The sequence below is a fragment of the Solanum lycopersicum genome, chromosome 3 (assembly GCF_036512215.1).
Source record: "Solanum lycopersicum chromosome 3, SLM_r2.1".
Taxonomy (NCBI): Eukaryota; Viridiplantae; Streptophyta; class Magnoliopsida; order Solanales; family Solanaceae; genus Solanum; species Solanum lycopersicum.
Window position 1 is genome coordinate 56,518,563 of NC_090802.1, and position 60,948 is coordinate 56,579,510.

Below are 60,948 nucleotides of genomic sequence, written 5' to 3' on the forward strand. Positions count from 1 at the left end.
TAATTTTTTTCCTATTATATCCTTATTTAAACTTTTTAAAAAAAATTTAAATTTAAATTTGTTATTTTTGAAATCATAATTAATAAGGGTAAAATTATAACTTTTCTATACTAATTATTGCTATCTTAACTAAATAGAGATAGAAGGAGTATTAGGTTATTATTTATGAAATTATTTATAAATAAAGATAGAACTATGCTTGCATCACTTCGTTATCCTCTTTCTCTTTTTGATCGAACCATTGCATCACCTATTTAGACCCTTTTTTGCTTTTTGGCTAACAAGTATTATTAAGTTCCCATTTTTTTTAAAAAAATAAAGTTCCCATTAATTCGTGCATGTATAACTTTATTTAACAAAATTAATGAACGAATCTAATTTCTTTAATAAAATATATATATATAAAAAAAAGAAAATCTTTCAAATTCAAAATTATTAAGATATTTAGGAAAAAAATAATGAAAAGTTTCAAGATTCCACGTTAAAGTTTATTGTACTTGAAGGGTACAAAAGCTATACAACTAATTAATTTAAGCCACAAAAATCAATGTGAGATTAAATAAAGTTTTAAACAATGGGTAGACAATTTGACTATCCCATTGGAATATAATTAATGACCTCCCTCACCCTCTAGGCATTCTATAATCTTGTTTAATCTACTAGCTAGGTCTTGTTTTTTTTGTAATGTCACTATTAAATTGTGAATTAATAGTAAATTTGTGTTATAAAATAAGATTTTTTCATCTAACTTTTATATTGAGAAAATGAATGATGAAAAATATATTCGTACTATTTTTTCTCTCACTAATTTAATCAAAATATATATAGAAATAACTGTTGTATTGAATATTTATAAATGAGAAATATCAACGGAAAACTAATACTAATATATTTTTAGTGATGTGTGATGAAGCCACTTTGAAGAGTATTTTTTCTCAAAGTGGATTAATTGTTTTCAGTCATAAAAATGAATTTTTTAGAAGTAAGATTCAAGTTAAAATAACATCAAATTTACAAATGCTATTTTTCAACTCAAATTTATAGCTATGCCAAACATGCATGTAATTTTCTTTTTGAAAGACTTCATAATATTTAGGGATGAAAAAATTAAACCTAACTTTTTCGATTGGTTCAATTCATTTATATTTGGGTTGATTTTCAACCTGTCCATTTACTAGCTCAATTCATATTTCAATTCGTTAAAAGTTAAGTTGATATACAATTCGAATTGACTCATAAGAAATTTTGACAATTTTTTTTAAAACGACTTTTGCTCAATTCGATATGTTATATATAGAAATTGGGCTAAGTTGAGCCGTAACCTGTTCAATAACCTAAGGCGTAATCCATTTTGACCCAAATAATTTGAGTTGGATTGAGTTTGAGCCGATTATTATCTGAACTATCATGATCCGTGCAAATTTAACTCAACCGGCCTAGTTGCTATCCTAGTAATATCCGACATTTTATATATAAATTACTTTTCACTTTTCTAGCTTATTATAGCGTTTGTTCGTATACGCAACAAAAGAAAAATATATACTTTGTTCGTCCACTTTTGATTATCATGTTACGTTTTTCTAAAGTCAATTTAACTAATCTTCAAAGTTAAATTATATTAAAGTAATTCGATTTTCAAAGAAAAAAATCTAGATATTTTAAGATTATACAAAGAGTACTTTTAATTATAATTTTTTGCATATTAATATAATTAAAAAATACATTATAAATTATTAGGTAAAATTTTTGTAATTTAACTGTAAAAATAAAATAGCGAAAACTAAAAGCGTAGGAAGAAAGTAAATTTTAAAGAAAGAAAAAGAAGTGAATAGAATCCATAAATATAGTTGTTGGGGCTGAAATGGACAATTTATTTTGAACATCAAAACTCAAAAAATAGGTATTAATTGGAAGGATTCCGATGATGAATATTGTGTTCCCTATGTCATCTTCATTTTTTATTTTTTCATACTTTGTCTTAACGAAAAATACAATTTGTCTTTGTTTAACAATTAGAGTATTCTGGAAAGAATTTAGTTTACACTAATTTATCTTTTTCTTAATTAATCAATATAAAAATATCACAGTAAATAATACTGATATCTATTGATCCAGATAATTTAAAAATGTTTTTATAGTAATTGAGTAAAAAATTTTGGAAAAATGCTTATTTAAGCCAAAAGTTACAAATCTTAGCTTATATTTTTTTGGCTTATATTTATCATTTTAATTCAATATCAAGTGCTCATGAGACATTTTAGGTTTACCCAACACTAAAGAGTACTTTAAAACTATTAAAAAAAAACAAAATAAGTTGATTTAAACAAACTCATACAAGTTAATTAAATGAATGCTAATGAAAAAAGACTTATTTACGCTTTTTATTGTAGATGACATCTATTAAGGCTGAGATTTTTGGACCAGTATCTATCACTCCATTGCAATTTAAATAGGTATAAAATATCTCTCATCCATGTACATACATTTTGAATTTACTATTCATATGCTATATATTTTAATGGTATAAAATATGTAATTTTAGTAGTCTTATTAATGTATACCGTCCAAGTATACCATTTTATACATTATATACCACAAGGATATACAACGTATACGCAATTTTTCATTTTCACCTTTGAGTCAAAGTAAAAGTACCTGTACATTTTTGTAGCATAAGGTGAGGATCAAAGTGCTCTCACAGTTTCAATACAAGTGTTTTAATTTAAATGCATATAAAAAAATTTAAGACAAAGAGAAATTTTGAATATTAAAAATTTGTATAATTTTTGAAATATAATGATCTTCAACTTAGGAATGTTGAAATGAAAAACCTTACTGCTCGTCTTGGGATAAATAAAAAAAATGAAAGAGAACAACTTAATTGTTTAATTTAATTATAGATATTTTTTATTTCATTTCGAAAACTTTTCTTTAAAAGATATACCACGCTAAAAAAAACTAGTACAATTAAAATATACTCACAAAACATAACTCAAATAATTATTAAAAATATAAATGACATACTTATAAAATTAAAATATTTTACGTTTCAACTTCAAAATTTATAGCAAAACAAAACCAGCAGAGAGGGAGTATAATATGAGTATAATTAGAGTAGGCCGTGGAGCCCCAAGTTATGGGCCCTCCCATTATTGCATTTCTAATCATTTGGCACTATTACAATTTTTATCCATTTCCCCTCTTTTTTCTGCGAAAGCCTAAATATTCCTAGTAATTAGAATGGGTCCTAAAAAAAAAAAACAGATAATAATATATAGTACACATAAAAATTATATATTTATATATTATAGTTATAATTTTTATAAAATTATGCTTCATAATAAATTTTATGTCTGTTATAGAGTTTTTGATTTATATAATTCGTTAGATGTGTCCAATTTTATACAAATCTTTTTAGTTTTGTATAAGTTCATTTATACATTTTAATTTGGATGATAAAATATGTATATACATAATTACAAGTGTGTAAGCCGAAATGATATATATTTATATTTGTATATACACTTTTCTTTCGCTTTATACAAACACAAATGCATTTTATACATTTGTATACCGAATGAGTTATTGTATAGCGAAAAGGACTAATTGTATATCGGTTGCTCACTAAAAGTACAGGCCGGATCCAAACCAAATTGTGAAAGACCCCTTTTCCCTTATGTCACTCGAGAATGGAACCAGATGACAAAAAAAATTGAATGTTTGCTGCGAAGTTCTAATAAAATAAATTATGACATTTAATAATTGCTATTTCATACAATTTTTTCCTATTTTTAATTGCTTAATTTTTATTACTTCCATCATCCCTAATTACTTGTTCACATCTCATTTTTTTTTATTTCTAATTACTTGTCCATTTTGACAAATTGAAAAAAATAATATTTGATGTTATAATAAAAATGACACCATCAATTGTTGATATTACGTACCTGCTATTCGAGAATCATAACAATTACTTGCACAATAAGAAATAATAGAATCAAATGTAGTATCGCGTCTTTTATCAAATTACAAAAATCAATACAAAAATAGTGCCTAAATTACAAAAATCAATACAAAGATAGTGTTCGATTCAAAGTGGATCCGCCCTTGATACTAAAGAAGGGAACAACTTGTACAGTACTCTCTCTAATTACTTATAACTACTCACTACTTATACAATATGTTTGACAAAAGAAATTACACACTGCAAAAAATATGAATGTAAGGAAGAATTAGCAGATAACACTAACTAGTTCATTGTTTAGGCTGCCATATGGACCTGGCTCGAACCACCTCTCCTTGATCGGCCTCCATACGAATCAGATGTGTGCATTCCATTCCACTGTTTTCATCACCATCCGATGTTGCTATTTCTCTCATTGTTGTCATGGACTGCAGCACATTTGACAATTGACATTCACGTCGATACTCTAATGTCAAGCTCATTAAGTGGCTGTCTTCTAAAACATTAATGGGAACACTCTGCAAACACAGAAAAGAACAGTTTCACTACCTTCAAACATGAATCAGTGGCGAACCTTAACGTTATAAGATATGAGTTCTCCTTCTATATTCTTACAGTCAGGTGGTTCACCTAGTTCATAATAATGAATTAGTACACTCATCATGAGGCAAGTCTTCGCGCTGTCAATGTATAATATTGCATGTGCTAAAAAGGCAGTTACAAATGACTCAAAAGGCTTTCCATTACCTCCAAAATCCATCCAATATATTTGACATTGTTGACATGTTGATTGGCATCCATGTCACTCCACCGCGGCTATATCAAAGATTAGACATGACTAGTTAACTAAGTTATGCAAGGTAGCTGTATATGTATATATCAAACATCTTTTTTCTTTTGTGGAACATATAGGGATGATTAATATCTTACAGCTAAGCCGGAAGAGATAATTTGAGCGGTTTCATCGTTGAGTTTCTCAATCTTTTCAGAATCAATTTGTGCAGTAGGTATTGCAAATTTGTTGATGTAGAAAGGTCGAACTTCTGCTTTGACCTGCTCCGGGATTTTGGATAGCCTTCTTGTTTCTCTGTTCATTATCACCCACGTGCTGCAAATATTGCCATTTTTTCAGTAATCAATCTCAAAAAGAAAGAAGATACTATAGATATAGGTATGTTTATGTATACCTTGTTGCTTTTGTGATGATGTTGCCAGTGTTGGAGTCACGAATGATCCAATCCCTCCTCATTCCATTTTTACCTGCTGCATCTACCCATGTATCTATCTCTACCACATCTCCCCTGTAATTCTGAATCGCGTTAGTTTGTCCTTCTTTTTGATGATAATATCAAATGGAAAGAGGAAGGAATACCAGGAGCTATATTGTTCGACTTTAATCTGTATGCGAGTGACTACCCATATGAGTTTCCTAAGGCTCATCTCTCGTGTAGCCCCAAATCCATTACTACCAACCCCTGAGCTTGCTACATGATTTAGAGCTGTCTCCTGCAATATACTATCACATTTTTAACATGATTTCTTCCATGAGTATTTAGGCCAAGTAAAACTCAACCATACATTCAAATTAGGTATGGTCTACTAAAGGAATAAAAACTGACAATAACATATCCAGTGTAATCGGGTCTGGTGAGTGTAGTTTGTACCCTTACCTCGGGTTCACAAGTATATCATAATCAAAATCAAGCATGATAAAGAAAAATAAAAACAGCAAATAATACAGTAACCATATATCAACAATGTGATTCAAAATCATGGAAGATCGAAGTTGGAATTTCAAAAATAAACGAACCTGAAGGAGATTCATGATAGTTTCCATTGTAGCAGTTTTATCAGGCCCAATTTCATAAGACCTAATCACAAAAGACTGTCTATACACAAACCGCTCATCCACAAAATTCCCCAACATATATGAATGATTCACCGATGACGACGACGAAGACGATCCCGGTTCAATTACTACATTTCCCCTTTTCCCTACATGAACACCATTAATCTTCTTCCCGTTAATCGTTTCAATACTCTTCGAATTTCCGCTTCCGCTTGCGCTAGCGTTCACCGCCATCAATTTCTTCTTCATATTACAACCAAATTTCAGAATCCGGCATTCCTTCACCTGAAGCTCTGTGTTCGACAAATTAATCGGGTAATGTAAACTGCATAAATCTCTAATCATCATGAGTGCCATTTTTACGTTATTCTTCGTTCTAATTAATTATCTGCTAATGTATTGATTAATTTTGTAATTAAGGAGATGAGATATAAAATTGTTGGAGTAGGTATAACAACTTGGTGGAAATGGAAATGGAAATGGAAATTGATTAATGGGAATAATTAAGGGATTTTGCAGCTCAACCACCTGTTAATCAGTAGACAGGAAAAATGGATTATAGATAATTTAGTTTTATTTTTTCTCCATCACAAACTTACACGCAAAATTAGAGAAACTACTTGCTTTTCTGTTTTGTTTTTTTGCAAATCAAGGATTTCAAACTCTACGGCTGTGCATCAACAATTTGTTTCAATGTTCCATCAGCTCACATGTCTAGTATATTAAAACAAAAATATAATTTTTCATATTTTATTTATAATATTGATTACTTATTTTTTTCAAAATTACAATTATATGCATCACAATTAACATGAGTAGATAATAAAAGTGAACATTGATCTAATCAATTTCATGTTAAATTATTAATTCTAACTTGCTCAATCTGAGACCTTAAAATGTAATCAACTTGGTCAGTCTACATCTAATTTTGGGTTAACAACTATATTTCAATTAGCCTTCTCTTTTCATAATTGGACCTTAGAACCTCTTTTATATAATTGGAGTTGTTGGTGTATTGGACATTCACTGTTTTTTCCTTTAAAAAAAAAAGAAGAAGAATTAGTTTCTTGAGTTATAGAAGGAACCTAACAAATAGTTGGATTAATGCAATATTTTAGTAAAAGAAGTGTAATATTTTAGGATAAATGACATAAATCTTACCTTTTAACTTTTCGTATTACCATATGCCTTATTAGTTTTGCAATTTCCAAAATCTCTCACTTTTACGCATCAAATTAATGTATCAACGCATTAAATTAATGTATCTCGCGCATCAGATTAATGTATCTCACGCATCAGATTAGTGTATCATGTATAAAATGTAATATATCTTACTTAACGATTAATATATCTCGCGCATCATATTAATGTATTAATGCTTATATTATTGTATCAGTTTGAGATATTTTTGAGATTATAAACTTATAATAGAAAAATGGTAATTTTTACCTTAACAGTATGTGATTTTTGTCCATTGCCAATATTTTATTTAGAGGTGAGTTGAATTTTTACTTTTAGTGATTTTTGACTTTTATATAGTAATTATTTTTAAACATATTTGAGCAAGATATAAAGAGATGCTTTTAAGTACTTACTTTTAAGTCAAGAAAATAATTTTTTTTAAAAAAAATTAAAAGCTAAAAATTGATTATGATCACCTTATAAATTTTAGCTTATAAGCTACTCAAGCAAAACCAATCCAAACACCCTTATATTTGGGCTGTATTTTTTTTGCTCTTTAAATTTGTGATTTTTTATTGTATTGTCCTAATAAATAAGTGATTATAACCTTGATATCCAAATAACACACAATTATGCGTTGGACACATTTATATTTTTTTATCATACATCTCAAAAGTTATACAATAAAGGCCTGACAATATGCTCGTGTACAACAAAATAACAAATAACTTATTTGTCGCATTACTTTAGATGTGTATATAATAATACAACACAAATTATATCGTAAAAAAAACAAAAAAAGTTATATTATATGTTGACAGCATAGTTTACAAATACGTTAGAGTGCAAATATATTATATTTTTCTAAAAGAAAAATACAAAATCACTCAAATATTTTTTTTTATTCTTTATTCGATGTTTAGAGACCATATTAAAAATTCAATTAAATTTGAATTGCCACCGCAAAATCAGTTAAAAATGATGCTCCCAATAAAAAAATTTTTATTACTAAAAATCAAACTCAAAACCTAGGCCTGAAATTACACAATTTCATTTTCAAACCGAAATTTGCCCAAATTTTTGCCCGTTCTACAGTGCAGCTATCTTGCAACAGCAACCAAATTATCATCGATTCGCAGAAAAAGGAAGCAAAATCTCAAGTAAATTCTCAGTTTCGCATTCAATTTTAGTTACTTATTGATTTGATGTTTTTAATTTCTGGGTAGTTTTCAACTTCTTATGTATCAAGATTCTGTCTTTACAGTATCTCGAATGGATCCGGAGGCTGCACGTACAGCTCGTGATTCACTGGAGCTTGTATTTCATATGTCGAATATTCTGGACACTGGCCTCGATCGTCACTCTCTTTCTGTTTTGATTTCCCTCTGCGATTTGGGTCTTAACCCTGAAGCATTGGCTGCTGTAATTAAAGAGCTTCGCCAAGAAAACCCCTCTTCTGCTTCTGCTTCTCATCAAAGGACAATGCCCCCCTCAGTGCCTTAGCCAGGTTAATCTTTAGTGGATTTGTCAAATTTCAGGAAAAGCTCTTGGTTTTCGGCTTCTTTTTTTCTCACTGTTAATTTTGTGTGTAGTTTCTCTCTTCGTCTTGATTGGGTATTAAGCACAAGGTGTAATGTAGTATGCTGCTTTGTCTCTTTACCAAGAAAAAGTAAAAAAAGTAGTTGTGTATGCTTGTTATTGACTGTATGTTCTTGTAATGTGCATTAGCTGATATTTATTGACTTCATTTGTGGTGTAAATAATTATGGTTGTCCAATCCAAAGATTTGATTTTTATTTAATCTGCCAACTGTCTATTGGAGACAACCTCTCTATCTCTGAGGTAGGGACTGGGCTTGTTACACTCAAGCCTCCCGGTTTACCGGCAAAGCAGTACATTTGAATTTCTAATAAGATCAAGGACACGTGTGTTGATTTAACTTGTTAGATTTGGTAATTAGATTTTGAATTTATTCGTGAATAAATAAAGGAAACAAAAAGGTAAATAAAGTAAGTGAAGAAAGTTGTATGAAGAGATATGGCTTCGATGAGGAGTGTTTAAACTGGATCCGGTTTTGTTCGAGTGATCTTAGTTTCAAATCCAGGAGCATTTGAGTGAAGTATGGAAACCTTGGAGGACAAGATTTTGAGAGTAATGCTGTTGTCTTTCTTGGTACTAGACCCCATCACAATTGTATTAAAACTACTATTTATAGATTACAAAGGTTATACACCAACCAATAGAAAAGCTCCACTCGAGCCCTTCTAATGGATGCTTTCCACGTGGGAAATGTCGTTAGTGGTGCCAACTAATATTCCTATGATGTGGTTAGGATATTTGTAAGATCATATCTGGCGAATCCGTCCTTTTGTCCCTTTTGCCACGTTAGCAAGACATGAGTCCCTCGTCATCTCTGAGCCACAAGTTCCCACCTTTTTCCGTTGACAACCATTCTGCGGCCTCTGGGGATCGCCGAGGTTGATCTTCTCTGAACGCATCTCCGAGAATAGTTCATTCCACCTAATTAATTTCCTTGAGCAAATTTTGTTGGTTTCACGTGTTCTTTTATTCAGCCATGTATACGAGATACTCTTTACCCAATACACTCCCCAGACCCCACTTTGTGGGACTACGTACATTATTGTTGTTCTTATTGCTGCCAACTGGTTCAAGTAAAGAATTGATGCCATGCTTATGTTGCAAGAAAGTGGGTTAGTTCCCTTGTTACCAAGATTTGACCATTAAGCGATTGTTACAGTTTAAACATTCTATATATTATTTACAGGCTTATTGATGTATGCTATTCAGTTCTTACAAAAAAAAAATGTTTTATTTGCTTGTCATCGACTGTATGTTCTTGTAATGTGCATTGGTGACTTTGTTTCCAGTGCAAAAGACCATGGTGGTTCAATACAAAGATTGGGTATTTTATAATCATCCAAGTGGTTAAAGGAAAAATCTGATACCAAAGGCAAACTGAAACACTAAACCTTCTGGCCATTCAGCTAGTCTTACCGTTTAAACATTCTATATAAGCTGTTATATATCTAGATATTTGAATTGCTTTGGTAGATTCTAAGAATGAGAGAATTGGTGAATGTGCTTGGTTAGCAAATCACATGTTTTGTCATTACTCTATCACGTTTCGTGCTATGTGCGGAGTTACCAGCTAAACCATATGCCACAAGGTTTATCTCTATTGAAGAGTCACATCTCTTATTATTTGATGGAATCAAAATCTATTTGACGAGCTATAAAATTGTAGAAGGATTATAGGAACTTTGTCTGTATCATATTCAGTTTCATATTCAACTTTTGGTGTTGGAATGCCCTCTTGAAAAAGTTGTCCTTCTCATCTTCGGTTTTGGTTTATTTGTGCTTTTATCCCTGGCATCGCTAAGCTTCTTATTTCTGTTCATGGATGTTTACCTCGACATGGTTGAAAACTTGAAATATTGGATAATGTAATCAGAATTTCTTTGGTGTAATCTACATTAGAAATAAATGGTTAGGTTTTATTAGGTAAGAGTATTGAAGCAATGAAGTGGAGTATTGTCATTTTGAGGATGACTGACAAACATTTTAAACTTCTCATGTCTACATTAAATTTACTTCCAGTCTTGCACTCTCTTGATTACCCAGTAGATTTTGAACTAAGTGAATAGTGCATGATCTTATATATGCAAAGGCGTCCTTGCAGTTTCTTGCTTTTACACTTAAAAATCCAGCATTGTCACTTACAATGTCACTGTAAACATATGATAGGTTTTTGAGTTAGGAGTCTTGTTTCTCTTCTCAATTATTATGTTCCAAGCCTGATCTGGTTTTTTCAACCAAATATACTTGAAGGTATCACCCTTCTTCCTTGGCTTCCTATAAACAGTCAGCTCATCATCACTCTCAAAAAGCAAATTGATGTAACATAAAATCCTATCGACATGAGATATCTGCTTAAGTTATCTTGTCACATATCTTCCCCTAAGATAGTACTATCATTTCCTTCTATTGTAAATTCAGTTGCTCATCAGATGTATACGTAAAATGAACTCATAGTATGAACTATAATAATTGAGCCGCTTTAACGGTGATTCATCTATGGGCATGCAAGAGAAATGCACAGAAGTACCTTTGGTCCTTTCTTTTTCTCTCTCCAACAAGTTTTAGGGGGTCTTGAAACACAATCTGTTGCTCTAGAGCTAGTCTGTTGAAGGTGAATGTAGATGGTGCTTGGTCCTCAAGGATTTGGTCTCGTAGTATGGGTGCAACTTGTGATATATAGGTTAGGTGTTCGAATTTTGCCAGCCTAGTATTAAGTGGAGAAGGGTAGAGGAGTCGGTTTACCATCGAGTTTCGGACCATGTGCTAATGATCCTTGAGGATTTCTCGGTTATCAAAAACAAAAGTGAAGGTGGATGGTGCTTGTAGAAACTGAGGCGGAGCTGCTATCATTTTTCATGGTTGTTACTGATTGATAGTTACCCACCATCTACACCAATTTTCCACGCCAAACTCCTGCTATTGTTTTGTGGTTGTGCGTTTTGCCAATTGTCAGTTTAGGTCTATAGGATGACCGATGACTACTCTTTTTTTTTTTTTTTTCCATCTTGTTTAATTTTGTCAGGCCTATGAAAATATGCTCAACCTTGATAAGTAATATCCTCCTAACTTATGTGTTTTGGCAGCGGAAAGTTATAGAGCTTTGGGGTCTTGGGGTGGGTGGGTGGGTGGGGCGGTTTGCTTGAAATAAAGCAACAACATATCCAGAATTGAAGCTAGCCTTTGTGACAAATGGACCCGCTTTGTGTTTGCTTCCTGTTTGACTGTAGTTTTCCATCTTTTGTTGATTGCTCTTACAACTCGAGCTTGAAGCTCCTATTAGTGCTGAGTTGATGGGGGGTTGAGTCCCATCCAACAGTAATCGTAGGTTGTTTCAAATTTATTAGCCCATAGGCCAACCATGATGAGTCTTGGTGTTAGCCCTTTTTGCGTCTTAAAGTACTCCATAGAAACTGCAGAGCTAGCTGTGGGAAGTTCTTTTAACTTCCAATAATAAATTTCTTGTGTTTTTCACCCCTTGACTATTTTTGCTGGTTCGAATCCTGGGTTCACAATCACAATTCACAATAGGGAGAAGAAGAAAAAAAAGGAAAATCATGAGGGACTTCAATGGAACAACATTTTTTTATTCTCCGTTTATCATATCAATCAATTCAGATGCCTCTCCCCTGATTGAAGATGAATCGTATCTAGTTATCAATAACATAACGTCTATGCAAATTTGCTTAGTCAAGATTTTGAGAAACACAAAATTTGGTCAAAGTTTCTTTTTTTGATGTATGAAACTAAAAGTATATTTCTACTTGTATAATGATCATCATCATTTTTGCTTTGTATTATTTAAATGGAATCAACGGTTGCATTTATTGAATTATGTTGATGTCTTTCAAAGAAAATCAACATAAATCAAAAGGTTCTATCCAAAAATTTATCTTTCAAGTGAAATAGTCATGCACATAAGGCATCAACGGTTTATGGTTAGACAAATATCCTTAAGAAATTGCGTAAAATGATTGCCTATTACACAACTCACTGATTATGCTCAAAATCACGTATTATTCTGTGTAGAAGAATAAGAATTAAGAAATTAATTTAGGCAAAAAAACATCTCTTTTCTCAATCCTATAAAGGCAAGTCAATATTTTCCTATACGTGCCTATCTCATGGTAAACATGTTTTTTTAAATAATTTTATTACGTTAGATTCGTTTTTAAAAAAAACTAAATTCAAGTTACGTCTATCTAGGACCATTTCTGATTTGACCATAGACCTTTAAATAAATCTTAATTTAAATATTTGAAATACTAATATTTAGGTATTATTTCAAATAAACATTTATTTATTGAATTCACTAATATGCACTAACCATATAATATAATTTATTATACATAACAAGTTAAATTATATATGATAAATTATTTTATATTAACTTGATTTTGAAAATGTATTTTACTCCTTTAACTGAAAATTATTTTTGATTCTTCAAAATATGTTTGATTATTAATCCTTCTTTTTGAGATAGGAAGTGAATGAACATAAACCAAATCAGTAAAATATCTCATTTTTTGTTATTTCTAAAATTTGTTTGGGTCAATTTAGACAATATGAATTGCTCAAATTTGGAGGGATCAAATTCCAATTGTACTGAAATTGACATATCACATGCATCTTAGAACAAATTACACAAATGTTGACAAAAAAAAACACAACTTGATCGAATTATAATCGTATATGGACTAAATTTGACGCAAGAAAACCTATAGTCGAATATATATCTAGCACACCTCTCCATCGTGTGAACGCTATTTTTACGATTACTGTTTCAATTTGTTTGTCTTATTTATATTGTGTTGATTTTTTTTGTCTCTTTTCCATTTTAATAATTTCTTAATTATTGTAATTTTTGAAATGACATATTTATTATCACAAGATTAGGGCATTTTGATACAATCCACGTATCTTTAGTTTGACACTATAAGGTTTAAAAGTCTTATTTATTTTTTAACTCAGTGTCAAGTTAAAATAAGACAAATAATTTAAACATAGTAAATATAGTATTATATAAGTACGTACTGAATTTGTATGAAGTTTTATTTGGTTGAGAGAGTTTTACCCCTCGAAGTGAGATTCTGATGTAAATCTAAATTAGTCGAGCGTCAAAATAAATATTAATCAACCTCATGTTAAAAAAAATAAAAATAAAATAGAAACATGACTATTTCTTTTTATTCTATTACATGAATCGTAACAAAATTTCAAAATAGAAACCGACCAAAATATGATTTTTTTAAATTAAAAAGTTTGAGATTCCCAAATCTTTTTTCTTATTATAAATTTATTCAATGAGTTATTTTCAAGGCTGCTCCACGTTCCCCTCTTTTTTACCCCTTTGCTAATCTCAAGGTACCCTTTGAATAAAATTATTTACTAATTCATATTAAATATTGCATGTTGTTCATTTTTTTTATTCCCATTTATAATTTACTATATATATTTTCTACTATTTCTCTGTTGTATTATGCTTATTCGCATTTGTGCTTTAAGCAAAAGCTAATATTATTTTATGATCTATTCATGTTTTCTTTTATTTTGCTTTTTCAAATAATCATTCTTTACAGCGTAGCTACAAGTACCTAATTATTAAAAATTAATAATTTAAATAAAGGTAGTTATTTTCTATTGATATATGCATGTTATCTTCTGCTAAATTAATAATTTTGCAATTACACACTTTATAACGAAGCCACTGTCTATTTTCTATTGCCATGCATGTCGTCTTCTGCTTTAATTTCCCACTTAGGTACACTTTTAACAAAGCTATCTAATACTAAAAATACAAAAAACAAATCTTTTTTTTTTTACGATATTGATGAAGTTTCCTAGATTTTTCATATATATATATATATATATATATATATATATATATATATATATATATATATATTAAAATAAATTAAAACAATATGGAATTGGTTCAAATATTTCATATATTGAATTATTTCTAGCATTTACTGTGCGTGGTTTTTGATGAATTATTATATAGTTTTGCATTTTTAGAATCGAGACACGGTTCATTGGCTTTCTAAATCAATAAAACAAAGACGATGGATAAATTTTTTTTAATATGCTCTTATTTATATCTGTATTTATTTGTTTATTTATTTTAACAAATTAAGAAAAGATAATAATTTTTTTCTAATATGTTCTTATTAAATTCTAGAAATTTTTTAGTATTATTAAGTTGCAATGCATGCTTTTTGAAACTAGAAAATACATTTATTATATTTGGAGAGTTGCATAATCTTTTAAGTTAAAGGGTAAAATTGTAACCAACCTATAATAAAAATTGATGTCTTAATATGTATGTTACTTTTAAAATGGACAACTAAATAAGGATAGAGGGAGTACTATGAAATGAAAGAAATTATTGAGAAAACTAAAGAGAGAGTAATAATAAAAAATGTGTTATTTATTGCATTGAATCAAAATATATAGGATTATATCACTATTTATAAAAAAATAATGTTGAAAAGGGTTGAAAATTACGTGAAATAAATAAAAATATTTTTCGTTAATACTTTAATACCAAAGTATCCTTGTTGTCAATACTTTTATTTAAAAAAAGAAATCTTCTTGTTCTTAATAATTTGATCTACAAATTCTCCTATTATTACTAAATAGGTCAAAAAATATTTTTTTTTTTCTAGAATTTAACTTGTACTCTTGTTTTAGTTCACTAAGTAAACTTCCAAACTCATTCCTAAAGTTCCTAATTATCACGCCACTTGCTAAGATAAACAAACCTCATTGGATAATTTTTTGACCTGGTAAATGGAGTACAATATAAAATTGTATGTTACACTAATTTGTTACAAAATATACACTATATTTTTTTTCTTTTTAATCGTTTTCTATTTCTATTAAAAGATATTACTTTCAAAAAAATAAAGTATTTTTATTTTATTCGACTAATAAGTAAAAAGATAATTTTAACTAATGGGTAACAGTAAGAATATTTTAGACCAAAATATTGGTAACACATACACTTTAAAACCAAAATATAAAGACACATTTTATTCATTTCACATACTTTTCCAAAAATAATGTAATATACTATTTTCCTTATAAATCCTACTTTAAACTTAAAAGGAAAATAAATTAATGTATATTACACTCTTATCTACTACACTAAAATGATTGAAAAGTATTTGTAATATTATTAGTATAGTTAAAAAATCAATCAAATAAATTAAAATAGAGTAATGGAATAATAATATTTTTTTCTTATTACCATGTTGTCCTCCTTCCATTTCTATATAAATAGACTTCCAATATCAATAATACCTCCACACTTACTTCCTAAAATCCTCTCTATTTTCAGTCATCTCTTCCTCTTTTGTTCCATCACTTGTAAAAATTCTTTCGATAAATATTTATTCATACGCTTTAGTAGCCATGCCTGAATCACTATTAGCTGGAGAGAGGTTCCGCATTGGCTACGCTCTTGCACCCAGAAGTGTAAGCAGCTTCATCCAAGATTCTCTCGTTGTTTACGCTGAAAAACGAGGCGTTGATCTCATCCCAATCGATCTCGAAAAGCCATTGGTCGAACAAGGTCCGTTCGACTCTGTTTTCCATAAGCTCTACGATGCAGAATGGAAGAAGCAATTAGAAGAATTCTCACTTCAAAACCCGACTGCAATCATAGTCGACCCGATTGAATCAATCGAGAAGCTCCACAATCGAGTCTCCATGCTCGACGCAGTTAAGCAATTGAAAATTGAAAACCTAGAAATTCCCCTGCAGGCTTTCGTTGACTCAAACGAAAGCCTGCAGGATGAAATTGATAATCGGGGGATGAAATTTCCCCTGATTGCAAAAGCGATGATCGCTAATGCTACAGCTGACGCTCATCAGATGTGTCTAGTGTTAAATCGGGACGGATTAAACGGAGTAAAAACCCCAATTGTATTACAGGAATTCGTAAACCACGGGGGAGTGATTTTCAAGGTGTACGTAGCAGGGGATCACGTAAAATGCGTGAAAAGGAAGTCATTGAGTGATATAACCGAAGAGAAATCGGGGAATTCAGAGAATTTGATTCCGTTTTCCCTGATTTCTTACTTCGCTGATAATGAACAGAGCGATGAGAGTTTAGCGAAGCTGATGGAGGCAGCGATTATGCCTCCATCAAGCTTCGTTAACCAAGTTTCAAAGCAGTTACGACATGCTTTGAAACTTCATCTTTTTAATTTCGACATGATAAGAGATAGTGAAAACGGAAATCGATATCTAATTATTGATATCAATTATTTCCCTGGTTATGCTAAAGTGCCTGAATATGAACAAGTGTTGACTCCATGTTTTCTTGATTTAGCACACCAGAAGCGCAGCAAAGAGACTACTAAAGTGGACAATTAATATTTTTCTCATGTTACGTTATGTTTAAGTTGATTTGTACTGATTAAGAGTATTGGGCTTATTTGCATTTAATTTCAACATTTGGATATTCTTTTGTCTCCATTTACTTGTCAAATATTCATTCTGTCCTATTTTATTTATCTATATTGAATTTTGACTTATCAATAAAAGATGATTATTTTCTTTTCATATTTTACCTTCATTATTTATCAAGATTTAATGGGGACAGTTTTGTAGCATCGAGTCAAATAAAGATAAATAAAAATAAACATAGAGAGTACTAATGTTTGTTTTCTTATTATATATTCTCTGTCCCTAATTACTAGTCCATTTTAACAAATTAAGAAATGATAATTTTTTTTTATCTACTATTCTCTCAGTTAATTCATCAACTTCATAATTAATAGAGATAAAATGATATACTCACTATTTCAATAATTAGTTTTATAATAAATATGTGAACTTAAAAATGAATAACTAATTAGGAACGGATAGAGTTTATTGATTAAAATAAATATAATAAGTAAAACGGAACGAAGAGAGCATTCAAATATTTGACTGAAGCGCCTGGTTCCTTCATTAAGAAGCAAAAGATGTAAATTAGGTTGAATAATAGAGACATGATTAGCGGTTAAATTAATAAGTCCAAAATTAATCTCAATCCAATAGCGTTCTTTCACTCTTTTCTGTGTAGTTTTCGCTCTCTTTCACTATTTTGATTGAAAATAAATATATTTCAAAATTAATTATACGATGGTTATTCAATTTTTAATATAGAAAATTATGACATTTTAATTTTGAAATAATTAATCTTGTAATTTTATCTTAATCAAATATGAGATGAATTCATATTAAAATTAATTGCAAAATAAGTTATTCATTTTCTCTTGCTTTGAGCAAATTCTTAGAGTATTCTTTCTTCGGAAAAAGGCATAAAATATTTTTAAAGTGTTGAAAATGGTATAAAATTACTGTCCATCCACTTATTGGCTCTAAAATATCCTTCCCACTCACCTATTGAGTCCAAAATACTCTTGTCATTCAACTTTTGGTTCAAAATTGACCACTTATTTAACAGTTTATATTTAAACTAATTAAATATTTTTTTAAATACGTGGCGCTCAACTATTTGTTATAATTTAATTTTTTAGTATAATTTATAAATCAATCCACTATCCACCCATTACTAATTAAACCCCTCAAAATTAATAAACCCGTCAATCATTAATGCAACAACTGAAAAGCTACTGCCAATTGAGTATTTCTAAATATTTGAGGCGAAAATATCTATAGAAGTAAATTATCATACATTCAAGTGTCTAAATAAAAATTAACGATAAATTTTTAAAAGTCTGACTATGTTCATCTTAATTATTCTCACGTTTCAATTATGTAATGTTACTTCATAGGTAACTTTTTTTCAAAATAATATATTAAAGATTTTAAAACAAATCATAAATATTTGTAAAATTATATTTTAAAAAAGTACATGAATTAATTCGAGATGTATGACTTCTTTACCTTTAATCATAAATTTCTAATTCAATCTTGAAAGAAAATTATATTGAAAGTATCCTCCTAAATAAGCGGCTCAACCTAAATTTAATTGGGGTTTCGATTCAGACTCGAATAATTTTGAATGTCATTTTCAGGTATCTACAATTTCATCGTGTTTTAGTAGTGTTTATGACGATTTTGATATTATAATTGGATTAGCAATTGGGTGGGATTTAATTAGTAATGAGTGGGTAGTGGGTTGGTTTATAAATTATATTAATAAATTAAATTATAATCAATGGTTGAATGCCAAGTATTTTAAAAAAATATTTTAAGAGTTTAATTTTAAAACAATTAAATAAGTGGTCAATTTTGCACCCAAGATGGATATTTTAGAGTCAATAGGTGGATGAAAAAAGCATTTTAGAGCCAATAGGTGAATAAAGGATAATTTTATACCATTTTCAATACTTCAAATGTATTTTAGGCCCTTTTCAGTTCTTTGTTTTATTTTCCATCTTAAAAACCCAAGTGTGTAAGAATATTTGTAAAAAGAAATTGATAGCTGAAGATGATATTCGATCTTGAACAATTACATAATTATATTCAATACAAGTAGGGGAATTTATTCATTACGCAAAGCTGAAAGCATGAACCTTTAATTTCTTTTTATCAAATATAATAAGTGAAATGGATATTTTATTACAATAATCATTATAATTATTAGCATTTAAAAAAATAATAATAAGGAAATGATTTAGAGGAAATAGTAGCTAATGTTAAGAGTAAAATAAGAAAAAAAATTATTTTACTATTAATGTGCAAAAATAGACAAGTGAAATTGAAAATTGAAAAAACTTTAATTGGAATATTGCGATTTTAAATTAAAAAAAATATGTTTAATGTATCAAAATGCATTTTCCTCGTAAAGATATAAAATTCCATAAATTTATGAAATATTTATAAAGAGTTCAAGATATCAAAACTTTTTTTGTCAACATCATCGTCTAACATTTTAAGCGATCAAAAATATAATCTGAGGTTCAGTCATCATATATTCAAAAGACGAAACAAGGAGAAACATAATTGTGTTCTCACAAAAATTTAATCAAAATCCTTGTTTCCTCATATTTTAGTAATTTGTTGTTGTTATTTATTTTTATTGCTATAAAATTTTATGACAATACATATAAGAATATAAATTATATTAAAGCCTTACTTTATGGAGTATAAAAATGAATTTATTTTTTAAATGAATAAAATAAAAATAAGTCAAATAAATCCAAAAAAAAAAAGTTAACTATTCTCTCTCTTTATTTTTTGTTGAAAAACCAAAATTTTAAGAATATTTAGAAAATTGATAGCTCATGATGATATTCGATTTGTACATTACATTCTTAGATACCTTGTAGGAGTAACGTTCAATAAAATTAAGGAATTTACTCATTGCACAAAAGGCAAAAAATGAAATCTACGTAAAAATGAATCACTACTAATAAAATACCTATTTGACGGCTTACATGAAGTTATAATTCCTTTTCTCTCTTTTAAAAGTCAATGAAAAAATTGATACCTTAACAGGGTGTGTTCAGATTTAACCGTTTAAAATTTTTGAGAAAAAAAAGTTTTTTGATTTTTAAAAAATAGTTTTCAAATTAAAAATAAAAAGTTAAACTGAAATGATTTTTAAGTAAAAAATAAAAAGTAGGGGGAGACTTACTTTTGATTTTTGACTTATTTAGAGTCATTTTTGACTTATTTTACGTCATTTTTTATCTTGTCAACCATTTCGTAACTTATTTTAAATTGTTTTTAACTTTTAAGTCAATCCATACATGCTCATAGAACTAGAGAAAAAACTCCATGGACGTCTTAAATAAACCTCTTTTATCTAGGTTAATTACATTATTTAAGAAGTAATATTACATCTAATAAATAGGTTGTTTAATATATAATCTTTAGTGCTCTAAAAAAAAAGTAATATTACATTACTAAAAAATCACTTAAGGGAACAAGTTATCTCAACTCCTTTAATTTGTTTTTCTTTGTTGTTAGATTATCTAATGTTGGTTAAGAAATTTGGACTAGGCATATAAAGGATTACTAGTTTTTTGTGATCGATCTAGATATATATATATTTTACAAAAATTAAAATATTAGATCTAGACTCATTTTGTATAACTTATTTTACTCAATATTGAACTAATACATGAATTTTAACTTTGGAAAAATATCTTTTAATTGAATGTTATTAAGAATGTTGTTTAGATAGTTAATCATTTTAAAATCAAGAATTGAATCAGATTTAGTTGTTTGGATTCTAAATAAATCTAACTGTGATTAATTAATTTTTTATAAACAACTTTTTTTTAAAAAAAAATTGCATTTCCTACTAAAATGATCATGGTAATGAAACTAGTAAAGATAAAAAATTAACGACTTTTTTGAAAAAAACAAATAAAATTGAATAAATAATAGATAAAAGGGAAAAGACTCAAATATTTCATTAAACTTTTATAAAAGGCTCATTATGTCATCAGTTAAAAATTTGGCTCATTTATGTCATTAATGTAAAAGAAAAGGCCCATTCATGTCATTATTTTTAACAATGGTTTTGCAAACCATTTTTGACAAGTGACTAATTATAATTCGTCCACGTCATCAGTTCTTTAATTAAAAAAATCAAAAAAAATTAATTCAATTTTATTCAGAATTTTAATTTTTTTATTAAAAAATTTGATGATGTGTCCAATTGTAATTCAGCCACGTCATCAATTTTTTAAATAAAAAAAAGGCAAAAAAATTAAATTCAGTATTTTTAGAATTATTATTTTTTTAGTAAAAAATTAATGACGTGACCGAATTACAATTTGACACGTGTCAAAAATGGTTTTGCAAAATCATTTTTTCAAAAAATAGCATGAATGTACCTTTTCTTTAACAGTAATGGCATAAATGAGTCAAATTTTTAACTGATGGCATAAATGAGCTTTTTCTGAAAGTTCGATGGCATATTTGAGTCTTTTCCCTAGATAAAATAAGAAAAACTTTCACATATAGCCACTTAAAAATAATAATTACTCTCCGTAATTATAATTTGATAATTACAATTTGTAACGACATGTTACATGGAGGAGAGAGGCGAGCGATACTGGGAGAGAGAGGAGGAAAAAAAGCGAGAGAAAGGTGAATTGTATATGTATATTGGTTAGATAACTGAATATTATACATATATATTTGTACATATGGTAAGAGAGATCGAGAGAGGTAGAAGAGAGGCGTCGAGATCAAGAAATGGAGGAGAGAGGCGAGCGAGAGAGGGCAGAGAGTGGGAGAGAGGTGAATTATATATGTATATGATTGTATATTATACAATGACATTTGTATATATGGCAAGAGAGATTGGCAGGGAGGAGAGAGACGAGCGAGAGAGGGGAGAGAGTGGGATAGAAGTAAATTGTATATGTATATAGGTTAAATAATTGTATATTATACATATATATTTGTATATTCTAGCGAATTATACATATACAAACGTGACTAATTATACAAACTCGAAGTCAGCCCATATAATTAATGTATAATGTTAATAGCGAATGATAATTATAGCAAACTATAATTATGATATGTAATTAAATAGTATAAATTTACTCTGTTATGTAATTTCCCCATAAAATAATTTGAAAAAACAAGTAATCATTCCGGCCCATTACATAAATGATTGGATAACTAAATAATTTTGGGGAGATTATGTTCATGTAATTTGTATCTTATGGTTAGTGTGAACTTGTACACATTATAGGATGTGTTTGGTACGGAGGAAAATGTTTTCCAAAAAAATAAATAGATTTAGGACTTATTTTTTCATGTTTGTTAGTGAGTAGAAAATATTTTCCGGAGATGATTTCTGGTGTTTGATTTATGAATGAAAAATGTTTTTGAGGGACATCTTTTATTTTTACTAGAGTAAAAAATAATTTATGAAATTGAAAATACTTTTTAAAAACAAAATTATTATTTTTTTGAGGTGGTGATGGTGGGGGCAGTGGGTGGAGGCAGGGGGGAGGAGTAGGAGTGAAAAAATTAAAATTTGAAATTGATAGTATTTTTAAAAAATAAAATTAATTTTTTGGGAGGTTAGAGGTGGGTGGGGGCTGCCCGGGGGTGGGGGAAGGAGGGGGGAAGGTAGGAGTTTAAAAATAATAATTTGAAGTTAGAAAATATTTTTTGAAAAGCAAAATTTATTTTTTGGGGAAGGGGTTGGGGTTTGGGGGGGGGGGAGGGGGTCAGTGGTGGGTGAAAAAATAAAATTTTGAAATTGAAAATATTTTTTTAAAATTGATGTTTTCAAAGAAAAATAATAATAATGTAATTTAAAAGTGGAAGAGAGTTTTGGAAAATGTTTTCCTTAATTATTGAAGAGAAGTATTTTCCCTAATTTTGAGGAAAATAAATTGATTTGAAAAATATTTTTCAAAACTTTTATCCCAACCAAACATAAAAAAATTAAAAAATATTTTTCAAAATTTTTTTTTGCTTCGTACCAAACACACTCATATTCAAATTATTTGTCATTGATTATTTTTTTAATCGATTAAGTCAAACTACAATTGTTTTGATGTCACAAATTTTGAGAATCTTTAAAACTATGTTTTAAATGAAAGCATCTTGAATGGTATATAAGTGACTCACATAACATGATATAATTAATGTAAAGAAAGCAATGCATTGTATATATGGAATGGAACCTCTCACCGACCAAAACATGATCACGTGACTTCTCTTCTTGGGAAATGTCATCATCATATTATTCATATAAATAATTAATTAAAAACCAGCATTTTGTTTAAATTTTTGTTTAAACTGCGCGTTAAAACAAACTCAGATCATCGCTAAATTAAAATGGAATGACTATATATTTTTAATGACACATCTCATTAATAAGTATTTCTTTAATAAATCTCATAAATACGTTTAAGGAACTTTTACCTAATCTGAATTGATTATCATTAACAATCTATTTTTAATTATAATTATGTTTGTCTCTCTCTCTTTTCTTTCTTTTTTTAATCTTGCCTTGCTCCATTCTTATACACATACAATACAAATTATCATATATACATACAATTGTATGACTTATATAAAATTCATCTCTTTCAACTCTTCGCTGTCTATCACTTGCCTCTCTTCATCGCTCAATCTCACTCGTCAGATATACTAATACATATGTTTATCATTTACATATATACAATTATATATATCCAATTCGATATATATAAATATAATTTACCTTTCTCCGCTTTTGTTCGCCTCTCTCCTTTCTGTAACATATAACTATGAATCATAATCAATAAACTATAACTATGAAGCCTAAATACATTATTTTTAGTGGCTATTACTAAATGAATAATGCTAAATGAACAAAAGATTTGTCGAGATTTAAAAAGTTTATAATATTTTTTATTTTAAAATAAATTGATATTACTTCACTAAATATATCAAATAAATTATGAATAAAACCAAACTGAAAAATTACTTTTTTTTAAGGAAGACGAAAAGTGTATCAATATTACAAATATGATCGAATATTAATGCTTCACGTGAAAATTTAAGAATGACTTTCAGTCTTAACCTAAAGACGAGGACTATTTCAAAGTCTTTTTGACCAAAAGACAATGTACTTACAAAATTTACCTTTTTCATTCCTAGCTAAGCTAAATATAAATTACTTACTGGACTAGTAGTATGATGAGTGTGAGTTTGTTTTGTTAGATTTTGTTTAAAGTAAAGTTAGATCGTGTCGGTACGTAAAGTTGAAAATGGAGTTGGTCGGTGGAAAACCTAGAACGTCACGTCAAAGAGCAGAATCAAATATTGACACTATAAATAGGTTGTCTCCATCAATAATTGAAATCCAAATTACAATTAGCTAAAGATTAAATAAAATCATGAGCAAATTGTGGGCTTTGCTTACTCATCTACATGCTCTAGCCGGGTGGGTACTAATTAACTTCTTATCATTTCTTAATTAGTGTTATTAGTTTCTGATTTTCTTTTTTTTTAATAAATATGCAGGCCAGTGGTGATGTTACTCTATCCTTTGTAAGTAATTCATCTCTTTATATAAAAATATTTGTTTTTTTTAATATATAATCCAGTGTGAAAAGTTCAATATTTTTTTTTTGTAGATATGCATCAGTAATAGCAATAGAGAGCACATCAAAGTTGGATGATGAACAATGGCTTGCTTATTGGATTCTATACTCTTTTCTTACTCTTATGGAGATGCTTCTTCAACCTATTCTACAATGGTATTTTCACTAATTCATCCTCCTACAATTAGAAGAGTAAAAAATTGATTATAATTAATTCAACTTTTATATGTAGCAATCAATGGAGGCTAGCTTGTAGTAGGCTGTCTACGTACATTCATTATTAATATATTACTGCATTGAAAATTTTGGATGTTTTGTGTACGAGACTGTCGAATGTTGAATAATTTTGGGTGCATATATATTGATTAGGATACCAATTTGGTATGAGGTGAAACTGGGAATGGTGGCATGGTTGGTTCTGCCCCAATTCAGAGGAGCTGCTTTTATCTATAACAAATTTGTTAGGGAAAAACTCATCAAGAAATATGGATCTTCATATATCCAACACAAATCTCAATCTCCAGATGGAAAAACAAAAAACAAAATTGTGGATTTCATCACCCTCAAGAAGGTGAAACTCTACTTTTTCATCTTTTATTTTCTTGTTTCTTTTTCAAGATTAACATTTATGAGCAAAAGAAAAAGTAAAGGGAGGAAAATAGAAGGAATTATTACTAGCTTGTTAACTTTAGTTAAAGTGCATGATTAATCATTTTTTTTTTTTTTTTGGACAGGGAGATCATTAATTCAAAGTCACTGAGGATATGCATGCAGCATCAAATTAGGTTATGAATGGTCTTAATTATATGGAGTTATTGTAGATCAAATTAAAGAGACATTGCTGCTAATATATGAATGTTATGTATCAATTAGTATCTAACACGAGTTTTGATATGTGTTTACACTCTTCACAAATCAAAAAACTAATCTTAAGGTTTCTCTAATGTGTATGGTTTGGTTATTTTCATTGTAATTTTGAAATTTAAATGCTTCATGCTTAAAGGAGAATGAGGTAAAAATATGATATTTGAGATTAATTTAACCTCAAAAGTTAATTTGTGAGGGAGATTGTTCAAATCTGTATAAGCAAATCATCCGTTCATTTTTCAATTAATGTGAGATTGTATCCCATTTTAAGTGGACTAGGATATCAAACAGAGAATAATCTGATTCTAATATCATATAAAATCTCACGCTAAAATTCCATCACAAAAGCTGAATTGTTAGAATCTATATAAACACAACATCCATTCATTCACCATGTGAAACTATATACTTCCAACAATATTTTTCACAATCAGTGAAGAATAGTATTTTTCACAATCAGTGAGTAATATTATGCAAGTCATGCTTATTAAATTTTCAATTACTAAGTAATGTTTATAAAAATAAAAATAATTTATGTATAATTACGTAACTAGTGATGTCATTGTATAATTATAGAATATTGTTTGCCTTAACTTGACCTCTTTTTTTTTTCTGTGTTATTTTCTTTTTTGTGTTCTTGGATTCTGTTTTTATTTGGTAAAAATCTGTCGGTTTGACGAGACAAATCTTACTGAAGCGGAAAACAATTATTGTCTTTCAGCCCAAAGAGAAAATCACTATAAGACACTATTTAAATCCGAGTTGTAAATAAATTTGTTTGAATTAAATTTAAATAGGTTAAAATAAATCAAAATTTTTCTGTACGAAAATAAATTAGATCAAAAGTAGACTAAACAATGCGTTATAGTCTAATTTGTGCAACTTAATCCAACTTTTATTAAAGCATTAACGGGTCACTTTGGGCTAAATATGTGGGTTGATATGTGTTTGTACTCTTCACAAATTAAAAAAAAAAACTAATTAAGATTAGCTTTTCGGTTTCTCTAATGTGTATGATGGTTGGTTATTTTCATAGTAATTTTGAAATTTGAATGCTTCATTACATGGTTAAAGAATTGCTCAAATTTATATAAGCAAGTCATCGGTAAAAGTAAAATTATGATATTTAAGCTTGATTTATGTTCAAAAATTAATTGAGTATTGCTTAAATTTATATAAACAAATTATCAATTCATTCCTCAATTAATATTAAGATTGTAAACCCATTTTAAAGTGGACTGAAATATCAAACGGAGAATAATATGACTCTAATAGTATATAAAAATATGACACTAGGATATAGTTCAATAACAAAAGTTGGCTCAAATCTATATAGACACATTGTCCGTTCATTCACCAACTAATGCGAAACTATAACCTATTCTAACAATAAACCAAGAATAGTATTTTTCACAATCAGTGAGTAATATTATATAAGAGCAAATCAATTATCACGTTTATTAAATTTTCAATTAATAAGTAATGTTTATATAAATAATTTAATCTATAAATATGTAATTAGTGTTGTGATTGTATAATTATAGAATATTGTTTGCATTAACTTGACCTCTTTTTTTTTTGTGTTATTTTCTTTTCTTTGTGTTCTTGGATTCTGTTTTTTTTTTTTGTTTAAAAAATGTCGGTTTGACTAGACGAATCATAGTGAAGCAGAAAGCAATTAATTATTGTATTTCAGCCCAAAGAGAAAATCACTATAAAACACTATTTAGATAGGGATCGTAAATAAATTGTCTGAATTAAATTTAAACAGATTAAGATAAATTAAAAAATTTATCTACGTGAAGATAAATTAGATCAAAATAGACTAAACAATGGGTTATAGTCTAATTCGTGCAACTAAATCCAACTTTTATTAAAGCTTTAACAGGTCACTTTGGGCTAAATATGTGGGTTGATTTGAGCTACTAGAAATAAATGGATTAAGTTGGGTTATGCCCAAATTATACAAGTTGGGTCACTTGCCTAACTATACAAGTGATAAAAATAAATTAGCAATTAGGTCATCATTACTAACATAATTAATTAAAATGATAAATAATTTAAAATATCATTTAAAATGACAAAATGACAATATTTTTATAAAATAATATGTATTTTAATTTTAGTATATTTTAGTATTTTAAATTAATTTTATTTATGGAAAGAGTTATTTATTGGATCAAAATGCACACTAATAACCGTTTTAAACTAAAAAAATAGACTAATACAATTTACTTTTATCATTACCTCTGACCTTTCTTTCCCACATTTCACTTTTCTTCACCATATCTCATCTTTCAAGTTTAGATTCCTTCAATGTGCTAAATTATTGCTCACCAAGAAACTCTTTATGTTAAACTAAAACTATTTAGTAATTCAAGCAGATTTCTCGATCGGCAAGGTAATTTTCATCATCCGAAATTATTTTTTTTATTTGATGTTTAAAGCACTGATTATACACATTACAGATCTCCAGTCGTATTTTCCAAAATTTTCATATGATTTTGTTTAAATATTCATCATATATTTATAATTTTCAATTTTTTTGTGATTCTCTTTTATTTTTCAAATTTTGTAGATTCTCGAAATTCATTTATATGTTTATTTTGTTAGATGTTCAATACATTTTAATATTTGAATACATTTTTTTTAATATGATGTTGAATACATTTATATCATTATACAAAATATAATATAAAAACTAGATTGAATACAAATAATATATCTATTAGATGAATACAACTTAGGAAAGAAAACATAATTTTGAAGAGAAAAATAAAATACACAATAAAAAAATAAAATGAATACAAATGTATTGTTAAATAACTACAGATTCATTTGACATACCTATTGGAATGAATACGAACTAATAAAGAAATACAAATTTAATTATACAAAATACAACATGAAAACTAGGATGAATACAAAAACAAATGACAGATATATTGGGATGAGTACAATTTAAGAAAGGATACAATATTCTGGTAAATAAAATAAATACATTATGAGAAAAGTATATCAAATAACATATAAAAATACAATATGAAAAGTATCCATGTTCAAATTTGTAAATTTTAAAAAATTAATTTTTTCAATCGATAAAACTCTAAGGTATTATCATAAAGTTTCATAACAATAACTAGTATTGAAAGATAAAAACAAATAATGATCTTTAGGAAGAAGTAAGAGTCGAAGAGACCACGTATTTAGGTATCATAATATTTACAATTTTGTAAAGAAAGTAATAAAGATTTTCACAACTTAATTTAATTTGAAATATCTAGCTTGTTATTTCTTAAATTAAATAAAGGAAAAAATTACATAAATCAACTAAAATATTATCATTTTTAATAAATATTGAAAATATTGCTAAGAGATACTATTAGAAGTCACGATATTGTTGTTTTGAAAAATTTCCCTAAAAAAAATCAATTAAATAGTCGAATTTATATATAATCTATCGAAATTTATATAATAATGCATAACTATGTATATACATGATATATAGTTGTGTATTAGAAATGTATACACATTTATATTCACCATTTATACGAAATTTATATATAATATTATTTCGTCTTTCTGAATGAATTAAGCTTACAAATAAACGAACCATTATCCCGCCCAAATTCAAACAGATTAACAGAGTGAGTTTGATTTGGGGGGGGGGGGGGGGGGTTGATAAGACCCATTTGATTATTGGAAGGGCTATCAACTCAATATCATTTATCAATACTTAAACTAGAAGTCAGCTTCCCTTTTAAGTTCTAACAGCCACGTTCCTCCATATTTTAAAATGAAAAGTAATGAGAAGAAGAAACTTTATTATATCTCACTTAAAACTTATTTACTTCTTTTTTCGTTTTAATTTATGTGAATTGCTTGATCGGACATAAGAAAAGACTTCGTTATAACGTGTGTGCGCTTATTAAAGTTATTTCAATACTTATTTTTAGTTTACTTTTCTTCACAATAAAGTATTAACTCAGACTCAATAAGAGTGAAAAATGAGGATTGTATCATTAAATATGGGATATATAACGGACTAAGAAAGTATATCGCATGAATTAATATATAAAAAAAATGTATTAATTTTCTATCTTAATATTAAAGAATGCTACTTATATAATCCTATATGTGATTTGAGTAGGTACCTACATGGTTATATGCTTTGCACGGCCACTTAATTAGTATATCATAATTTAAACTTATTTTAGTGAGTATGAAACATCTATCTACCTTCCTCTAATCTTATTAATAAGTATTTTTTTCTCTCTTTACTCCATTTTTGATTAGTTTCTCTACCTTTTTCTCACATGTTATGACTAATGAGTGACTAATCCACACTACGTATTTATAAGTAACACTACTTCTTAGATAGGTAATAGGCACCTTTCGAGCAGGATATATATATATATATATATATATATATATATATATATATATATTTATTTATTTTTTTGATCGTGTAAGTGCCTACTTGACCTTATTAATTAAATGAATTAATGATAATCAGATCAACAAATATATTCTCCTTTGTATAAATGCTCACTAGTTTACAGGAGTTTACTAGTTTCGAGAACAATATCTTGCAAGAATGTAAGATAAAATTGTGTATAACATATATATGTAATTTAGTTAAAGTTTTTTTCTCCCACGTAACATAAGCTTAGTGTATCAAATGATTATTTTTAAAAGGAAATTTAATTTAAAATCTTTTGAGATGTATCTCGTCTTTGTCAACATTTTCCCATAATTCAACCAATTCAAGCCTAATTCATTTTAAGAGAATTCTCAATTAAGCCCAATTCAATCTCCAATTTAAATCCGTTTTAAAACTCTTACCATTTTTAGGATTTATTTATCAATTTGTTACTAAGGTCTTGAGCGGAAATTCGAATTGTAATTATAAAAAAGTTAAATATCACTACGTTAAAGTTATTGAGATTAATCAGATCAAATTGGGCGGATTAAGACCCAACTCATTTTTTAGTCTATTTGAACCCAACTCATTTATACCCAAAATAAACTTGGGCGGGTATGACCCAACCTCATTTCTATTTAGAGCACATTTTAATATTTTTAATTTCAATCCAATCCGTCCATTTGACATAGCTCGAACCAAATAACATATAGGTGTAGTATAATGTTTCTTTCTCTAACTCTTCCTTGAACTAAGCATTTGACATTTACAGTTATCCTCCGAAATCATAAAAGCAAAAGGGTGAAACACAAAAGCAGCTCAAAAGCATAGGCAAGAAGATAAGTAAAAGATACAACTTTTCTTTCTCCATTAACTTTAAATAAAGTTAACTGTCTCCTTTCACTATCTTTAATAGTATAACAATGCCCACTCTCATTTTTCCAAAGCCTCTCTCTGTTTTCTGCAACTTTGCTCTGTTTTTTTTTTTGGAACAATAATGGATTCACTTCAAATGAAGAAGATTCAATCCATCAACAAGTACAGGAAACAGAGGCTTCTCAACAAGGTCATGCTCTACTCTTTCACTTCCATGACTTGCATTTTGATTCTCTCAAGTCCTATTTGGTATCCCCTTCTTCGCTCTTTCGTAAAATCCCTTCTCTTCGACTCTGTTCCTAAACTGGGTGCTCTGTGTTTCAGTTCTAAGTGCATTTTCTTAGTTGGAAACATTATAGTCATCGTTCTTGTTGGAGAGTCCAAGATTTTCAAATCAAGTTCTAATGTACTGAAACAGAGCTATGCAGCAGAGCAAGAAGATGAGGATAAGAACTTCATCTTTGTTACAGGAGAGTGTACGATTTCAACATCAAAATATTCTTCTTCTTTACCTGTTAGTGTAAATTTTAAATTTGGGGTAGAGCAAGAAGAGGAATTTTATTCAAAACAAGAAGAAGAGGAAAAGGGAAGTGTTAATCTTGAAAATGTGATGGATGGGATCAAGGGAAACTACTGTACAAGTAATTACAGAGAGAATGAAGAATTAGAGAAATTTGAAACAGAGCATAATGAATTGAGCAAGAGAGCTGATGATTTCATTGCAAGAGTCAATAATCAAATTAGACTTGAAGCTGTATCAATGATTTAGGCTGATCATACATTTTCCCAATTGTAAAACAAACTGCAACTTGCATAATTTGTTCCCAACTAATGATGTGAAGTTGTTTATACTGTCACTTAAATTACTCTATTATGATATTATAAACAAAGTTGACACTTGAATGTGTTAAGGTAGTGTGGAAAACATTTTTAATTTTTTTTTTATATATGATTTGTTAAAATTTTAATTTTCATATGTTGAGTTGATCGAAAGTTTTAAGTTTTTATCCATGAGAAAAATGACTTTTCTTACTAGTAAGTGCAGGAAAAACAAATACGATCATCCATAAAATTGTTATAAAATAAACAAATTACTCGTTCGATTTTCATCCTTCTCCGACATAATTAAGAGAGCTTAATGTTCAAACCTAAGAACTTCATGACAAGGGAGTTATTCGTCCTAGTGTTTTTCCATGGGGTGCTTCAGTTTTGTTTGTTAAGAAGAAAGAATAGTAGCACGAGAATATGTATAGATTATCGACAATGGAATAGAGTCTCTATTCGAAACAAGAATCTTTTGCCTCAAATAGATGATCTTTTTGACAAATTGCAAGGGACAACAGTTTCCTCTAAAATTGATCTAAGATCTTGTTACAATCAATTGAAAATTAGGCATGAGGATGTGCCTAAGACAACGTTTAGAACTCATTATGGGCACTATGAATTTTTGCTTATGTCTTTTGGTTTGACTCATGAAAGCTGATTTATGCGCATGCAACTTTTATGAGTTTAATGAATGGGGTGTTCAAACTATTTTTTGATTCATTTGTGATAGTATTTATTGATGATATTTTGGTCTATCAAAAAGCGAAACAGAGCATACCGACCATCTCCGTATTGTTCTGGGTGTTCTTGGGAGACAAAAATTGTACGCTAAATTTTTTACGTGTAAATTTTGGTTAATATCAATTGCGTTTTTGGGTCATGTAGTTTCAAAAGAAGGTATAACGGTAGATCCTCAAAATATTAAGGCGGTTAAGAATTTGGATTCGGCCTAACTCTATGACAAAAGTTAGGAGTTTCGCGGACTCGCTAGCTATTATCGTCAGTTTGTTTAGAATTTTTCTTTCATTGCTACTCACTTGACCAATTTGATAAAAAAATGAGATAATATTTGAATGGACAGAAAAATGTGAGGAGAGATTTCAAAAGCACAAGACTCTCTTGACCACCCCACCTATTTTAGCTCTACCGATTGAAGATAAAGACTTTACTGTTTGTTGTTATGCTTCACATTCTGGTTTGGATAATGTGTTGATGCATGATAAGAATGATATAACATATGCCTCGCGTCAAATGAAGGTGCATGAGAGGAATAACCCACAACATAATTTGAAGATGGCAGCGATAGTGTTCACTCTTAAGATTTGGCGATATTACCTCTATGACGTTAAGTGTGAACTGTTTACCGATCATCGTAGTTTGCAACATGTGTTCACTCAAAAGGATCTGAATTTGGGACAACACAAGTGGATGGAGCTACTTAAATATAATAATGTGATCATCCAATACCATTTGGGCAAGACCAATGTAGTGACATATGCTTTGAGTCAAAAAAACGGCGAGTATTGATAGTTTAGCTTGCTTGAGTGTATCCAAGCGACCTCTGGCTAAAGAAATTCATACCTTGGAGTCTAAATTCATGCAATTGGACATCTGATACGCTCAAACTTACTTCTCAAATAAGAAGTAAAGCGGTCGCGTCAAGTAAATAACCCAACTAGTGAGGTTGGGATCGTTCCCACGAGGAAAATAGTCTAGACTTAACTCCAACTTGTTATTACTATTGTTCGGTTGATGAATTTCTTAAAAAGTAAAAGCATAAAAGGGGGGTTTTGTACTTCCTAATAAAATAAAAATAACTAACGAACTTGACAGAGACACTTAACAGCTTTTAATGTTGAGTTTTAATCAAGTAATCAAAGTAACTAGGGTTTACGTGTTCCCCACAGGTTCATAACTTGACAATTCTAGCTATATCAATTCTTTCCTAGTATCTTGCATGCAAAGTGATAAGCTATGTATTTCTAAATCCTTGGTCCGGCATCTAGAAAATCTCACTCCGCACCTTGGTCCGGCTACGTGTGTTGCTTTCCTAACCCTTATCCTTACCTCATATTAAGCATCATATTCGATATTTGACTCAGTTATTACCTCGTACCAATCAATACTAGCCTATTAGATAGTATACACTAAATCTATGTTAATAATTCTTTTCCTATTATCTACCTCCTTGGTCCGGCAAGTAGCATTAAGGCGAGTTCTAACGTTGATCATCCGTTAAAAAGACTTCTAAGCGAAAGAATTATTAATACATGCAAGACACTATTCTAGAATTGTTATTTTAGCTAGGGTTTATCTCATTATTTGCCTATGGTTCCCACAACCCTAGTTATAGAGTTTAGTTCCTCATAGCCATAAACACAATATTCAAATATATTAAACAAGAATTCATGTACTTACTTTAATGAGAAAGAATAAAGTCTGAAAATTTGCTTGATTAATCAACAAGAGTTACTTGTAAGAATCTCCAACAACCAAACACTCCGAAAAACAAAGTCTAATAATATGATGTTTAATCTCCCAGAGTCTAACCTCAAAAACGAGGTTTTTCGAACTATTTATAGAAAAATAAAAACCTAATTAAACAAGGATTCTAATTACTGGAAATCTGTCAAAACGCGGCTGGGTCGACGGACCACGCGACGGAACGTCGTGGTCATGACGGACCGTCGTGGGCTCCGTCACCCCATACTTGGTGCAATTCTTCTGCTGCTTTCTTCATTCCCCTCGACGGCAAGTGTGACGGACCATCACAGGCACGACGGTCCGTCGAGGGTCTTCGTTACAAAATACTTCAACTCTTGGAATTTGGGTACTGGGATCACTTCTCTGATCTTCGCGACGAACCTGCAGGACGGACCGTCATATCCATGACGGACCGTCACAAGCTACGTAATCCCACACTTGGTCAGACTTCCCCATCTTCGTTCAACAGCTTCTCTACGCTGCCACCTACAGACCGTCACAAGCACGACGGACCGTCATAAGCTTCGTAGGTGGTCTCTTCTGCATTTTTCGCTCAAAATCTCCGCATTCAGCTTTAGACAGATTTCCTGCAAAACAAAGAAAAACTTATATCAAAATTAGCACAAAAAAGGCTTTCGGAACTAAACTTAAGGAAAAAGTATTAATTATACCGTGAAACCACGGTATATCAACATCTGAGAAAGAGGTGGGGATATTAGCTAGTATTGAAGTGAAGGCCACATTCATTGATGAGATCAAGGCCAAACAATTTGAAGATAAAAATTTGGAGCAGCTTATAATGAAGATGGCGATGGGTAAGTGTAATACTCTGAGGGGTCGTTTGGTACAAAAATGAATAATGTAGGGATTAGTAATGCAGGGATTAGTAATGCAGGGATTAGCAATGCAGGGATTAGTAATGGAGGGATTATTTTTATCAAGTGTTTGGTTCATTTTTTTGTGTGTGGTTTAAATGTTCTTTTTAAAAAAACTTTCCAATTATACCCTAGAGTTATTATGAGATATTTCGTGTAATTGAGTCAAAGTAGATAATTAGCGGAGAATATTATTTTTTTATAACATTTTTAACTAGTTAGGAGAATAAAATTTTTATTGTCATGCTCACTATTTTCTCACTTAAATTATTTGAGAGTAAATAATTGTCATCTTAATAAATTAGAGTTAATAACTCAAAAGGTCACACAACTATAATGATTATAGAGAAAATTTATTGAACTTTGTTTTGTATCAATGAATTTTAAAAAACTCTTTATCATAAAATAAAATAAATATAGAAAATAAATATAGAAAAATAAATTAAACTATTTTTATACTCGAGATGTGTGTGTATATATATGTATACACACTCTTGTTTTAGACTACTTGTGTAATGTTTAATGAACTTTCATTAAGAGACAATATTTTACTTACGAATTGTTCTTAAATTCATACATCAACATTAGCATATTAGTCGGATTATAATATTTTATATTAATAATAAATAGATTACGTAATTCATATTTTAGAAACAAAAAATTATATCTAAATAATAAAAGTTGTAAGCTAATTTATTTAAATAACTTTATTAGTATAAATATAAAATATAAAATATAAAATCAAAAAAATAAATTAAATGTTAAAAGGATTTGAGGGGTATTTTTGTCTTTACCTAGAATAGTCCATGGTATTAGAGCTAATACCTCCAAATGGAAGGTATTAGCAATACACCACATAATACCATGTGGGATGTATTAACTAATCCATGGATTAGTTATACATAGGCTCACTTTCCTACCAAACAAAGTATTAAATTATACCACATCTAATACATGGATTATTATTTTTAATACATCCTACCAAACACCCCCTGAAAGTCTAAGACGTGTTCTAGAGCCTAATATAGGTGTCAAAAGGTTTAGACACTATTTTAAGGTCAATTTTAATATATATAAGTCATTTAATGTCCATGAGGTTCGGGGACTAGTTCAATGAGGTGCTAGCGTGTCTTAGCCTATTTGACTAAGTAACAATTTTATTTTAAATATCTATTTTATCCTTTATGAAATGATTTATAGCCGCACAAGTTTGTATCATTCAGTTTGGGAAAAATCTTTTGGCCAGAAAATTTAGAATTTGGCCAGAATGAGATTTATTCTATGTAATTTTGCTTTTTAAAAATATTTTCTCTTTTAGCTTTAATAACTTTTAATAAAAAATGGGAAAAAGCTCAATTTATTCTAAAACAAAAAAAAATAGTTTTTAAAAATTTTTGGCCGAATTCTAGCGAAATATCATTTCTCTTCATTTTGAACCACAAGTTTTTAAAAGTCTTCCTTTGTTTCTTAAATTTCATACCGAGTCAAACTAAATCATATAAAATGAGATGAAGGGAATAGAATCTATAAAGTTTATTACATCATGTATTACAACATAAGTCAAGTAGGACCATCTCGAGTCGTTAATTAACCCCTAAACGACCTTATTACGCATTTCTTGACTTTTTGAGCTAAGTAACGAACCCAGACGACTCCTACATTCACCATTCTTGAGGCTAAAGGTAAACTTTTTACTCCCTGAATTCATTTATAGATAAGTTTTTCACTCCCCGAGTTCATTTATTGATTTATAGAACGTAATAGAATGGGTTAATAATAATGAGGAATGGTTTTGATATAGATTCTATGGTGGAAACAAGCATAAATTGGATGATTGAGATTATGGGTTTGATATAGGGTCCATAGAATTGTTATAGTTTTGCGTGATTAGCGATTGTTTGTTGATTATTGTGTTTTTATGATTATTATTTGTAGACCAAGACCAAGATCAAGCAGAAAAGGAATAATCAAGTTTCTTAAGGTTTCAAGCTTGTTTCGAGGTATGTGATGATTGTGATTCTATGATTGTGTGATGTATTCTTGTTATTGCTTCATTATGATGCATGTATGTATGCGAATGTTGCATTGTTGATTCAGACTTGTTGTAAATGAGAAAGATGAATAATTATATACCATGAATCACTTGAATGTATGACTTGGAAGTATACTTGTGTTTTTTATTGTGGTATGATGGATCAATTTGTCATGTTCTGACATATCACACTTGGATCGAATTGTCACGTTCCGACATAAATGGGATCGGGTTGTCGCGTTTCGACATAACTATAGAATCGGGTGCCACATTTTGGTGCACTAACAGTTTAAGTTTGGGTTTCATTAGAGTACCAACTACTTGTGATAAATGTGAAATTATTGAAGCATGTGTTATTCAAAATTGTATATGTTCGATGTATTGCATGATTATATTGTTACGTTGTAATTAACTTGTTTATGTTGCACTTAGTGGGATAACCACGTGATCTTACCAGTACACAGAGGTTGTGTGTGAATATTGCACTTGCCCTTAATTTTGTTGAGTACATGACACTTCCGGCGGCTATTGACAGACCTCGCTCAGAAGATCTGTGATCATTGCTTCTGAATCCACGGGTGAGTTAGCATCTTCTGAGTTGCCATCAAATTCTCTTTATTCTATGTCCACTATTTTCGGACTTATACATTTTCTTTAGTTAGTTGTTTAGTTCATTAAATTGGGCTTGCATCTCTACTTGTTTTAGACTTGGTTATCGCTTAGTAGTTTTGATACATTGACTTTCAGGTTCTAAATTGTTTACTTTTGCATTTGTGTAGTTAGTTCTTTAAAATCCTTGTTGAAGTTTATGAAAAATAATTACTTAGTATATTTAACTTTCTTTCGTAACTTAAATGCCTTAGTTCTTACTTTAGTTGCTTGAATTTTAATTGTAGTATTATTTTTCCCACCAAAGAATTAAAGTGTGGGTACTAATCACGACGGTCTGGATCGTAACAGATTAAAACAACAATAATTCCATTGTTGGCATGTGTCAAATGACAGTAGCAAATCATATAACATTTTATGTATTATCCAAATTATAGTAAAATAAATTGAAATGTATCTCTTTTTCAGTTCATTAAATAATATAATTACTTCAAACTTCATATCAAAACATCAAGCCTCAAGTAGTAAGAATTTCATAGATCTAGAAAACAAAAGGAATTTCAAGTAGTTTTGATTTTCTTCTATTGACAAACTATTATTTTAAAGTGATAAACAATCTATCAATATATACTTGCAAACATATTAGGTACCTTCAATTTTCTCAAAAACAAAAATAAGACTCCATTTATCCAAAAGACATGGTACCTTCAAGTTTGTGCATCTACTTTGTTAGAAACTTATTTGTTGATTTAGTGCAAATTATCTTTTATAAAATTATATGTTTAGATCAATTTGCTTAAGCATATTTCTTAACAGAAAGAATAATCGTGATGATAACATCTTATAAAATAAGGACAAAATACTAAAAACCAAATAGAAAAACAAAGAAAGGAGAAAAAAGAGTAGTAACAATTTTGATACGTCTCCATTAACCATTTGTAGTGTGTATTTTAGACACAAAATGGTAATGCATTACTTGAAAAAGGAAACTTTCTACAGTAATTTTTGTTTTGCCAACAAAAATGACATTTCATATAAAATTTTATTTATATCTTTTCAGCTATTCTTCAACATATTCATCTTCACCGTACCACATAGCCTCTATTGCCATCATCACCATATCACCTTTTAAAATATTATTCTAAATTATATAATAATAATTTTTACTTACATATTTAATATAAAAAAATAATATATACATTTATTTATAATTGATTTTTACATACTCTAGTGTCTAAGAACAACATAGCTTGGACTAGCTACCAAACACTCCATAAGTAAGTGCTTTCCTTATTGAGGAATTATTAAATAGTCATTGACTTTTCTTTTATGATCAGTCCATAAAAGAATGATATATTTATATTATTTTAATAATTTTATTTTAAAAATATCTATTTTATTCTTTGTAAAATGATTTATAGCCGCACAAGTTTCTATTATTCAGTTTGAAAAAAAATTGTTTGGCCAGAAAATTTAAAATTTGGCTAGAATGAGATTTTTTCTATGTAATTTTGCTTTGTAAAATATTTTTACTCTTTTAGCTTTAATAAATTTTACTAAAAAATGAAAAAAAGTTCAGTTTATTCTAAAATAAAAAAAATATAATAATTTTTTAAATTTTCTGGCCGAATTCTGGCCAAATATCACTTCTCTTAATTTTGAATCACAAATTTTGAAAGTCTTTCTTTGTTTCTTAAATTTCGTATCGAGTCAAACTAAATCATATAAAATGAGATGAAGGGAATATAATTATAAAGTTTATTACATCATGTATTACAACATAAGTCAAGTAGGACCATCTCAACAAGTTTGGCGGCCTAAAGCCATACATTATAAAGAGACCTTATTTTTTTAGTTGATAAACATAAATTGAATAACTATAATATAGTAGTGTAATTCTACAAATGAGGTCTCGAGAGACACGATGTATGTAGACATGATGAAGCAAGAATGCAAATAATGTAAATTTTCAATGAAAATTATATAATATAAAGTTGGAATGATAAAAGATGACTTTAAAATTTTAAAAATATTATTATATTAAAATAATATAGCGATGAATATGATAAGTTAAATAAATAATATTAAAATAATATTAATTAATTTTAGTGCTTGAAATTTAAATAACCAAAAATAAATTTAACCTTTTTATAAATACACAACAATAAATATCATAGAATAGAATATAGAATGCTTGAATATTTGAGAGATTTAAATATATTCAATAATGAAAAATAAATAACACAATATTATTGGTTCATGATAATCGTCAAAATATAAGATCCCGCGCTATTACTTTACTGACATTATTACTAAGGTTGACGCAACTAAATTTATTGATATCCTACAAAAACAAAAATATATTATTAATAAAAAAAGAAGGATACGTGTCGAATTAATATTTCAACAAATAGCCAAATACTACACTCACTTCCCACGTTTCCATCTTTTTCTTTTTCCCTTCCATTGTTCTTTATATTATAACACTTTATAAACGGTCCATTGCACAATTTTTATGTTATGAGCAAACAATAACAATACTAATAGCCATGGTGTTATTAGACTTAATTCACAAATTTCTCAACTTAGTAGCTCCTCCATTTACCTTATTTACTTTGTTGATTTTCTTGCCACCTTATCAATTTATCAAGTACTTCCTTTCAATATTGGGCAAATTTTTCAGCGAGAATGTAGCTGGTAAAGTTATTGTCATAACCGGCGCTTCTTCGGGTATCGGCGAGGTTATATATTTACTTTACTTATTTTCTTCGTTTAATTAAGCATTTCAAATTTATTGTTTGTATATGAAATTTTATATTTTATATATGTTTAATGTTAATACCTTTTTTTCGTGTGTTTACTTCTTCATTTTAAATTCTTTATTAAAAATTTTAGCTCCGAAGACTTCATTAGTACTTTTAAAATTTATGTTTATTTGTGTAGGATGTAGGGTTGTTTGATTTGGTATTGTTTCTAGTGAATGTTCGGTTTGTGTATTAAAAATAATATAGATGATATAATTTTTAGGAATAAAATTGTTTGTTGAAAAGTAAGGGTAAGATGTACGAGAGTGATACACAAAAATAGTATGAGGGGTATTTTTGTCATTTTAATTGTTTAATTCCTATAAAAATTATCTCGAGATTATATTTTGTTTCGGGTTATCTCATTACTAATTATTAATTCAAAAGACTCGTTACTTTTTTTACAACAAAAACAATTTTTAGCGGCATTTAATATTGACATAAATAAAAAGTACTAAAACCTTTACCGGTATTAGTTAAGTGTCATTAGAATTGTTAAAGAATGATAAAAGTCCCACATCAGTGGTTAATGAGTTGGTAGACTCCTTATAAGGCAGACAATCCTCTCCTTTGAGCTAGTTTTTGGGTGCGAGTTAGGCTAAGACCTACCTCCTCACCTAACGTTGGGCCTCCAAAATCAAATTGCCCACACACCAGATGCTAAGCACTGAGCGTAAAGTGGGGCGTTAAAGAATGAAAAGTGTCACATCGGTGGTTAATGAGATGGGTGGACTCCTTATAAGGCTTGGGCAATCCTCTTTTTTTGTCGCTAAAAATATATGTTTAGCGGCAATTAAGAAATAATTGTCGCTAATGATTATTTTTGTTGTAGTTGTAGTGAGACATTGTTTGATAGTTATAAAAATGTTGATTTCACAGTATTTGGCCTATGAATATGCAAGAAGAGGTGCATGCTTAACTATTGCAGCGCGAAGGGAGAAGAGTCTACGTGAAGTAGCCGAACGAGCACTTGATCTCGGCGCCCTGGATGTGCTAGTTGTCCCGGCTGATGTTTCAAAAGTTGAAGATTGTAGAAGGGTTGTTGATAAAACCATGAGTCACTACGGACGACGTGAGATTCGATTTGATTCTCCTACTTATTAACTTGCTTATGAAATTGTTAATTTTAAAGAATTTTTCGTTCAACGTGTGCATTGCAGTTGATCATCTGGTTAATAATGCTGGAGTGACATCAGTTTCTCTGTTTGAAGAAATAGAAGACATCACTAACATGAGATCCATCATGGTAATAGCTAGTAATCCCTCTATCTTAGATTACTTGTCAAACATAAATTTTGATCAACGTTTTAAAATATATTTTTCAAAACCACATTGATATGGGAAAGAAATTGTATCTTAATAGTACTTTTGCATAGTTTTTGAATATCGAAATTAAATTAATTTAGTTTTGAAGATTAGTCAAAATGACCCTCGAGAAGCAGAACATGACTAGTATTAATCTATAAGGCAGTACTCTTGAAATTTCATATGATACCCGATTATTTACGTTACCTCACAAGTATTAAAATTTTTGGAATCTGCAGGACATCAACTTCTGGGGTTCAGTTTACATGACTAGGTTTGCGATTCCCTACCTGAGATATAGCGAAGGTAGAATCGTTGTGCTTTCTTCTGCCGCATCTTGGATGCCTGCTCCAAGAATGAGCCTTTATGCTGTAGGTCTACCAACTTTGCCGTTTCCTAAAAGTTGCATCGTTTTCGTTTTGATACGTCCATATACTTGATTAATTTTATATTATGCATGGTAGGCAAGCAAAGCAGCGATGGTACTGTTTTTTGAGGCGTTGAGGATTGAATTTGGACGGGATATCAAAATAACATTGGTCACACCTGGCTTTGTTGAATCAGAAATAACGCAAGGGAAATTCATAGACAAGACCGGCAAAGTAGATGTTAATCCTCAAATGAGAGATGTAAGTTTCACTTTTCTCCCTCTCTTTAAACGTTATTTATTGATGTCTCTGGTCAAAATGATTTGTTTCTATGGGATAGTCGATCTCAAAAATGTGATATGAATCATAATGTCACAAGTTTGAATTAAGTGATAAGAGTCTTCCACAAATTACCAAGAAAATGCGATATAAGTATCTAATTTGGGGGTTTAATGAATAAACCAGGTTGAAGTGGGCTTAACCCCAGTGATGAAAGTAGAAGACTGTGCCGAGGCCATTGTGAATGGCGCTTGTCGCGGGGAGAGATACATTACTGTGCCATCTTGGTTCCGAGTCACCTACTTGTGGAAGGTTTTCTGTCCAGATGTTGTTGAGTGGTTTTTGAGGTTGTCCTACTTTTCCGGTTGGGGAGCTTCACCGGAAGATGCTCCGAGCAAGAAAATATTGGATTACACTGGTGTTCGTAAAGTCTTGTACCCTGAAAATATACGAGAGCTCGGACCTAAGACTGAGTGATGTTTGCCCTGGCTGGTTAATGTTAAGACCCGAGGCTGTTCGATCAAGTAAAGGAAACTGAATGGAATTTATAACTGTCTAGCTATATGTACATATAATAAGTTGGTTGTTTCTTTGTATCGAATAATCTGACAAACATAAGTAATTAAGTTGGTTGTTTCTTTGTATTTATATTAAGAATTTTATAAATTATTTGATTGTGAACTTAGTTATTGTTTCATATTATCTTGAAATTGTGTAGGAATGTATCATATACTTCTAAAATCTAGATTCGCCGCTCGAACTCATTTATTATTGTTCATATTATGTTGAAATTGTGAGGAATGCGCCATATACTTCTAAAATCTAGATTCGCTTCTCGTCTCTTACTCGGTCCGTTGCATACCTGTCTGCTGTCCTGTTGCTTCTGTAAAATTATAGTACACTGTGGTGACCATAGTCGTTCATTTTGGCAAAAGAGACGAGAGATCACAATGTTTTGTTTACTTGTTCTCGGAAAATATTATTATTTATATATGATTCAAATTATTTTTTATTGTATATACAGTAAATATTAAATTTGATCGTATGAATTAGTTTATGTGTTTAGTTCTTTGGATTTTGAACCTCTTACTGAAAATTTCAGTAAATGATTGAAGAGTGGTAAAACTGATAAACAATATTTCAGTCTTTACGAAACAAACCTTGGATTAGATTAATTTTTGATAGTAACATAAAAGTGGTGAGAGGTGATAAGACAGAATATATCAGTTATTTTGTTTGATTATGATTTGATCCATTATTTAAATATGTAGGATTTAAAATCCAATAACTTGTAGAAAAAAAAAAGAGTATCAAATGCAGTAGAAGAAAAGGACAAAGAAAGATCGAAATTGGGAAAAATAAATAAATGATAGTAACACATAATAGTTTATGTAATTTTCTTCCACTTTATAGAAAAAAATAAAGATAAAAATTCAAAAAAAAATCAAGAAAAAAATAAATAGAAGTATTGATCTATATGAGATATATCAAAATCAGCTTCCTCATTCTTAGAATTAGTTTAGAATAAAAACAATATAAATATAATATATAAATAATAAGTTAAAAGCTAAAACTCATAAAAGAAAGGACAAGGTGGTTTTACTTATATCCTCAATTAATTATTGATAAACTCACTATTGAATATTTTTTTGCCTAAACATATGGTCTTTAAAAGTTCAAAGCAGTTTTTTCTTATTCCAACAAAAAAACGTATGAAAGTCAAAAATCATTAAAAATAAGTTAATTCAAACAGTCAACTTTGGTTAAATAATGTAATGATTTCTTAATGGGAATTAGCCATTCTGAGACTACAACATTTTATATTTTGCTATAAATAGACATGAAAAATCATCTATTATGCATCACTTCATTATAAGATTGAAAAAAAAAACTAGTTCACTAGTAATTAACAAAATGGAAGGTAAGGGATTAAGGAAGCAAAGTGGAATTATGTTAATGATGGTGATTATGGCCTTAATTATTTGTGATCCAATTAATGTGGTGGAGAGTGCAGTTGGAATTGATATACATCCATGTACACTGCCTGCATGTATAGCAGCATGTAAAGAACTGTTGAAGGACAAATATAAAAGTGCTACATGTGCAACAGGGCCTAAAGGAAAATATTGTATATGTTTGGGATAATGAACTATAGATTATAATTATAATTATATATAAGTACTTTATTATAAAATTCAGTTCAATGAAGTAATGTTGTTCGTAATTCATGGAGTAATACATTAATTAGATAATTCAAATATTTATTGTTTGAATTTGACAACAAGTCTAGTATTATAAATATATTTCTGGGTGATAATCAAATTTAATACTCATATGGCTATTTTAATAGATGAAATATTATATTTGTCTTTGTTCGAAATGTTAGTAAGAATTGGTGTTTTAAAACATTGAAACTATGCTTAGTTTTTATCTCATAAAATTTCTCCTTTGGTTCAAAATTAAACCAGAAAGAAACATTAATTATTTATTTCCATTCAATTACTTATCATTTAAGGAAGACTGTAGTTTAGTCAAATAAATTTCTTATAATTATTGTTATTAAATAACTGATTTTTTAATGGGTACCTGCATTTTTTGAAAACTCTACTTTTTTTTTGCTTTTATGGTGACTCGAACCCATTCTTATACTTTTGTAAATCCGAAAGATAATTTTTTCTTTTGAGCTAGTCGTATCTATTGTGGCCATAATCAAGAAACTAATCACCTAAATCTTAGATTAGGAACACTTAATCTAATATTCCTTTTCCAAATTTGCAAAAGAGGGAGAAATAAAAATAGAAATTGCCATTTATTAACTAGTTGTATATATGGGGGTCTTAGATGGGCAGTTGGATTGAAAGTGAAAATATTAGAAATGGGTTAAAATAGAAATCGGATTGGGTCTTAATCTGTCCAAGTTTACTTTTGGCTCAAATGAGCTAAAAAACAGGTTGGGTCTTGACTCGCTCAATTTGATCTGACTAATCTTAATAAACTAACATATTATTATTTAACTTTTATCATTATAATTTGAATTCCCGCTCAAGAATTTTTGTTTAAAATAGTAAAAAATGGATATATAAATCCTAAAAGATGTTAAATAGATAATAATTCATACCTTCAGTATAGGAACATATCTTGATTAAAAAGTTTTAAAATTGGTTGAAATTAGAGATTGAATCGCACTCAATTGAGAATTTTTTTCAAATAGGTTGAGATTGAACTCAATCCAGATTATCTTGAGCCGAACACTTAAAATTCTGAACGAATTAAGCGGATTACTATGTTTGGGTTCATTTTTGACACCTTATGTGTATGTATACGATTGGAAGTTCACTAAACCTAATTAACAAATTTAAACACAATTTTGATGTTGTCCAAAGTTCACTTTATCTCCAATTAGCTACCCTACCCAAAAATACAAATCTAATAGGACTACATAGGAATCGTCAAAACGTTGATTCCTTATTGGACCCAAATTATATTAACATTATAAATGTTACATGCCTAGTGGCTAGTGGAATGTGATACTTCATATCTCTAATTCATTATTGTTTAATTCTAAGATTCGAACACAATATTATGGGCTGCATTTAAATATTGATGGGAAATCATGGGACTACAAAACTTTACTATAAATACACGTGAAAATTCATTCATATGTAGAACTTATAAGGGAATTTTCTAAAATTAATTAATGGAAGTTAAGCTACTGATGGTGAGTATGGTGTAAATTATTTGTGATCAATTAAAGTATTTATATAAATCTTTGCATTTCCTGCCACGGTGATAACTCAGGTAGAAAAAAAGAAATAAATTGATAATTAAAATATGAAATTTGTGAAATAATGACGATTTAGATGTGTATGTTTAGCAATAATTCTATAGTTAACAATGACATTTAGAAGCGCTTGAGTTTAACTGAACAGTAAAATCATGTAAAATATGAACGAGCCACATAATTGACAATCATCATCAGGAAAATATCAAAAGAAACAAACTAAAATGGCGAGTTTTATCTAATTAAGAAAAGAATCGAAACATCATTTTATAAACCACCTAAAATTAAATAAGGTCAATCTGTACAAAAAGTTTGATATTTCACTTTGGACTAAGCATGTATGATTTTCTCCAAAAAATCTCAAAACCTTAAGAATTTTGATCAACATTTAAATAACATTTTTATATTTTTGTAACTATCAATATGAAACTTTATTCACACGCCTGATACGTATCTGTATCTTTTTTTATGTACCCCTCATACTACCCCACTTCAAACTAACTTTTTAAATGAAACACAATTTCATTTGTTTGTATGTGGGCAAAATGAACAAACTACAAAATAACACCTGCATCCAACCATACTTTTTCTTACTTAAATTTCTCAAAGATACGTTTTTTCCTTTAAAGAATTTCCATATCTCTTGTTGTTCCTCCAAACATAAAAAAAAAAAAAAAAAAAAGAGTGGTGCTCCATTTCATTTCCAAATATAAAAAACGAGGAGATATTTAAATAATGATTCTTTTTGTCCTTTTTAATCACTTTGATATGATTAGATTAGAGTGCTAATTAGGCACAAGGAATAATCGCCCAAATGTTTGTTCCTTATTGGGCATAGCTAATAATAACATACGATAGAAATAAGGCTAGTGCGATGCACACTTCATAAATTTTTTGCGATTTTGATTTTTTTTTTTCTTCTAAGTGATTAGTTCTTAATGGTTTGAGATTGTTTTAGCATTAACCCCAAAGTAAATTAAATAATTATATGTATATGTATCGTTTTGTATATAAAGATCTTGAGTCAGATTAATTTTCTACTTGGCTATCTCAAACTGTTGGTTATTCTATAATGTAAAAGTGTTTGTCTTTGAGCGAGAAGCAATTTGTGGACTCATGTGCATACTTCATTTAGTTTGTCACCTCGTTTCTAAGTAGTTTTCCATGTTTTTAGGTCAAATTTTAACAGTTAAACTGATAATCGAACCGGTAATGAATTAATAGCCAATAAGTCAAATGGTTCTATAAGGATTTAACATGTCTACAAACCGATAATCAATTAGTCAAATCAATAAATTTTAAAATCAAACCAAACCAACCGATACATAATTGAGGAAGAAAAACCTCATTCATGTGAAATTTAAAGAAAAGGATTAGTTTTAAATCAATAAAATATAGTACATATGATACTAGATTACATTATAATGGGTTGGATTTGGTTAAACAGTATGATATGTTAATAAGGAATATATATCATTGGACCACTACATCTTTTTTTTTTCTTTCTATAAATAGAGATGAAAACTCACGTATTATGCAACAATTCATAAAAAAACATTAGTAAGAAATGGAGGGTAAGGCATTAAAGAAGAGAAATGGAGTTATGCTAATGATGATGGTTATGGTGTTAATTAGTTGTGATGATTCAATTAAGGTCGAGTGTGCTTTTGGAATTGACATAAATCCATGTACACTTCCTACATGTATAGCAGCATGCCAGAATATATTGAAGGAGAAATATCAAAGTGCCACATGTGCAACGGGGCCTAACGAAAAATACTGTATATGTTTGGGATGATGCTACCATATATATAATTATTAATTAACTACTACTTTATTGTAATAAAATTAATAAGTGAAAGAGGGCATGTAATGTTGAGTTTCTCTACTTGTATTAGTTAGAATCTTATCAATGAAGTAATGTTTAAAATTTAACTTCTTATTGGATTTCAACAAGTTACGGAAAAATAGGTCCCGTGAACTATTCAAAATGAATCAATGTTATATGATTGGCTCAACCTAATGCTACACAAATTAAAACATAATTTTAATGATGTCCAAAGGTCACTTTAATCACCAATAAGCTAACCCCCAAAACAGATCTATTTAGGAATCACCAAAACGTTGATACCTTATTGGACACAAATTATTATATTAAGTTATTAACATTAGCTAGTGGGATATCGATCATGATACTTCATATCTTAATTATTTTTGTTTAATACTAACACGGGAATACAATATTATGAGCTGCATTTAAATATTGAGTTACCTACTTAATGGGAATCATCATACTACTCAAGTTTTCCATATAAATACACGTGAAAAATCATCCTTATATATCCAACGCTTAGAAGGAAAGAAACTCAGAAATTAGTAGTAGTAGTACTTAAATTAAGGCAATGAAGAAGAGTAGTGGATTTATGATAATGATGGTGATTATGGTGTTAATTATTTGTAATCCAATTAAGGTGGAGAGTGCAATTGGAATAGACATAAATCCATGCACAGTTCCAGCATGTGTGGCTGCTTGCAAGAAAGTTTTGAAGGCAAATTACCAAAGTGCAACATGTGCAACGGGGCCTAAAGGAAAATATTGCATTTGCTTGGGATAATGATACTCTAAGCTGACTAGAGTGTACTTCGTTTTATTTTATATAGTGAGGTAAGAAATAATGTCGTATAAAATGAAACGGAGGAAGTAAGAATAAGGTTTCCTTCCGCTTCACTAAGAAAGTAAGGAATGCATAATGTTGTGTTTTATTTAGTGTGCTTATATTAAGCTAATCACTATAAGGTAAATCTATTACTATAATAATACGATTGGGTTTTAGTCCAAGGGTCTTTCTTCATCAGTGTAATGTAATCTAACCACTACTTTCAATAATAAATAAAAAAAAGTTGCCCAGCTTAGTTCTGAATGTTGGCAACAAGTGCTTCCAACATTTTTTGTTGATCTGTTTGGTCCCTAGAAGAATATTCTTTATGAGTATTAAGTGGCATATAAATCTAATCTTATTTGGTCGTAAGCAACAACATACCCTGCACAATGGGGAATGGGAGAATAGTATGTACACATACCATATCACTATCTTGTGGAAGTAGAAATGTTTCCGAAAGACCCTAGCTCAAGGGAAGAGTAGGAGATAGTGAAGCAAATATAGTAAGTAACAAGGAAACGGTATAAAGTAGTTATTGTGAAATTTATAGTTAATAATTTAGTTATAAAAAGGAGTGCAATTCAACTTTAGTTGCGCGGACTCTTCACTTTTGATGCCACACCCGTGTCAGACTCTCTAAAAAGAACCTGACACGCACCTGTTGCAATTTTTGAAGAGACCGAGCAACATAGCATTCAACTTAACAGCAAAAGTAAGCACCTGAAGTATAAACCAGGTTAGCACATGTTGACAATCATCATCAGGACTCAGGAGAATATCTGAAGAAGCAAACTAATGGTGAGTTTTCTCTAGAACACTGTATATGCAATTCAAGAAACGTCAAGTTATATGCTGCTGGTGCTGCTTTGAGATTTAACCGAAGCATGATCCCTCCATCTAGACACCCCGGAACTAAATATCTTCTGCAAGATGTCCATTCTCTCCGTAACTAAAGACTCTTCTAGATCCTTCATTTGGCCATGCTGCTTCTCCATCATCAGGTTCAGAGCTTCAACATGTTTCATTTTGCGTTTCAACTTCTTCACCTTCATTAAAGTAGAAAGAAAAATAAGCCAAGCCGACCAAGGATATTGAGGGAAGAACTGAAGTACCATGAACTTTAGAAGCTAGAAATGAGAAGATGTACAGAAGCAGAGGATAATAAAGCAGAAGTGTTAGACTTCTCCAAATATGATGGAAGCTCTTGAGTTCTTTTCCTGACCCTTCTATCATTTATTTTTGCTTTTTTCGAAAAAACTTGTTCCATTTCTTTCCTTTGGCCATGAAGTTTGTTCTAAGTTCAGCATTAGTATAAGCGAAACCATAAACTCACCTGTGCTTCAACCAAAGTAGAAACCAGATATTCTATTTCTCTCTCTTCTTGATTGGCCAACAATTTGGCATGAGCAGCAGCAGCACCTATAGCAGTAGCAGTTGCGGCCCTCGTACGTAAAGTTAGTGATATACTGTTCCTCTGAGAGGCTTCCACTTCTGTTTCTGCAAGACAATGGAATCACAAAGTTAATTAGTATATGCAGATAGGGATGGCAATGAGGTTGGGCAGGGCAAACCCGCGAAGATACCAACCTGCCCTGAATTTTTTTTCTCTTTCTTAGCTATGTTTGACATTAAAAAAGTTGTCTTTTCACCATGTTGCAACAACAAAATGAAACATCTATTAATTTCATGCGACTCTATAACAATTCAATTGATTAATTTTGTTTGGAACTTTGCAGTGAAAGGCTGCTAAACCAAAAGTTTACATCATTGTGTAGAAAACTTCGAAGTTCTCAGGCAGATCATTTAAAAAGTTCTTTCTGTTATCAATTAACAAACAGAAATCATTGCTTAACAAAAATCCCACAGTTTAATTGGTCAAACCAAAAGAATTATTTGACTCGTGCACAAATTGTTTCTTCTAAACTAATGGAAGAAAGCGCAAAACATATTTTCTGAGATGGTGCACTACATCCCTTAAAAAAAGTTTCAACCCTCTCCACCCCCACATAAAGCCAAACCCACTCATAGTAACCAGAAGTAGAGATCCGAAAAAATAGAACAAAATAAGTAGATTTACTGAAAATAGTGTCTTAAACACAACTATACAAATAAAGTTGTCCGTATGGAGTGGACAAGACTCCAGAAAATAGCACTTTTGATTCTTACTTATATCCTACCAATAACTAATCCTAATTATATATAGAGAGAGAACATAAAAGGATAAGACTGACACTAAATTGCTAGATAACTGCTAGACAACTGCTGTAGCAGTTGTTGTTCCAGAATCCGACTTTTTATTCTTTTGTCGATATTTTCTTCTAAAGTACGTCTTGAGAGGTACGTTGGTATCACCACCCTGTCCCATTGTCATCCCTACATGCAGACTATGATAGAAGGAAGAGGAGGGAGCTGTGGTGGAGCTATCAGGTATAAGGGGGATGTATGAAGGACCTTGGGAACTCTGCGGTGACTATAATGTCACAAGGTACCTGGCAGAAAGAGCAAAGTGTCACAGGATCTCTAATGCAATGACTGAATATTCAACATGGATTGATGATCTTGTGTTTTTTGGATCCTCCCTTATTTGGAGGATTTTACACTCGGTGAAGGGAGGAAATCACACGAGTTTTTCCAGAACCAACAGGTTTTTGTATTCAACAGACTGGGAGGAAAATTTTCTTTCTCTAATTTTCTTTCGATCAAGCAGAGTTTGATGCAAAAATAGGATCAGATCTTAATCCTATCATATTGAATTAGTGGTGACTGGGAGTTCAAGCATTACTTTAAATTTGAAAACCAGTGGTTGGAAGTTAAGGGTTTCAAGGATAAAAGAAGATATGGTGGAGCTCTTTATCAGTGTTTGGCAGATTTACTTATGTGCTAGCCACAAAGTTGAAACTTCTTAAAGGGAAGTTGAAATGGATGAATTGCTAAATCAACTTATGAATCTGGAGACATTCAAGATCAGAGGTCTCTGATGATGAACTACTTCAAGAAACTCAACTGGATATGGAGTAGGAAGAAGTAGCCAAAAGGGAGAAAATAGCTTGGAGACACAGATCTAAGGTGCAGTGGCTGAAGAATGGTGATAAGAACAATAACTATTTCCACAGAAGAGCAAGAGCCCACAAAGGTTCCATACCACAGACTCACTGGAAGTTGATAGAGTTTTAATTACTGACCCTGCTGAAACAAGGGAATCTATCCAGAATTTTATCAGAAGTTATATAAGGATACTGAAGGGTGGAGATCTTGATCTTCATTTACAAGGGGCAGCGGTTATCTCTAATGAATATCAAGAGTGGCTTCAAAGAGAATTTGCCCATGAGGAATTTTTTTGAGAGCACAAGACTGTGCTTCAGATAGGGCACCTGGCCCAAATCGTTTTCCAATGAGTTTTTTCCAAAGTAGTTGGGATTTGTTGAAGGTGGACATCAAGAACACTCCACAATATTTCCATTCTCATCAGGTGCTTGAGAAAAGCTTTGATAATGCCACTTATGTAGCTCTCATTCCAAAGAAGTAGGGCCAACAAATTTAAGATGTTAGGCCAAGAAGTCTCATCAGTGGGGTCTTCAAGATCATAACAAAAATCTTGGCAGAGAGACTGAAGAAGGTGGTGAGCAATTTAGTCAATGAACATCAGATGGCCTTTATTAAGGAGAGACAAATTGGATGCAGCTCTCATCGCTAGTGAATGTGTGGACTCAAGGTTGAGAGATGATCTCCCTGGTGTCATGTGTAAGTTGGATATAAAGAAAGCTTATGACCATGTAAACTAGAATTTTCTGATGAACGTCCTCTGACAGATGGGTTTTGGAGATAGATAGATGAAATGGATTGCTTTTTGCATTAAATATGTTAAGTTTTCAGTGTTTGTTGATGGAGAACCAGTAGGGTTTTTTTCGTTCTAGTTGCATTAAGAAACAGATGGTTGACAGGATAAGATTGGATCCAGGGGGAGTGAAAACCTGGAGATCTGTCATCTGTTTTATGCCGCTACAACAACATATCCAGTATATTCCCATAAGTTGGATCTAGGGAAGGTAGGTGTACCTAGACGTTACCCCTACCTTTGTGGGTAGAAGAGGTTGTTTTCAATAAACCCTCGTCAAGAAAATCGTTTTCTGGAAAATGATTTAAAAGCAATGCAAGAGTAAAAGTTGTGATGAAAATATTGAAGAAAGAGAAGTACTTACAGTACAAATATTACAGATAACCAAAGTAACAGAAACAACAGCAATAATTAAATTGAACCATAAGAGAATGCTAGAATAATGGTAATAATAGTGATAAACGAACAAATAGATGCTCCAGACTAGTCTAGAACCCTGCTCTACCACTGTAAAGAACAAACACTCTACAACCTACTGTCTACCTTAATGCTCGACCTCAATGCTCTCTTATCTAGATTCTAGGGTCATGTCCTTTGTAAGTTGAAAATGTGTCGTGTCCTATCTAATCATCTCCTCAAACCTATCACCACTAACCTCTCACACCTCCTCATTGAGGCATTAGTGCTACTCCTTTTTATATGTTTGAACCATCTCAACCTTGCCTCCTGCATCTTGTCCACCATAGTGGCTATTCCCACATTGCATCATATATCTTTGTTCCTAACCATGTATATTCCAGTATATTCGCATATCCATCTAACCATCCTCGTTTCAGAAGGCCTTAGCTATCCTCATCTTCTGAATGTGCAAGTTCTTGACTAGCCAATGCTCCACCCCATACAACATCATCGGTTTAACAACCCCTCTATAAAACTTACCTCTAAATCTCGGTGATGTGTTCTTATCAAATAGGTCAGCGAATGTGAGCCTCCATTTCATCCACTTTACTCCAATACGATATGTGACATTCTTGTCGATCTCCCCCTTCCTTTGATTATAGCCCCAAGATACTTGAGGATGACTTCAATATCAATCCTCACTTCCCCATCACGGACTTAATAGTTAATACATCAACTAAAACATGGCTAATTGGATGGATTAAAATAATTAAGAGAGAAAACGAAATGAGTGAAATCAAGCCCACCAACCACGCCTGACCTTACTAGCGTGGAAATTAAGGTACCTCCAACTGCCAGCTCGAAAGGTTGGCCTCACAAGCGCAAACCACTGCTTTTAAAACCATCCTTTCCTCCAAGCAAAATAAAAATTATTTCTCACTCCACCATCAGCATTCTCTCCACACATTTGTAATGCTCCTACCACTTCAACCAACCCTTCCCACAATTCTTGGCAAGTTCGAACGGTCCTCCTTGGCTTTTCAACCAATTTATTTGTGGCAATCACTTACTAACAGCTGAAGTGGAAAAATAATATCAAACAATCTAATAATCCCTTGTCACAATTTATGGGAGTTCCTTCTCTTCAGTCACCTTTGTTAGGAACTTGTATTCTCTTTGGTACAACTAGATGATGCAGATGACATTGTGATATATTTTGAGCTGATGATCGAGCAAGACATTCATCAGACTGACGCTGCCGGTTTTTGAAGCATCATCTGATCTGAGTGTCAACCGGAGGAACTAGGAAGAGTAGCATTTTCCCAATCAAAGAATTGGCCCAAGTGCAGGTTCTGGCTAATATAGTTGGCATGTCACTAGGAAACAATCATAAAGCCTTGGGGATCTGGAGAAAGGGATAGCAACGTGGAAAACACGATATCTGTCTTTGTTTGGGGGGGGGGGGAAGCAGACTTACTTTGAATCTTAGATCAATCTTGTCCTAGTCTACCACACTCACTACCAACTTATGTAATGTTTTTTTTTTCCTTTACCAACCAAGGGGAAGAAGAAACTACACAAAATTAAGGAGGGACTTCCTATAACACGGCAAGGTGGGGGGGTATAACTTAGTGAACTGGCAAACAACTCAATTGACCGAAGAGCAGGGTGGGCTGGCAATTAGAAAATTGAGGCTACAAAATACTTCTCCTAATGATGAATTGTGAAGATCAAGCCTTATGGAAAGAAGTCTTCCAGTGCAAGTATGGGCAGACAAGAACTTGCTACACAAACATGGTAACCAACACCTATGGAATAGGGATATGGAAACCAGTCAGAGCCCTGTTGACAATTTTGGAAGTAAACACTTGCATCAAAGAGGGCAATGGTACAAGACTTTTTTGGGACAGAGGCCTTAAATGGTCAGTCTGCTATAAAGGATTCATATCCTGATTTATTCTTACTGTGCAACAACCCAGGTGCTACTGTATATGGATGCTGAGGCCCTCAAGTAAAGAATTTAAAATTTCATAAGGTATTTGAACGACTGGGAGATAGAAAAAGTGGGAGATTAATTGAAGGGCATTGAAGGTTTCATAGCCACCCCTACTGAGCATGAGAAGTTGAAATGGAAACATAGCAGTGATGGAGCTTTTTCTGTCAATAGAGTGCATTAAAAGGGCACCAATGGACAGAAAATGGGCAACCCAGAAGTTTGGAGAAAATCTGGAAAATCATAGCACCAACTCAAGTAAAATGTTTCACTTGGTTGAAGGCAAAGAGGGCTTGCCAACTCATGAAGTTCTCCAGAAAAGGGAGTTCAATGTAGTCTCTCCTTTTCTGCGCAATGGAACAGGGGAAACAAACAACCACTTGTTTCTCCGTTATAGATTCACAGCTCAGATATGGGCAATTTTCTATAGCCAAACAAAGGTTAAATGCACCATGTCAGAGCACATCTACTGAATTGTCGGTGAGGAGGAGGGGGTGCAAAAGTCGGAAGAAATGGTGGACAATTATTCCTTCATTTATTTGGTGGTCAATGTGGAAAGAAAGGAACGGGAGGTTTTTTGAAGATAGGTCCAATTCTGTTCAGAAAGTGAAATGGAATGTATTATAGTTTTTTTATTTTTGGTTAGAAGAAGTAGATCTACTTATAGAATTTCCAGGAGAACTGTAACTAGTCTTTCTTTTGTTTCTCTTTATCTTTCTTTTGGAGGTCTCCAGCATTAAGGATATGCTGAGAAATACAATAGTATCAGTTTCCTTAAAAAAAAGATCATAACCACATTTACATGTTGATACATGACAGGTGATCACCATGAACAAACATTTAGCAGTTGCTGCAGTCTGATATTTGGATTGGAAGTTTGAAGACACAAAATGATGCCTATCATGGAAAATACCTGATCTGACATGCTTTTCTTCCCCTTCAGCACCTACAACTTGACTTGTCCTGAAAATAAGTCAATTCAATTTCATGCTAAAAGAGAAACTAAATGTATAACTGTGTAATGATAATTAAGCCAAGACAGCTATAGCAAGATACAAACATAAGAATGGTGAACATACATAACAGAGGATTATACAGGATGAACTGCACAAAGACTGAACAAATTTGCACAAGAAGTCGATAGTTACATACTCCCTTTGTCCCATATTATTTATCCTTAACACTTTTTTAAGCAATTGAAGAAAAGAGATCTTGACGTACTGTCCTAAATTACCCTCTGTAAATTATTATTAAGGAAGCCCAATATATTCACATGTTCTAAATAGCTTATAAAGGGAATGGTACTTCTGGAATAGATCTAACCATTTCTGGAAAGATTCTATATCTATCCCGACAAAAAAAGACAAAGGGAGTACTAGTTACCTCTCTGTCTCACTAAAATCAGCAATTGATACCAATCCATTATCATCTCCATCAAAAATGTCTGTTGAACACTGATTCTCATAGCAAAGGGCTGTAACAGCAGCCTCAGCTGCAGATGCTGCGATATGTGGACCAACAGCACCAGAAATGTGAGCTACCTGAAGATTACAGACCACGTATCGTTTATAAGACCAATAAATGGTGGAATTGGGATTAAGCAAGATGACCTCAAGACCAAATTCCCATCATATTTCGGTAATTTACTTACCAAACCGCAAATCTAACTCTTTTCACATCTTATAATGTTTAAACAGTCACACAAAAATCCATATATAGCTAAGTCATAAAAGAAATAGTCCAACATAACAGAAGCATGTTAACCTGTTTCATCAGGAAACTACTGTCTTCTGAGACTGGAGCCCTGCGTATTTTCTTGAGGGGAGGGGTTTCGCATTCAGCATTTCCATTCTGTTGACGCTCCTGGTTCTGCTCATGAGATTGATTTCCAAGAGTTTCTCGAGACTCACTTATTGCAGGTTGAGCTTGATTCACGCCCCTTACCTCACGATTCTTGTCCAAAAAATTAAACTTTTTATGAATAGAACCAAGCATAAGATCCCCAAATGGCAACTGTATAAGCTTGGAGATACAATCCAGCTTACTCTTCGTTTTGACATTTTGAGTAACAAGATCCCAGTCATCACCATGCTTCAGTACAGATTCTAATAGGAGTAAAGTTTCGGCTTCGGTCCAGTTGACTTTAGGGTTCGCACCATCTATGGGCTTGAATTCATCTGCAAATTTGTTTTTGTCATAATTACCACTTGTAAAACACTTCTCGCATAAATTCGAGCTCGCATCCTGACAAAAACAAGAAAGAAGAAATCTCAGTTGCTATTCTGAATATCTCGATTTTCAGATCTTGTAGATTTCAAGTTATTTTCAATTTTTTAAAATTTAAGGCATCATTAAAAACTTAATTTTAGGAAAAAGGCATATGTATGCCCCTGAACTATGACCGAAGTTCCAGGACACACCTTTCATTTTAGCCCCCCCACCCCCAAAACTATTTTAAAGCGTAACAAAATATATCCTACGGTGCTAAGGTGGTACAGGAGTGTTCTCACTATCTTGGAGGCATGTGAAAGGAGAAAAATAAGGTAAATTCTGATAAATATGGGGGCACGTATCCATTTTAATTGGACAGCCTTTACAACTATTTAGTACACAAAATTAATTAACATTCAACTTAAGTTGATATCTTTTTAATTATTTTCCTTTCTTTCTTTGTGAATAAGTCAAATTTTATCATGTTCACATTCTTTAGAAATACAATTAAGTTTCTCACAAGTTCACTGCATACAGCAGTTGTCATCAAATTTTTTCCGGCATCTTTCCATCCATTGATTCTACTAATCACCTTCCTCTTGCTCACACAGACATACAAATCACACTTTTAATAAAATGTTATACATGTAAAGTAAAAGAAACACAGATCTATAGAGAAATCATAGAACTCCGTTAACAAAAAACCTTCTCTCCACTGGGAAAAATGGAATCCTTGTCGATCACATTGAAATAGTAAACTAAAACCTTTCTGACTACTTTGATAAGTTTGAGATTTTTCTTTCTCTAGACAATGGCTTATGCGAGAGAAATTTTGATATTCATTTCACTTGGGTTGTTGAGGACTGATCTTTGAAATGAATTTCGGTGAGCATTTAGTTAATTTGGAAGTGAAAATGGAGATAGAAATGATAATAAAAAGTAAATAACTGATTTTGGTGATGTTTTAACTGCCTGAGAAAGCTTGAGGGCCTTCCATGGAGATTTTATTGCCAACAGTCAAAGGAAAGCAACAAAGAACTAAGAAATGAGAAAAAAAATGAAAAATAAAAGGGATATGATGTGACAAGTGCATGTAATCCACAGCTTATACAGATGTGACTACAGTGTTATCAAAGGCGAAAAGCGCAAAAAAACTCTAAGGTCCGTGGGGGCTTTAAGCGCAAAGCGCAAATAAAACGTGGGCTTTAATGAAAAAAGGCGCAAAGGAAGAAAACAATACAAATATATATGTTTAGTCCAAGGCTAATAATAATAAACATGAATGACACATTAATGACCAAAGAAATTGAAAAAATTTATGATAAAGTGAAATATCAATTGTGTAGTGTCACTTCTTCAAAAGGGTCTCCTAGGCAAGGAAAGTTTGCCTTAGAACCTTGATGATGACACCGAAGTGCACATAAAGCGAGGCGAAGCGAAGTGCTCAACATGTTTTGAGCCTTGCTTCAGGGCTTAAGCGCGCTTAAAGCGCGCCTTTGATAACACTGTGTGACTATACGTTACAAAGGTGTGCGTATTCCATTTTAAAATAGTTCTGGGGTAATAGGACCACTATAAAAATAAAGTGTCCCTGGAACTTTGGTCATAGTACAAGAGGTACTTGCGCCTTTTTCCTTACGCCTTTTTCCTTAATTCTATACAAAACATATACTTATATATTAAACGATCTAAGGTGGAAAATACGGTAAGAAACTGACAAGCAAGTGCAAAACAAAGAAACGTGGTCTATGATTTGAAGAGGCAGCACCTTGTAAGGTTTTCTAAAACTAAAGGAACATTGATAAAGATAGCTTTATCAGAGAGTGTTTTGTGCCTAGAGGTTAAATCTTAATAGATCTCCCAACAACTTTTTGTCTTTTGTTATATATACAATGGCGCCAACAGTGACCTACAGAAAAAAGAAAACACAAAATCAAACTATACATTGCATCTGATAGTAAGATATGGAATTTGGGTACTTATCCATACATTTTCACAAACTTTGTTGCTGGCCTCTCGACAAAGATTTTCTGCGATGGCTCACTTACTAAAAGCAAACAGAAACAAAATAAACAACCAATTACCAAGTCCACAAAATACACAATGTTTTTACAAAATCAAATGGATCCACCATATCATGCTCTAATTCCTAATCATTATAATTCGTGTGTCAATTTTGAGCTAAAAAGGCTATTTCTTGAACACTAAACTGTTCTTCCATCACTGTATAGCAATTAAAACATAGTATTAACTAGTAATCAAGTAAAAGAGCAAAGAATGGAGAGAAATTGCACAAGCTAACTCACAAAATACCTTGCTGTACTCATAATGACCCGAAGCACACAGTTCTTTACAACTCAGACAGACTACACTTTCCTCCTTCTGCTGCCCCACCAACTCCCCATAAACATCTAGATACGATGCCATAGGCGAAAACTTTGGTATATTATCCACCGTACCACCACCCCTCCCCTTTCCAGCACCTCTGTGCCCTGTGATAACCGGTGACGGAACCGGTGCAAGGGGTTTCAAAGAATGAGGAGCTGCCACAACCCTAACCCCATGTGGGGTCCCTTCTTCAACCCTAATCCTCCACTTCTCATCCTCCTTATCCTCTTCCGCTGGAGCATGAATAGCAGCCGGCGTTTCAGCATTACTAGGGTCAAAATTAATCAAACCCCACTTCTCCAAAAAGGTAAAGACCTTGTGTAGCACACTTATATCACCCACCAACGACTTCCGGATATCGGAAAACGAAAGCCTTCGAGTCGGATCCTGACGGTATGAGGTAATGATGTAGTCCCTGTACTCTTTGTAGATTCTGGGTGTCCTTGTAATCGAACTGCAATCGAAGAATTCTCGCAATGACAACCTTTCCACCTCATGTATGCTTTGCCAAGAAAACCAACCTTTTTTAAATTTACACAGAGAAAAATGTAGAAATTAGAGCTATATTCAGACAAATAGAGAGAGAAGAGAAAGAGAATTGTGGGTTTAGCCAACTTACTGGTGTAGCTAGGGATTGTATAAAGGTCGTGAGCGAGTTCGTTGGAGGATTTATACAAGCGAGATGCATCCATTGTTAAAACTTCTTCTGCATTTGTTGAGTGGCGATAGAGAAGAAGTGCAGCAATTTTACCATGTAAAATGAGAAAATTAAGGAAAAGGTCAAATAATTTATTTATTTATTTATTTATTTTGACAGATTGACAATGATCTGGTCAAATCCTCCTTAAAATGTAATTAATTAAATATGAAATTAAATTAATATTTTTAAAATTTTCTATTTCTTTATAAAATACAAAAATATATATATTTTTATAATTCAAATCAAATCTTTTCATGTACAAGAAGGGATATATGTGGCAACATATGTCACACAAAAAAAATATGTGGCAACATATGTCACCGAAAAAAAGATATGTGGCAACATATGTCACAGAAAGGAGATATGTGTCAACATTTTATTGTTACCAATGTGGTGTCTGTGATAACATTTGTTGTAAAAAAATTATAAAATTATCTGCATTTACCCCAACAAAAATGATATATGTGGCAACAGATGTCATACTATGGATTATCAAAAAGAATTAAAAAATAAAATAAAAAGGTATAAAAAGATCGTTTTGTTTAATATTTCAAATTTTATTTATTTTTGCTAATTTTCGTTTTCTTTTCTCTCTTTCCTTTCTCTCGT

The 60,948-nt window shown here is 30.8% G+C and overlaps 7 protein-coding genes across 7 annotated transcripts; 5 read left to right on the forward strand and 2 right to left on the reverse strand.

Moving 5' to 3' along the window:
* Positions 1-3,989: 3,989 nt before the first annotated feature.
* LOC101261397 (palmitoyl-acyl carrier protein thioesterase, chloroplastic-like) lies at positions 3,990-6,495 on the reverse strand. The gene is made up of 6 exons (XM_004235279.5): positions 5,775-6,495; positions 5,337-5,470; positions 5,152-5,265; positions 4,895-5,072; positions 4,712-4,780; positions 3,990-4,482 (listed from the first exon to the last, which is right to left on the reverse strand). Exons 1-6 carry the CDS (start codon positions 6,168-6,170, stop codon positions 4,255-4,257), a joined length of 1,119 nt encoding a protein of 372 aa, XP_004235327.2. The 5' UTR covers positions 6,171-6,495; the 3' UTR covers positions 3,990-4,254.
* A 1,526-nt stretch (positions 6,496-8,021) lies between these two features.
* On the forward strand, positions 8,022-8,796 carry LOC101247114 (mitotic-spindle organizing protein 1A-like). The gene is made up of 2 exons (XM_004235316.5): positions 8,022-8,155; positions 8,260-8,796. The coding sequence occupies exon 2, from the start codon at positions 8,268-8,270 to the stop codon at positions 8,496-8,498; it is 231 nt and encodes a 76-aa protein (XP_004235364.1). The 5' UTR covers positions 8,022-8,155; positions 8,260-8,267; the 3' UTR covers positions 8,499-8,796.
* A 7,211-nt stretch (positions 8,797-16,007) lies between these two features.
* Positions 16,008-16,973, forward strand: LOC101262094 (inositol-tetrakisphosphate 1-kinase 1-like). Its single transcript, XM_004235421.1, has one exon. The coding sequence runs from the start codon at positions 16,008-16,010 to the stop codon at positions 16,971-16,973; it is 966 nt and encodes a 321-aa protein (XP_004235469.1).
* Positions 16,974-24,343: 7,370 nt separating this feature from the next.
* Positions 24,344-25,687, forward strand: LOC101245235 (HVA22-like protein e). The gene is made up of 5 exons (XM_004235310.5): positions 24,344-24,465; positions 24,546-24,572; positions 24,659-24,781; positions 24,995-25,196; positions 25,360-25,687. The coding sequence occupies exons 1-5, from the start codon at positions 24,419-24,421 to the stop codon at positions 25,369-25,371; spliced, it is 411 nt and encodes a 136-aa protein (XP_004235358.1). The 5' UTR covers positions 24,344-24,418; the 3' UTR covers positions 25,372-25,687.
* A 5,119-nt stretch (positions 25,688-30,806) lies between these two features.
* LOC104646508 (uncharacterized) lies at positions 30,807-31,702 on the forward strand. Its single transcript, XM_069295176.1, has 2 exons — positions 30,807-31,040; positions 31,116-31,702. Exons 1-2 carry the CDS (start codon positions 30,913-30,915, stop codon positions 31,558-31,560), a joined length of 573 nt encoding a protein of 190 aa, XP_069151277.1. The 5' UTR covers positions 30,807-30,912; the 3' UTR covers positions 31,561-31,702.
* An 8,344-nt stretch (positions 31,703-40,046) lies between these two features.
* On the forward strand, positions 40,047-43,113 carry LOC101262295 (11-beta-hydroxysteroid dehydrogenase A). Its single transcript, XM_004235282.5, has 6 exons — positions 40,047-40,357; positions 41,300-41,492; positions 41,581-41,666; positions 41,965-42,096; positions 42,190-42,354; positions 42,559-43,113. Exons 1-6 carry the CDS (start codon positions 40,166-40,168, stop codon positions 42,847-42,849), a joined length of 1,059 nt encoding a protein of 352 aa, XP_004235330.1. The 5' UTR covers positions 40,047-40,165; the 3' UTR covers positions 42,850-43,113.
* Positions 43,114-49,513: 6,400 nt separating this feature from the next.
* Positions 49,514-60,379, reverse strand: SWI3A (SWI/SNF complex subunit SWI3A). The gene is made up of 7 exons (NM_001375642.1): positions 60,259-60,379; positions 59,565-60,160; positions 56,805-57,284; positions 56,424-56,581; positions 55,954-56,003; positions 50,147-50,310; positions 49,514-49,859 (listed from the first exon to the last, which is right to left on the reverse strand). Exons 1-7 carry the CDS (start codon positions 60,329-60,331, stop codon positions 49,659-49,661), a joined length of 1,722 nt encoding a protein of 573 aa, NP_001362571.1. The 5' UTR covers positions 60,332-60,379; the 3' UTR covers positions 49,514-49,658.
* Positions 60,380-60,948: the final 569 nt, after the last annotated feature.

Coding starts and splice junctions, on each gene's coding strand:
- LOC101261397 (XM_004235279.5), bottom strand. CDS start 6,170: ATGGCACTCATGATGATTAGAGATTTATGCAGTTTACATTACCCGATT. Junction 5,471..5,774: donor CTATCATGAATCTCCTTCAG/GTTCGTTTATTT, acceptor AGTATATTGCAG/GAGACAGCTCTAAATCATGT. Junction 4,781..4,894: donor TTATCTCTTCCGGCTTAGCT/GTAAGATATTAA, acceptor TCTTTGATATAG/CCGCGGTGGAGTGACATGGA.
- LOC101247114 (XM_004235316.5), top strand. CDS start 8,268: ATGGATCCGGAGGCTGCACGTACAGCTCGTGATTCACTGGAGCTTGTA.
- LOC101262094 (XM_004235421.1), top strand. CDS start 16,008: ATGCCTGAATCACTATTAGCTGGAGAGAGGTTCCGCATTGGCTACGCT.
- LOC101245235 (XM_004235310.5), top strand. CDS start 24,419: ATGAGCAAATTGTGGGCTTTGCTTACTCATCTACATGCTCTAGCCGG. Junction 24,573..24,658: donor GTGATGTTACTCTATCCTTT/GTAAGTAATTCA, acceptor TTTTTTTTGTAG/ATATGCATCAGTAATAGCAA. Junction 24,782..24,994: donor CTTCAACCTATTCTACAATG/GTATTTTCACTA, acceptor TATATTGATTAG/GATACCAATTTGGTATGAGG.
- LOC104646508 (XM_069295176.1), top strand. CDS start 30,913: ATGGATTCACTTCAAATGAAGAAGATTCAATCCATCAACAAGTACAGG. Junction 31,041..31,115: donor ATTCTCTCAAGTCCTATTTG/GTATCCCCTTCT, acceptor TCTGTGTTTCAG/TTCTAAGTGCATTTTCTTAG.
- LOC101262295 (XM_004235282.5), top strand. CDS start 40,166: ATGGTGTTATTAGACTTAATTCACAAATTTCTCAACTTAGTAGCTCCT. Junction 42,097..42,189: donor CAAGAATGAGCCTTTATGCT/GTAGGTCTACCA, acceptor TATGCATGGTAG/GCAAGCAAAGCAGCGATGGT. Junction 42,355..42,558: donor TTAATCCTCAAATGAGAGAT/GTAAGTTTCACT, acceptor TGAATAAACCAG/GTTGAAGTGGGCTTAACCCC.
- SWI3A (NM_001375642.1), bottom strand. CDS start 60,331: ATGGATGCATCTCGCTTGTATAAATCCTCCAACGAACTCGCTCACGAC. Junction 60,161..60,258: donor TACAATCCCTAGCTACACCA/GTAAGTTGGCTA, acceptor AATTTAAAAAAG/GTTGGTTTTCTTGGCAAAGC. Junction 50,311..55,953: donor AGAAAAGCATGTCAGATCAG/GTATTTTCCATG, acceptor ATTGTCTTGCAG/AAACAGAAGTGGAAGCCTCT.